This window comes from Rhipicephalus sanguineus, chromosome 11, assembly GCF_013339695.2.
Source record: "Rhipicephalus sanguineus isolate Rsan-2018 chromosome 11, BIME_Rsan_1.4, whole genome shotgun sequence".
In the NCBI taxonomy this organism is placed as follows: Eukaryota; Metazoa; Arthropoda; class Arachnida; order Ixodida; family Ixodidae; genus Rhipicephalus; species Rhipicephalus sanguineus.
This window is the reverse complement of record NC_051186.1, coordinates 18,498,912-18,566,935: the sequence shown is the minus strand read 5'-3', so window position 1 is coordinate 18,566,935 and position 68,024 is coordinate 18,498,912. Positions and strand designations below refer to the sequence as shown.

Sequence of the window (68,024 nt, the reverse complement as noted above, 5' to 3'; positions counted from 1 at the left end):
GTACGCTTCTGCCTGTGGCCATACGAATTTCGCAATCGGCCCCGAATCTTCCCCAAAGCATTCCGAATCCTGATGGAATGCAACAAGCGTCAAGAACAAAATGTTTACTCAATACGACACCCGCCTCACCCTCCACCTCGCAGGAGAAGGCAATAATAATAACACGGCCCACGACGTGGCTCGAGGATTTACGGACCCAGTCACGGCCGATAGTGCATCCGGCACCTCCGTGTCTCCCGACGACGAGAATGAAGAGGAGGGGAGTGGGAGGATCGCATGACGAGATTTGATGATATCACACAACACTGCAAATTGCAAAGGTGGATTTTTCGGCCAGCTCACCAAAAGCTAAGTAAACAACAGTCTGTCGACTGGCGGCGATTACAGACCAGAACTTATCCGAACCCGGTGATCTCACACCTCATTCACCCAGACATATGCAAGACACATCAATGGAAAAACTGTGCTCTTGAGTCACACTGGGGCACATGCTGTGGGAATGCCGAGGGATAGCGAACAATGCTGGGGACGCAGCCTCCAGCGATCGCCTCCGCACACGCTGGGAGACTGTGTTGCAGAGCTCTGCCCTTGATGATGAACTTTGGGCTGACCAGCGGGCCGAGGAAGCCGCCAGGGCTCAAGAAGTCCTGGCCGTCACCTAGGCGGGCATTTAGCCTCTCGCACAATTCGCATGACATTCCACTAGTAATCTTATGTAAGTACGCTAATGAAAAGGCTAGCCCCGCCACGGTGGGTCTAGTAGTTATGGCGCTCGACTGCTGACCCGAAGGTCGCGGGATCGAATCCCGGCCGCGGCGGCTACATTTTCGATGGAGGCGAAAATGTTTGAGGCCCGTGTACTTAGATTTAGGTGCCGTTAAAGGAACCACCGGGCAGTCGAAATTTCCGGAGCCCTCCGCTACGGGTCTCTCATAATCATAGCGTGGTTTTGGGACGTTAAAACCCCAGATATTATTATAATGACAGGCTAAGGCTACACGTATGCGCCACCAATGGGATGATTTTGTACTGTCGCGGCGTTTCTGTTCAGCTGATTAAGTAGCCGATTCTTTTTTATATTGCTTCAGTTTTTGCGTAGAGTGACGGAATTGAATTTCGGTATTGCACACCAGTAGCCTATCGATCCCGCGGATTGCTGCGTGTACTTGAACGTTTGCAACGACTTCAACGGATGGCTTGACAACTGTTGGAGGACCTACAGGAGCAGCAATCTTACCAGCAAGAGCAGAACACATCCAGTTTCGAACGTCGACAACAGTCAACAGACAACATCGACAGCCGCGGAGCTCGCTGCACTCCGCAGTGCTCTCCGCAGGATTGATCGAGGACGCACATTAAAATGAAGCATTTTTACCTATTCGAAACCAGCTCTGCAATATCTTCCAATTGCTCTACGTCGTGGCCCTCAAGACCCATTGATGCTGGAAATAAGGTAACTGTACGGTCACCTAATAGACAAAGGGCTTGATGTAACTTTTCTGTGCTTACTAGGCCACTGCGGCATCATCGGTAACGAAGCATGCCGATGATGCAGATAATAATGCTAGCAAAAATGGCGTGCTGGAATTTAGTCGCTCGCGCATGATTCCGCAAGGTCTATGTCGAACACGCCTGGTTTTCTCCACGCCTGGTTTTCTTTTGGCCTACCCCGATCCGAGATGACCGTTCTCTGCCGCATATGGCTTGGGGTGTCCTTTACGAACATCTTTGCTTGCCGCACCAGAATGACAGACAGTGCTGCATGTGACCATCGCGGCAATGACGAAGCCATCGAACATATTTTATGTCAGTGCCCTCAGCACAGCTCTCAGAGACAGCACAGCTCCCTTAGCAGTGTTTGCACGCCTCATGACCAGGCCACTTTCTGAGCATTATATCTTGGAATGCCGGAAAGATCAAGCTTCACGCCATAAAGCAACGAAGAGGCCGTTGAAGTTTGTGCGAGCGACCTGCCTCATCGAACGATTGTGACACTCGTGTGCGCGTGTGCCTGTATGTGTGTGCGTGTGTGTGTGTGTGTGTGTGTGTTTTTGCTTCCCTCCCTCCATGTCTCATTCCTCTCTTTTTTACTTTTCTGTCTCCCCGTACCCCTTCCCCAGTGCCGGGCAGCAAACGAGATATTTGTTTTTTGATTGGCCTCCCTGCCTTTCTGCATTGCATTTTCATCTCTCTGAACGTCTGCAGGAAACATGGTGAAACATAAAAAAAAACATTCGAATTCAAACTTGTCTGATTTCACAAAGTCTATAAACCTGCTAAACTGCGTGATTCTTTAGCGCTACCACTCTTGGTACAGCTGTTTACGAAACACGGACGAGATAGTAGGCATGACATCTGCAGATAATTGAGCGCGCGTATACAAACTCTGCAGGATATGCAAACGGTGAACGCTTTATTGACAAATGGCAAAATAAAATGGGTACAGCTACGCACGACTGGTACGAAGTCTTAAGGAACAGCAGGTGGTGACGTTCCTCTCCTTCTTGCTCTCCTCCTGACCCTTGATTTACTTCCCATTCTTGATATATCATACTCTGCGTGGCTGTGCTACGTTAACGCTCCCTCCTGCTCCTTTTCACTCCTCCTCACCACTCACTTCAATTTGCCACCCCTTCCTATACTGTACTATGAAGGCAATGCTATGCTTTACTTCTGCTGCCCTCCTCTTTCCCTCTCCCTCATCCCTACACCCTTTCTTTCGACTCCCTTGCTATAGTATATTATACATGGTTATGCTTTGATTTACCCGCTCTTATACTCCCTTTCCTCATCCTCGCTCACATTGCTTGCCTTCACCCTCACTTCTTTTTCCCACTCTCTCTCTATAGTGAACTTACAATGCTGATGATATGCTCTACCCTCCCCCTCCGCTTTTCGGTCCTCCTCACCACACCTTCCCTTTCCCACCCCTTACTACACTGCCAAACAAAACTATGCTGTTTTACCCTCTCCCATTATCCTTCCCGCCTCTTGCCCTCACCTCACTCTCTCGGCGGTCTATCCCTCTGCGAAGCTAGGCTAGCCTATACTAGTAACATCCTCTGGACTTCAAGGCCTGAAGACTTTCGCCGTGACGTCGTAAATTGGCGCCTGCAGCTGCTCGCCACCGAGCAGTGAAGGCTAATGTAGTAACGTCTGCTTGAAGGTGTTGGTACTAGCTGTTCTCTCTCGGACATGGCGAGGAGGCTAGGGCGCGTCTGAGCAAGCTTTTTCGAGCAACACAAGTCATGCAAAAATTGTCATCACGTGATGCCGTGCCCATATGAAGTATTATGACGTCACCTGATGATGTCATTAGACGACATCATCGCGTTGCACAGCCTCCGTTATCGGCCCACCATTAACGGAAGCAGTGTGAAACCAAGTGAGGTACAGAAAGCTTGCAGTGAATCCAATCGTGGAACCAGTGCAAAACCACATTCGGTGCAAAAAGCTTTCGAGGGATGGCGGGGGAGGATCAACACAGCGAGTGAAGAAAAAGAAGACGGCTTTCGCCTTCGAGTACTCTTGGGCGAATGCATAAGGGACCCTGTGAGTTTTTTTTTATAGATTTCATATTTCAGTAAATCTAACTGATGCCAGCACCAAACTTCGCGACGAAATGAAGGACACAGTATTAGTTTACATGACCTCTATGTGTACATGAATATACAGTACCAATAGGTGTCCTGTATAGGACATTTTCTTCAGGGCTGTTTGACTGACATTCTTTATTTATATATATGTCAATTTTAGACCCTGCCGGTTTAGTCGCTCTCTTTCGTTTTGGTACTATTCTCTGGTAATTGCAGTACTGAGGAAGACAAGTCCACTTATCGAAGCGTTGCCTCCATCGACACTCCGTGTTTACAAATGGTTCATATCTACGGCCCTATTTCTTTATTTTAATGCAACCGGAATATTACAAAGTGTAACGACCACTTGGCAAAGCTTGAACTTGAACGTGTAAGCACCTTCCGCATTGTTTTAATATTTTGTAAAGAGGATGCGCGGTGCACACATGTTTATTCTCGAGCTAGCGCGGGTGCTAACACTAAAGGTACAAACACAACGACGGCGTGGCACTCTCCCGCGCGTCGCTCACCGCTCGCTCGACGCCGATGTTCTCTCTCTCCTGCGGAGCGTCAAAGTTTTAGAGCGAAAGCTGTTATGAGATCACAACAACGGCCGTTTTTGGCGCCGTAGTTGTCCGCCGCTGCCACCGCCGCCGCCGGTGTCCGTAACCACTATCGCTCGAAATAAAACAAACGAAATAAGAAAGAAATTCCAGGATGGAACGAGGTTCGAACCTGGGCCCTCTGCGTGGGAGCCCAGTATCCTACCTCAGAGCCATGCCGGTGCTTGAAATTGCTTTGCAAAAACGCCCTATACAGGCTTCATGTCGGGAAGGAACCACATTACCATATGTAATGGAGCGTGGTAGAAGAGTAAAACAACAACCATGCACCACACAACGCGAATTCTGTAAGCAGGCGTCACACAATGCGAATTGCGCAACGAGTGAGTTGTTGAATGCTTCCAACCGATTACAAAGGGCTCTGCCATAATTCTTCATCGATATTACATGTGTTTAGCAGGTACAACGGTTGTGCGCAGAATGACGAAAAATTACGTAGTGGCTGTTTCCCTTACTTCGCAAAAATTATGATTTGCAGCGTAGTGGGTTCCCCGCAACTGCACTTCTATTGGTTGCCAAGGAAGCCCATAAGGCTCCCATGATCCATTTCCACAGGGTCTAAAACAAGCTAATTCCCTCTCTCTATCTCTTTCCTCACGTAGCGTATGGTATAAAGCGTGGTGGGAGGGTGAAATAACGACCGGGCATCGCACAATGCGAATTACGTAACTAGTGTGTCATTTAAAGCTTACAACCCATTACAAAAGGCTCAGTCATAATTCTTCATCGTCATCGGCCGTCGCATCGAGAAACTGCACATAATGCCTTACAGACGGTACCTCGCTTTTCCGCAGAATGTCGAGTAATGTCGGGGTGGGTGCTTCCCAACTCCACAAAAATTATTTTTGGCTTAGTGCCTACGTTGCTAGTGTAGTTGTGTTAGTAGCCACAACAGAGTTTATACCGGGCTCTAAATATGCGACTCTTCGAGCTTTTGCTTTGACTGTGCTGCGCTTTCCGCGCAGGCCAGGCGTTTTTTCTCCCGCTGACGCAAACGCTCCAGGACCTCTTTTCGCCGCTGCCACTGGCTGCCCGGCAAGCAAACCACCCATCAGCGCCTGCATTTTCTCTTCTTTTTCACAAGGGCTGTCATCATAGCAACCGGACATTCTTCTCCTCACCCGCGCTACCATTCTCCTTCTTTCGCGGAGAGATCGCGAACCGGCAGCGAGCCGGCGGGCATGCGCGCCTCGACAAGTCCACTCTTATCTCGTGACTCCCACGCTCGCAATGTTAAAGCGTTCTGCTGCTTGCCACGCGCAGGTACCGACGGGCGGAAAGCCGCCGCGGCATTCTTTCCGCCAGTGTGGAATGTTCAATCGTGCATGCATAAAAGGCAACGTGTTTCACCAACGGTTAGATTACCGAACACCAGTGAACGTGTTCGCTGCTAGTAATGTTTTGTGAGTATTACATGTGCTATCAGTCTTCCTTTATCCGGCTACATGTTCGCCCAAAAATATTTTTTTTCTTTACTGATTCGATTGGTTGTGGTCATCACCGTCGCAACCCCGTAACATCTCTGTTGGTTCGTTCATGTTTCAGACATCCCCGTCAAGCCGTTATTGAAGCCCAATGCATAAGGAAAGCACCAAAGACTCGGGGATCGCCGAGCTAGCCGCGGGTAGCATGCAGTACAGCTTTAATACAAGCCTCTTCCCGACAGAACCAGGAAGTCCCAATCATGGCCACTACATCAGTGACAATGGCAGTCCCCATTGCGCTACTGCACTACGCTACTACAGCAACCAAGGGGGGCACCGTCATTTGTTGATAACCAAGTGAAGTGCCGCAGCGCCCGTTAGAAGCACACGACCGGCTAAGGAAATTCAACAATTTAGCACTGCGACGAGAAGATTCGCCACGACTATTTCACCGTTGAAAATTACCCCAGAACCACGTTCGAGATCCATGAGCCAAGGCTAAAATTATGGGACCTCTTTCGCACCGAATTCTTTAGCGGGCTTAAGAGCACAATCCGCAAAGAAAGGGCAGAAACCATCCGACACATTCCTGGGGAGGTACCGAATAAGACCATCACAATGTAAACCGCAGAAATGACTCGCTTGTTCAGGCACGCCGACCCAACTTTGTTTATTGATGCGAGCAGCGAAGCAAGAATTGCTTGATGGGCTCGTACGTGGCACATCCAAAAACTTCACAGAATTCCTCTTCGGGGCTTCCAGTATTGAAAAGAAAAGATGGCTGATCCCTGCGTCATAGGGATCGGTATAACACGAAAGTGAGACATGTCCTCACAGAAGTAGTTGACAATTGTTTACAGTGAATTGATACATGACAGCTTGTACAATATATATGTTGTTTGGCAGATATAGCACCGCTTGAAGTGGACGCACCCACATTGGCGCCTAGTGGCACATCTCCGTACCGACGATTAACGCCATGATCATGATTTAACCATTGCGGTAGCTGAAGTTGCCAAGATATACCTGGATACTGCATATGGTGAACCCAGCGCAAAGATTGCATCAACAAGCACGTATTAAACACTGATACTCGATATGTACTCCTTCGAAGCGTCACGAAACGCGAAGAGAAACGCGACGAGCGTCGTGTCTTCCCTCCAGCCTGGGCGTTAATTCTCACAGGGCGAGCGAGCGGGCAACGCGATATGACATCCAGGCGAGCGTCGGAGAGCTATTTTTCGATATGGATAGATGCTATGAGCGAGGCTTTAGCTAATACCGCCACATCGCGGTGCGTTAAAGCGTTGCTGAAACTACACTTCTATTGGAAACGCTTCGAATGGGAAGGTCGCAGCAACCGCGAGTTGCCTGAGCTATTTGCACTACCCTTTTATAATGGGTACGCTCATAGCATCCACCCATTCATCCATCCATCCATCCATCCGTCCATCCATCCATCGGCCCATCCATCCATCCATCCATCCATCCATCCAATTATCCATCCATCCATCCATCCATCCATCCGCCCATCCATCCATCCATCCATCCATCCATCCATCCATCCATCCATCCATCCATCCATGAATCCATCCATCCATCCAAGGGCACTGTGAGAGGAAAGTGTGAAAGAAAGAAGGCGCGTTCATGTCGCCTCCGTTATGTGTTGGCAGTGGCTCAGTGGGCTACACGCCTGGCATCCGTCGTCGCGGATAGTGAGGTGGTGGTTTCGACTATTGTCAATGGAGGTTTTTCTTATAGTTTCTTTTTTCTTCGCCATTAGGTGGATTTCATTTTGCTTACGTATTTCCATGACGGAAATAGGTCATGAAAATCTTGATTGACCCCTGCATAAAACAGTTTCGTGTTAAAAAGTGGTGGAAATGCGGAGAAGACAATACAGCGCCCGAACAACCACGCCAAACCACGCGGAAGTTCAGGCACTGGGAAACGATCACCTGCGCGAGACCAATCAGAGCGATCCTGGAGCAGAAGCAAGAAATATTGCTACCTTCATTGTAATTGCAGCCTCAAGTATACTCGAGTGTTCACATAGTTTGAAAGGAAATTGAGCACACTCTGGGAGCACCTGAACCAGCGCAGCCTGAGCCACAAGCAATGAGCTACGCCGCTGCAGCACCTTTCTACACGCGTCAAGCCGGCGCAGCGCCTAAATGCCGTCACCAGTGACCACCGCCGCCGATGACGCCATACCGCCAGCCTGCCAGTCATTGCTTTGCCCCAAGCAAGACTGGCGTGCTCCTCATCTGCGGCCGCTCTGCTACCACTGTGGCGAAGGTAACCATACCTGCCACCGCTTCCAGTGCCACGTGTAGCCGGCCTCAACGCAGCGCGTCCATGGCGAGCTGCGTTGATGCCGGCTCCACTACAACGAACTATACTGTGGCTTGCATTCTAGAGAGAAGGCTGGATGCTTGCGTGAAGGCTGGAAGGCTTACTGTGTCTTCTGTGATATTGTGTTCCGCGTTGTTAACTTTCAACAGGAGCTTTTTATCAAAGTTGCCGTCGCTGATTCATCCACATTTCCACGTTAAGAGGCCAGCTGCTACACTGAACACTCTCTCAACGCGAGCGCTGGAGAGAAAGGCGTTATTATAACATCGGAACGCCTTGCTTAACATCAGCTCGTATTTGCGCAGTGCTTAGATGCTAGTGTCCCTTGTGAAGCGTCGCGCTTCGCTGTTGCTGGCACTCGGGTTAGGGGTTGCAGTTATAAGGCCAAGTAAAAGGGGGACAAAGAGGCTCTGCAGGGACTCCCCATCTGCCAGGACGGGGAGTTCCTACAGATCTATGGCATATTTTTCAGGACGAGAACTGCCGTATGGTTAGAATTTGATTTTGCAAAAAAAAGCATGATTACCGGTGATCAATTACAAAAAAATATTGCTTTGCCAAGAACGTTACAGTTTCGGAAAAGTAATCGACTATATTACAAAATTACAAGAAAATATAATTGTTTACAAGTAATCGACTACTTGTAACGCGTTACGTCTAACTCTGATGGAATCCTATCGGGGGCGGAAGGGATGCAACCGCCTTACTCCTCACTAGTCGCCATGAGAGCCGAGTTGTGAGCCACCCTACCGGCGCACGAGGCGAGTACCAATAGACACAATATTAGCGCATCTAATGCACCGCCCTTTATGCATTCGCTTACCTGGATATGACTCGCTCCCGCGTACACAGAAAATGTGTGCTTCTCCAGACTACATACATTTTCACACATTTATGTTCAAAGTACATACATACACGCGACGTGTGAAAGCCTGGTTGACAACGAATAACAGATGTAATTTATCAGCCGTAGTTGAAAGCAATGTCTCACATGATCTGGATTGCTCTTTATTGTAATGCTGTGTTTTTCAACGTTTCGAATAAACACCACATTTTAGTTCGCAGTTTATTCGCTTAGCCCTGTTGCTACTGCATTTCCATGCGCACCGGTTTTGTTCTCATGTTGCTATCACATGAATCGTCGATCTTTGGGCTAGAACATGCGTTCGTACATAATGAAATATTTAAAAACGTGAATAATAAAAAAAATATTGGTGATTTCGTACAGCACTGATTACCGGTTACAGATCATCGCTTGTGACTTCCTGTACTTAGTGCAAGCGTTCAGACGCATGAAACAAGGAATCATCAGCGCATTTGGACTGACATTGGAAAACGGTTCAGTGACAAATACTTCTCTATCAATACTTCTCATGGAAAGTCCAATATATACTTTTGCACCGGTCTTAGAAAACAGCAGTGGAATTGTATCACTCTGAGCTCCTCCGTGGATGGACATCAATTCACATATGTGGGTATCATCTTTTTTCAGGCAATGCCAGGACGATGGTGCGGCGCTCAGTTACACACACTCGAGTATAAAAAACAAACCGGAACACCGGTGCAAGGGATCCCCGCCATGCTCATGTAACAGAAGGCAAGAAAGAGAGACCTGATCTATTCGTGAGAATTCGGGGAACAATAGTTATTGCTCTGTCCGCGCGACATAAGCGCTGTACAAAGCCTAACATATTGAGCTTATAATAAACAATATGATTGTACTGCATTGCATGAGTATATCATGTGCAAAATAAATAGATCTAAGTAATCCACGTGTATTCACAGAATTAATAATAATATCTGGGGTTTTATGTCCAAAAGCTACAATACGATTATGAGGTACGCCGTATAGAGGAGGGCTCTGGAAAATGCGATCATTGGTGCTCTCTAACGTGCACTCACATCGCACAGCACACGGACCTCTAGCTCGGCTATCTGAATGGCTATCACTCGGCTATCTATATATGACTCGGCTATCTAGGCACGCTAGCGTAACATAGCATAGACTTGTGCAGTATATTATAGCAAACACAGTTAGGCTATCAATGTACGCGGATATCCTCATTTAGACGTCCTCCGTAACACGCCTATAGTTGCGGGCGAGAGTGCAAGGAGCTGCCACTCAAACTACCCATTGCCTCGTAACAGAGGCTTGGAAATTGTTTCCCAGAAGTGCGCCCTCCTGGCGTTTACACGCAAGCCTATGAATGATAACAGTCAATCAATGGTCTATCTATACCATATATTGGATCACACAAGTTTATGGGTGTCATAAATGACACGGACATATCGAGGGGCCATCACGTATCGTACCTAAACACATCGGTTGATCGGTACCTGTCATGTGTAAAAAGTTTTTCGTGGGAAAACTTGGGGAATGTCCCGAAGTGCCAAGCTACAGCTGTACAGGGTACTTTTTCTCAGTTTCCTGTGGAACAGCTTGCCTGCAATAACCAAAGCAAGCAAAACAAGCCTGCTGAACGCTACAAAGTGTTCAGGCGCAGGAACTCCGGATTTGCTTAGGCTTGCATCGACGGTGGCTTCTATAGCTATCGCCGAAGACCATCTCATCCAGACACACATTGATGTTCAAACTCTCAGGACACATATAAGGCAGCTGGCTCGGTCTCCCCACCACCACCCCTAGCGTCTTTACCAGCAGATAGACCACGCACTTCTTTTTGCCACACGGTAACCGCGTATGGCGAGTCTTTACCAACATGCCTCATGCTCGCCTCGAGACCTTCGATTCCTCCGTGGTGCCTGACTCTGCCCAACATCAGCCTAAAAATACCTGTCATCCAGAAAAAAAGCGGATATATCATCACCGGCCCTTATACAGCTCGCTTTACTCCTGCTTTATGATAAGTACCAAGGCTACATACACGTATACACCGACGGCTCCGTTTTAGCTCAATAGCTCAACTGCAGCTGTTGTGACACCGATGAAAGCCGCAACAATCAAATTGTAGACCTTCCACCTTAGACATCGATGGCAGCATAGCTCGCAGCTTTTCGTGTCGCATTTTATTTAATTAGTGATGAACGGGCACAAACATAGACTATGTTCAGTGACTCCAAGGCGGCACTGCGGTCTCTTCTGTCACCTTCACGACGACGCCCGAACAGCAACTTCTATTTGAGATTGCAGAACAGACTCAATAGTTAACTGAGAAAGGACATGAAATAGCTTTTCAAGGGCTTCCAAGTAACTGTGGGATTATCGGCAATGAAGAGGCCGATCAAGCTGCCTGTTCAGCCCATAATGAAAATAATCAAATATAAATGCCGCTCTCCAGAACTGACGCTGCATGGACGCTCCGTGTGCTTCCTCACCAACGTACCCGTCGCAGCAGCACCGGGCCACACTTCCAGCACGCTAGACCCAACTTGCAGTCTTCGTATTCCTCCAGGACTTCACTGAGGTGGCACTACCCTTGTGCGAAGGCTATAGTTGGGTGTCGCATTTACCTATGCGAATTGTAACGAACAATTCAGGTAGTCTTGTGAGAACTATTTATTGAGGGCTAACTTGTCAAAAACAAGAAGCGTTTTCCCTCTTGATCCAACGGCTCCTCACTTCTTCTTCCTCTCTTTTTCTGGTCACCATCTCACGCGATCCGATCGCGTGCGGCGAAGGCGCCGTTGTCCGCTGGGAGGGCGCGCGTAGTTTAAAGACTGTTTCATGGCTTGCATCATTATTCCCCCTCCAAACGCATCGTCCCGATGCGTATGGCGGCGAGGGTGTTCACACGGTGTTAGCCGTTATCTGTGTCGGTGATAGTGGTATTCGGCACAAAGTAGAGAATGTTCACTGCCGGTCGTAATATGGCTTCATTCTGGCCACATGTACAGTTTCTGTGCGACGTCGGCACCTTGATGAACTCCCTTGTCCTTCTGGCGTAACCTCGTAGTTCAAGGGGCTAATTCGGCGGAGCACTCGGTAAGGACCGAAATAACGACGAAGAAGCTTTTCGGAGAGGCCAGGGGTTCGTACGGGAGTCCATATCCATACTCGGTCACCTGGTGCATACTCGACTTCTCTTCGCCGCAAGTTGTATCGGTCCGCATCGATGAGCTGCTGTTGTCGAATGCGGTGTCGTGCCAGCTGACGTGCTTCTTCAGCCCTCTGGGTAAAATCGCTGATGTCAAGTTTGTGTTCAGCATTGTCGTTTACGGGCAGCATTGCATCCAGAGGCGTGGTGACTGTTCTGCCATAAACAAGCTGGAAGGGCGTCACTTGAGTAGTCTCTTGCAATGCGGTATTATAAGCGAATGTGGCATACGGTAGTATCCTGTCCCATGTACGGTGTTCCAAGTCTACGTAAATTGACAACATATCGGTCAGCGTTCTGTTGAGACGCTCGGTCAGCCCATTCGTTTGCGGGTGATAAGCTGTGGTTTTCCTGTGGCAGGTGTGGGTAAGCTTCATTATGGACTGCGTCAAATCGGCTGTAAATGCAGTTCCTCGGTCTGTAATAACAACTTTAGGGGCACCATGTCGTAGTACTATGGAAGTGACGAAGAATGCTGCTACTTCGATGGCTGTCCCCCTGATCAAAGAGGCTGTCTCGGCATATCGGGTTAAGTAATCTGTCGCTACTATAATCCATCTTTTTCCTAATGATGATGTCGAAAATGGACCAAGCAGATCCATTCCTACTTGTTCGAACGGGGCCTCTGGGGGTTCTATTGGGTGAAGGAGGCCGGCCGGTTTTAGTAGAGGCGTCTTGCGCCGTTGGCAATCTCGACAAGTTCTGACATAATGCTGTACCGAATGCAGTAATTTTGGCCAGTAGTACTTGGCACGAATGCGAGCGAATGTTCGACTCACTCCGAGGTGTCCTGACGAGGGGTCATCGTGGCAGGCTTCCAAGATTTCCGGTCGCAAGTTCGAAGGGATGACAAGTAGGAATTTCTCGGTGCTGTGCTCAAAATTCCTCTTGTACAGGACGTTATTTCTCATCACATACGATGACAATCCCCGTGTGAAAACTCGTGGAACACGGACAGGGTGTCCTTGCAGATACCTGATGAGCAGAAGTAAATCATCGTCAGACTGCTGATGTTGAGCCATTTCTGATGTGGTGACGGCTCCAAGAAACGGACAGTCATCCGCATCTTCCGCAGGCGCAGATCCGACAGGTGCTCGTGACAAGCAGTCAGCGTCACTGTGCTTGCGGCCAGACTTGTATACTACGGTTATGTCGTACTCCTGCAGCCTCAGGCTCCATCTTGCAAGTCGCCCAGACGGGTCCTTGAGATTCGCGAGCCAGCACAGCGAGTGATGGTCGCTCACTGCTCGAAATGGTCTACCGTATAGGTATGGTCGGAATTTTCCTATGGCCCAAATAACCGCGAGACATTCTTTTTCTGTCGCCGAATAGTTAGTTTCCGCCTTCGAAAGAGTGCGGCTAGCGTAAGCAATCACTCGCTCCTCTCCGTTTTGCCATTGAACGAGGACGGCACCGAGTCCCAAGTTACTTGCGTCCGTGTGTATGTCTGTCTCCGCTTCGTCATCAAAGTGTGCAAGAACCGGGTCGTTTTGAAGCCGCTGTCGTAGTTCATGGAATGCAGTATCTTGCTCACTCGTCCAGACGAAAGGCACATCTTCTTTTGTCAGACGTGTTAGCGGTTCGGCAATCTTGGAAAAAATTTTTACGAAGCGTCTGTAGTAGGCACAAAGCCCTAAAAAATCACAGCATATCCACGGGGTGAATGATGATGAGTGGGGCGAAGCTACGGAGGGAATCGTCTGTAAACCGTGAAACTCTTCCGTGAAATGCGCCCAGTACATAATATAAAGAGTGTGAAACATCGTGTATATATTAAACATCAAACTTTTATTCTACTGTTGGTTTACGTGGTCCCTTCATTATCACTTGTGATCGGTGAAATGCAAGGAAGAAGTCCGCTCCCGAGCGAAAGAGCGCCAAGAGCGACCGCATTCCCCGCTCGCCCTGTGCGAATTAAAGGCAAGGCTAGAGGGAAGACAGGACGCGCGTTCCACGACGCGAGGTCGGTAGCATGCCCAACGAAAGCCAACGGAACGCGATCGTGCAAGTGCTCCGGCTTCGCATCGCCTCATGGTTCCATTTAGCGTCCCAAAACCAAACATATTGCTCAAGGTGTGCCTTGCGTTTTTCGTAGAAATAATTTCTTTATCATGCACATTAAGACGAAAAGTTGAAAGCTCACTAGAGTTTATCGCCCGCAAAGTATGTCTTTTAGTGTGATTTAACTCTCGTACGGCAGGGTCCTCGCGCCGTTGCCGGTCCACCTCACCCGTTGACGATCGGGCGAGGTGGACTACTACTACTACTACACTTTAAGAAAAAACATCTGGCGTTCTTTCGTTCTGCTTTTACAAAACATCTGGCGTCTTTCGTTGGTTTATTTCATCAATCAACGGCGTTTTGAACAAAATTTTTATTGTTTAATCACGCACAGGAGAAATCTCACCAGGCACTACCTTGGAGGTAAACAATGGCTGCTAATGGCAATGAGAGACAGAAGAAGTCGGCTTTTAGCTAACACTTACACTTCTACTTCTACTAACGTTTCCTACTGGAACATGCCAATGGCTGCTAATGGGGAATGAGAGACAGAAGAATTCGGCTTTTAGTTAACGCGCACGCTGCGAATTTTTTTTCTTTCAACAACGCACAGGAGAAATCTCCCACCGGCACCACCTTGGAGGTCAAAGCGTAAGACTTGTTACTCACTACTACGACCACGACGACTACGAGGGACGAACGGGTGCCGCCTTAAGGAGCTTCGCCCCTAAAACCGCCTGACAGCCTTTTTATCCGTGGGTCTTGGGAACTTGCCTACTGCTGCAGTCTTCTCAGGGTCAGGGCGGATGCCTTCAGAACTAACCACATGGCCCAGGAAAAAGAGTTCGCGGAAACCAAAATGGCACTTTTGTGGCTTTATCGTTAGCCCTGCTGAACTAATGGCCTTGAGAACAGTTCGTAGTCGTTCCACATGCTGATCGAAGGTGGTTGAAAAGATTACGACGTCGTCGAGATAAACGAGACAGGTCTGCCATTTTAACCCGGATAGTACAGTGTGCATCATCCGCTGAAACGTGGCAGGTGCGGAACAGAGGCCGAACGGGAGTACCTTGAACTCGTACAGCCCATCTGGAGTGACGAACGCTGTTTTCTCGCGGTCTCTTTCGTCCACCTCTATCTGCCAGTATCCACTCTTGAGGTCCAAAGAGGAAAAGAATCTCGCATCCCGTAATCTGTCAAGGGTGTCATCGATCCTTGGCAGCGGATAGACATCCCGCTTCGTGACGACGTTCAACTTTCTGTAATCTACGCAAAAGCGCAAAGTGTGGTCTTTCTTCTTTACTAGCACCACAGGCGACGCCCACGGGCTGGCTGACGGTTGTATGACGTCGTCTCGAAGCATTTCTTCAACTTGGCTTCTGATGATCTCTCTCTCTCTTGGTGACACTCGGTAGGGGTGCTGGCAAATAGGCCTCACCGAGTCCTCAACTATGATGCGGTGTTTGGCGATAGATGTCCTCTGGACTTTTGATGACGTTGAGAAACAGGAAGCGAATTCTCGTACAAGGCTCTCGATTTGCCTCTTCTGGTTCGGTGATAAGGCTGTGTCGATGCTGATGGATGCGAGTATGCAATTTACCTTGTCAGAATTGAGTGGTGCCATATCAGAGGAGCCCGAATCTGTAATCTCAACGTAATCGTTCAGGCGGGCGATGACGGTTTCCTTCGCCATGTGCTGCACCTCGTTTCCGAAATTAGTCAAAAAGACATTCGTGCACCCATTACGCAGCCGAACAAGACCTCGTGCCATACAGATCCCTTTTTCGAGGAGAAGCCTAGTGTTGCTGTCCGCCATACCTTCATAGTCGCTGAATACGTTGCTTCTTACGGTGACAGCTACACTGGATCTTGGGGGTACCGTTACGTCGTCATCCACAATCTGGAGCGTGTCGTATTGCTCTTCACATTCGAATGTCGCAATGGCGCGCTTCGTGGAGAAGGACACGGACGCTTCCTGCAAATTTATAACTGCACCGTTCGCCTGCAAAAAGTCCATTCCAATAATTCAATCCCTTGAGCATTCCGACAGGACAATGAAGCTGGCGACATACGTGAAGCCACGTATTCCAATTCTAGAAGTACACCTGCCGCCTGGGTCGATCAGGTGTCCTCCATGCCGTTCGCACTTGTGGTCCTGTCCAAGGAGTCAGCACTTTTTTCAGTTTTCTGGCAAGCTCTCCACTCATAACTGAATTGTCTGCACCTGTGTCCACTAAAGCAGTAATTTCACAGCCGTCTATAAGCACACACAAATCGGAAGCAACGTTACTGTTTCTGCACCCGTGCTCGTGTCCGTCGTCATATTCCGAAATCAGCGCTGGAGGTTCTGTTGTGTCGGCAGCGGCCTTACCTCCACAGGTCGCCGATTCTAGTTTTCCCGAAGCGGGCTTTGGGGACGTCGCCTTGGGGAACTTGAAGATGGACGCGGGCTTGGTGATCTATACCTCAATGGCGCTGTTGAGCGAGGCTGATGCTGTTGTGAGGTGTGAAGGCTTTGACGCGTCGACAAGTACTCCTGGATCGCAAAAGGGCGTTCTCCGTTTCTTGGGCAAGGAGCGTTTACGGAGAAACCCCGAAGTCCCGCTCGGCGGTATTCGCACATCCGGTACAGGTGGCCAGCTTCGCCGCAGTGATAGCAAAGCGGGATTCGATCGGGAGTGCGCCATATGTCAGCCTTCCGGACTCTCATCTCAGGTGGGGGCGGCGTGAACCGAGGTTCGGGTAGATGTGTAGTTGCCGTGACGAAGGTACGTCCAGGTGTTCCTCTGAGTACCTCGGCATACGAGATCGCTGGCTGCACCGGTAACGACGCTTGAGGCTGTGCTTGGGGCTGCTGCTCACGGACTGCTTGCCTAACTTCTTCGCGAACAACTTCTGCCAACGAGGAGATTGTAGTTGGGTTGCTGTTTAGCTGCTGCCTCTGGAGCTCTTCTCGAACTACAGATCGTACGAGTTCTCGCAAGACATCGATGCTGTTCCCGAATACTGCGGACACCCCTTCCACAGATGCGGCGTTTACTTCTCGGTTATAGAGCCTTGCACGCTGCTGGAGTGTCTTTTCCATAGTTGTCGCCTCGCAGCGGAATTCCGCGAAGGTACGTGGAGGGCTCCGCACCAAACCGGCAAAGAGCTCCTGCTTCACACCGCGCATCAGATGCCGAAGCTTCTTGTCCTCGCTCATGCTCGGGTCAGCGCGGCGAAACAAGCGGGACATATCTTCGAGGTACATTGCCACACTTTCGTTGTTCCGCTGGCTTCTCGCTTGCAGAGCGGCCTCAGCTCTTTCCCGGCGGTCCGTGCTCGGGAACGTGGTCAGCAGCTCCCGCCGGAAATCGTCCCATGACCGGAAAGCTCTTTCATGGTTTTCAAACCATGTTCGTGCACTGTCTTGCAACGCGAAATAAACGCGGCGCAGCTTGCGGTCTTCAGCCCATCCATTGCAGTCGGCGACGCGCTCAAATCCTTCAAGCCAATCCTCGGCGTCTTCATACGTATCGCCATGGAAAGGCTCGGGCGTCCGCGGTTGATCAACGATGACGTGGGTTGCGGCGACTGGGGACGTCATTTCGGTATTGCCGCCGCAGACAGCCGGTGGTTCCTTAGCAGGCTCTCGCAAAAGAGGAAATTCGGGTGGCTCACCACGCAGACGACGGCTGGTGCGCTGGTGGACAGGCGTGAGATCGTTGGGTCCCAGTTGGCGTGGCTCAGGGCTTCCGTCTCTAACTCGAACAGGGCTTGAGATCATACCCAGCAGCTCCACCAGAATTGTAACGAACAATTCAGGTAGTCTTGCGAGAACTATTTATTGAGGGCTAACTTGTCAAAAACAAGAAGCGTTCTCCCTCTTGATCGAACGGCTCCTCACTTCTTCTTCCTCTCTTTTTCTGGTCACCATCTCACGCGATCCGATCGCGTGCGGCGAAGGCGCCGTTGTCCGCTGGGAGGGCGCGCGTAGTTTAAAGACTGTTTCATGGCTTGCATCAATATGCGTTCCGCATAAGAATGATCAACACTGCAGCTTATGATTACTACGGAAGTGATGAAACCATTCAGCATATTCTGTGCGACTGTCCACAGTACACTTCGCAGAGACAGTCGCTTTGCAACGCGTTCGATAAATTGGACGACCGAACTCTTTCTGAAAAAAGACAGGACTTAACGTCACAGAAGAAGGCTGTGAAGGCGCTACTACGCTTTCTGCGTTCAACCGATCTATCAGAACGGCTCTGATAGGAACGTCCTGCATGGGTGCATGTGTGCATTTTTTGTTTTGTTTTCATTTTATCTCTCTCTCTTTCTCTGCCCTCTTTCGACCCCTATTTCCCCACCCCTGTGCAGGGTAGCAAACCGGTTATTACTACCAAGTTAACCTCCCTGGCTTTTTTTTCCTTTTCATCTATTTGTTTCTCTCTCTTTCTCTATAGCAAGGTCGCGGGACAGAGAAGTGGAGGGAGGAGGAGCTTTGAGGACAAGGAGAGATAGGAGAAGGGGACGGAGTAAAACATAGCATACAAAGAAAAAGAAATATAGTAATAGAGGGAAAGAAAGGGAAAACACAGAAATAGGAGTAAGATAAAAACAGATATAAGCAAGAACAAAAAAGAAAGCGATAAATAGAGAGAGAGAGAGAAAAATTCGGCAGATCCCACGCGTTGTGGGAATCGGTTTCATGCGAAGCAGTCAGCGAGTACTTCTATGGTGTATTTTATGGCTTTGAGCCAAGCGTTAAGAGGTGGATCGACGTGTTTTGTAAGTGTAGTAGGTGTGCGCACATCGTGGGCTAACCAGGCACGTCGACAATACTGGCGTTTAAAGGGTAACTTATGCTGCGACATAACGGCAACCCTCACGTTAGAGTACATACGTCAGTATCATCGAAAATAAGTGCACTTTATGGCGCAGTCATGTGAATATCATACGTAACTTTCGTTAATGTACTCCTGCGGGGTCGAGCAGTGCTTCAATATAGTCTGCTGAATCACAGGAATACAAATGTAATGTTTATTAGACTGCTATAAAAGTGGAGCCAACACTGGAACAACAGACGTTGTACTGATATGACGCCTGTATCATAGGAGGAGTACACATGCAGTGTTTATTTCTTTCTTGTAAAATTAGATAGATAGCACCACAACCAGAATTGCGTTTGCACCGACATTACGCCGACATAGGGTCTTTTTCCAAAGCAGTTTCAAGACGTGGCCTGGCGCTGTGATAGAATACCTGACTGCCATGCAGAATGCTTGGGTTCGATTCCTGCTGGGATCCTAATTTTTCTTCTTTCCATTCGTCGGGTTACCGCTGCAGATGTCGGTTTTTCTTAACGCTCTCACATTTAAATTACCAGTGCCTGTTCTCGCCGTTCCTCGGTAGATAGAAGCTGTCAATCACCTGTTTCTCATGCTCGTACACTGCGGCCCATGGCAAACGGGTATGTGCCACACGTGTCTAGAGGAAATGGTTTGACGATGTACACGACAGGATTTTCACGTTATTCATGTCATGATTCGACGGTCATATTCGTCAAATCCTCCTACACTTCCCATGCCAATCATGATCTACACCAAGTTAAGGAGGCGATCATGAGAGCACCCAGACGTAGGCGGCTAGATAGATAGATAGATAGATAGATAGATAGATAGATAGATAGATAGATAGATAGATAGATAGATAGATAGATAGATAGATAGATAGATAGATAGATAGATAGATAGATAGATAGATAGATAGAAACGCCCAAAGCGCTAAAGGTTCTCTAAGAAATGCTTCGCATTTAAAAAGAAGAGCTAGACGGAGAAAATGGGCTAGAAGGAGAAGAAAAAGAAGAGAGAAAGACAAAGAAATACATGGACAAAAAAATTGAAATAGACAGGGACAAAAAGACAGAATAAACAGAGCTACGACAGAAAAAGAAAGAAAGAGAACAAGCATAAATAGAAAATGAAGAGTAACAAAGGAGGCCGCCCAGCTACGCACTCCCTTAAGGCTTGCGCCACAAGTGCGGAGCATCACGTAAGAACTAGTCACGTGACAAAAAAATCACGCAACGTCACGTAATAGCTAGTAACATGACGTGTCGCCGCTATAAACCACGTAACAGCTAGGCACGTAACATGTTCGCACCAAAAACCACGTAACAATTTGTCACATGACTAAAATCACAGAATCACGTAACATGTAGTCACGTGACAGGTCTAGCCAAGTCAAGCCAAGTGTAGGCATACTCAGCACTAGCAGCAAAAACTATGAAAAGTGTAAATAGCTGGGCCAGGAATACTAGGAAAATTTAGCTAGGTCGAACACTACGCCTAGTAGGTCTGAAAAGGGGGCCAGTTGCAACCTATCCATCGTTGGGTATCGCATAAGCGGAAAAGACCCGAAAGAAGAATACGGGACAAGCGCTGGTGTAACAATTGAAAGATTTTGTTTAAAAACTTCATATATATATATGCATAAAACGTAAACTACACACAAGCTTACCACTGATCAATGAAAAGAACCCCTTCCTCTGATAGTGACACCAATAGCTGGCTTATGCAAGTGACTTTGCGATGTGTTGTGCCTCTGATATCTTACATGAGCTCCGCTGATGGTTCCATCCCTGCGCCACTAGTGCAAGATGCGTATTAGATGCGAAGTATCTTATGGCGGAGTTCAATCCGGTGGTGGTGGTGGTGGTGGTGGTGTGCGGCGTAACCACCCTTACTGCGCATGCGCATACCCTCTCCTCTCCCACTCTCCACTCCCCCTTCCCCCTCTACACTTCCCCTCTCCCCTCCTCCTTTCCATTCTTCCTCTGAAACGCGGGCTATACATGCCGAAATTCTCTCCTGCGCAACGCCGCGATGAGCACCAGCGCATGCCCGTCCCCTCCCCCTCTCCCTCCTACGCTCCCCACTCGCCCTGTGAGAATTAACGGCCAGGCTAGAGGGAAGACAAGACGCGCGTAGCGTTCCTCTTCGCGTTCCACGACGCGAGGTCGGTAGCATGCCCAAAGAACGCCAACGGAACGCGATCGTGCAAGTGCTCCGGCTTCGCATCGCCTCATGGTACCCTTTAGCGGGAAATGGTGTAATTTCTTTAACTGCGAAGCTTTTCATAGCGAACTTCTGCGACTTTGACCGTATCTATCTATCTATCTATCTATCTATCTATCTATCTATCTATCTATCTATCTATCTATCTATCTATCTATCTATCTATCTATCTATCTATCTATCTATCTAGGCGCTATGACTTTGTGCGCTCCTGGCCGAAACTTTGTGCGCCTTTGTGCTTGAGCGACTTCGTACGCCCCTGTGCGCTCCTGGCCGCGTCGTTAATGAAATGCATGCCAAAATTGGTATGGCGTAACATGAGTGTACGAGGAGCATAAATTACAGGTCATAACATGATAATCGTGACATGTACATCACGAACGGCATGATTTACATGTCACCGTGTACGTGCTCTTGCGGCCGTTTCATTCACTTGATATATACCAAAATTGGTATGGCGTGACAATAGTGTATGACAGAAATGACAGGTCCTATCGTTCAAATCATGACACGCATATCATACACAGCATGATTTACATGACATGGTCTCGGGGTGCTCGCAGCCGTTTAATTAGATTAATACAATGAAACCTCGGTGATACGATCACAGCTCATACGAATTTCGGGGTGATACGAATTTTTCGTTGGTCCCCGCCAAGACCCATTGGCCTGCAATGTAATAGAGTACGGTTGTTGTGAACCGATTTTCACCCAGCGACGTTTGATACAAACGCACGCTACCGCCCAGGTACGAAGAGGTGCGGTCCGCGCGGTCGCGGAAGACGCGCGAAAAACGTGCGAGCGCGGGAACGCAAGCGTGAGCATGCGCGCCGCACCGCCAAATCGTGAGAATCACGGTGCAAGAAAAACACTTTTCTAAAGGTGGACGAGGACCAAAGAAGGCGAGGACGGTCTGTGCGAAGGAGTCAGGCCTCACAACGTCAACATGCGCGACCGTTGAGGTCGCACTTGTGCGGGCACGGTCGTAAATCTCCCCAAAAATATCCCTAACACCAACGCGCTAACGAAATAATAACACAGAACTGTGCTTCTGTGGCCTTCATTCATCGTGTCAAATGGGTACTTTTGTTACTTTGGCTGCAGTATTACGGTGTCATGCAAAAAAGCATAATAAAATTTTGGAAGGGGCTACTGCTGTCGCGGGTCACAACGCACCTGGTTGATTAATGAAACACACGCGTACAGGCCGTATATTTACCAGTGCTGGTATGATTACCGACATCTAGAAACTAAAGTGACAATCATGCAGGGTTCTTCCAGACATTGCTGCGGCCCTGAAAAAACAATAAATGAAAACGTACGCCAGCTTTCTTTTGTCGCATGCTAATTTTCCGCGCTTTGTGGTGATACGAATTTCGGATGATACGAATCTTTATGGTAGTCCCGTGAGAGTCGTGTCACCGAGGTTTGACTGTAAAAACTCAAACTGGTAAGACGAGACATTTTTGTATGGCGAACATAAATTGCGGGTGGTAACATGAAAATCATGACATGCTTGTCATCTACGCCATGACATACATGCCCCGCTCATGGTGCGCTTGCGGCCGTTTCACTATCTTGGCATGTACCACATTTGGTATTGCGTAACGTGACTGTATGAGCAACATAAATCACAGGTGGTAACATGAAAATCGTGACATACATGTCATGTAGAGTGTGATTTTCATGCCACGCCCATGGTGCACTCGTGGCCGTTTCTCTAGCTTGATATATCCCAAAACTGCTATTGGGTGACGTGACTGTACGACGAACATAAATGACAGGACCTAACACGCAAATCATAACATGCAACTCATGTACGGCATCATTTAGCCGACACTGTCTTGGTACGCTTCTGGCCGTTTCTTAACTGGATATACACCAAAGTTGATACGGAATGACATGGGTGCGTGAAGAGCATAAATGACAGGTCATGCATTGTATATACCAGAATATAAGTTTCAATATATAAAAGATCGTACATGCCTGCTTTCATGACAAACATGGGCTATGGAGTGAACCAGATGTCATGACGTGAACGACTACATGTTTGTCAGACAATCTTGTCATGCCATACCAATTTTGGTATATATCAATTTAACTAAACGACCGCAGGAGCACCAAGGCCGTTGCATGTAAATCATGCCGTTCATGACATGCTTATCAGGATTCTCATATTATGACCTATCATTTATGTTTGTCATACAGTAATGTTGTGCCATAACAGTTTTGTTTTGGTATACATCTCATTAACGAAACGGCCAGGAGAGCACAAAGTCGTAGGCGCCTAGATAGATAGATAGATAGATAGATAGATAGATAGATAGATAGATAGATAGATAGATAGATAGATAGATAGATAGATAGATAGATAGATAGATAGATAGATAGATAGATAGATAGATAGATAGATAGATAGATAGATAGATAGATAGATAGATAGATAGATAGATAGATAGATGCCAGAGGTCCACTACGAAATGCTTCGCTTAAAAATGTCTGACCAAAGATGCGACAAGATGTACAGACGAACACAAAAGGTACGACTTTTTGGACTAGTTAGTTTGGTGCACTTCAGGGTGTAATAACGCTATACGAAAGTGACAAGGAATACGCCTCTGACAAGTAAAAGCGATGTAGCGCACATGTAGTATGTAACGATGCGAACGTTACATCTTGATAACACTTTGTATTCGTTGTTCATGCCGTCTAGCGCTAAGACCCTTTCACATTACATAGAGTTTTAGTGTGGGCTGGCATTCCGGTGACAGAAAAGGCTTTCGCGAAACACTAGGTAACCGGACGATGGCAACGACATGTATAGACGCTCCATTTAACCACACTCCCTGCAAGTCCTGTTTCTGTGCCCGCGAATACACTTGCCAATAAAACTTAAACAAATGCCGTGAATTCAGAGCTGTGGACAGCCATTTATTTAAACCAGCAGTGAAGAAGAATACACTAAATTAGTGTTATTATTATTTCTAACATGATGTCGAAATTCCCTGATTCGGCGTTTGCGTGCCCATATTGCTGCATTAACCACCGGCATCGGCCGCGAGCGCAAAATGCTCATGGATGAAACGAATGAAAACAGGTCAACAGTAACCAGATATTGGGCAAAATTTCTCAACACCGCTATTGCACTAAAATAAAGTAGATAGGTAGAAAAAATACTAGGTAAATTAGGGTGGGAATGAGAATCTAACCCATGCTTCATGGTGCAAGAAAGAACACGCTTCTCAAATGCCACAGCAGCTCGGTGGCTCAAGCTGACATTAGAGGACCCTAGTGAAGCAGTGGGAACTCCAGCGCGTTCTGCACCAGCGCTGTTATCGTCGCTGCTTCGACCTCAGCCAGATGTACTTATCGTTTATCTTCATTACGGCGGGAAGGCGCCACACGCATTACCACGGACCATGCGAACGGGACCCGATACAGCTATCGCGTTCTGCTCTTAAGCGAATATTTAGCCTGCACAAATTTTCGTTCCCTCCAAGTGCTTTGCCTGTAAGTGCTTCGTTGTTTGTTCCTAGTATTCTAGATGAAGTGCACCAGTTGTTTCAAGCAGCGAAGCTGTTTAAACCGGTGGTTGGACTGTTGAGTATGAGCAGAAAAGAACTTGGCGTACGTTTCAGGTTAGCTTTCAAGAGTAGGGCGCGATAGTGTAATCGGACGGTGTTCGTATTTCCTTCGGAACCGCCAGACTGGCTTCGCTTTGCGGTGGACACATAAACCATGCAGCAAGGGAAGCCAAAGTGCGGACGCCCTCCGACTCTATATCCATGCATGAGGTGCGAGGAAAACACAGCCACACGGCGGAGCGATGCCGTTCGGAAGTGCTCTTTGGCCCCTTGCGCCATCTCGCGGGTGATAGTCAAGCTTCTGAAGAACCTCCGAGATGTGTGCATCACCTACGGTAAATGTTGTATATAAATAGCTCGTCGTAAGTGCGGAAGAAGATATATGGGTGGTGGCCGAGCAGCTAAACGCATCGCGCCACGAAGCGAGATGTCGCAGTTTCGAATCGCCGATGCCACTCCAACCGACGGTTTTTTTATTGTTTTTTTACTTGCATCTACCTCGAATTTTCAACACCGACATTTCTGGAAAACGAGCTTTCTAACGCTGTTGCGTTAAAAACCTCGCCGAGTGCTCATATCGACATTAATGGCCTAGCAACGCGTTTAGGAAGGAGAGGATGAGGAGAAGAAATAAGTAAAACGAAATCAAATTTTCCGGCGAGGCGGGATGCTAAGCCAAATTACAATCGCATGAAGATACAGAAGCCAACCACCGGAACCACTATACAGTTGCAGGAAAAAATGATCAACCTGAAGCAATATGGCAGGATATGTGAGCGTTTGTTAACACGTGCGACTAGATCAAATCATTCAGAACCGGGGTCAGGCGGGACCCGTTACCGTAGCCTTTTTTTTAACAGCGAAACTTTTAAGCCGGTGGTTAGGCCGTTCAGTGTGCCCTGAAAAACCTTGCCTAGCGATGGCGTCACCATGCGTCGCCTAGCAACGCGTTGGAGGAAGCAAAGAAGGAGGACATGGCATGATAAGTGGAGAGAAGGAGGGGAACAAATAAACAACAAGGAATAAAATTTCTTGGCGAGGCGCAGTTGCAACCCGGTGCCGGTGGTCCGAAGGTGAGCGTCGTAACCACTCGGCTATCCAGGCACTCCAGCAGAAAAATCATTTATGCAGACCATATGATTGCGTTGCTGTGGAAGAGACAACGAGAAAAAGATGGAGAGAAAGAGAGAGAAAGTAATAAAGCAAGAGGAAAGAAACACAAAGAGGAAGGTAGAAATAAAGAAATAAATACGCACACAGAGAAAGATATATACATAGAGATAGCGAAATAAATAGAGATAGAGAGAGCCTTAGCTTGGCATTCCCAGGATAAACTGCCCCTCTCTATGCTCATACGGCTCTATTTAGGCTTAACTGGCTATCTCTAGGCTTGGCTTGGCTAGTATGCTAAGGAAGACCTCCCAGCTCCGCTATTACTCCAGGCTTGGCACCATAAATGTGAAGCTGTCCTAAGTTTTTTTGACAGCGGAGGTGTTATAGACTGGTTTCTGACGAAAATTACCTGCGTCGGCAGGGTGTGCAGAAAAAAAATGGCACTTCGAAAATTTGCGCTCTCTCCTCTGCATCTGAGTGCGAATGGCAAGTGCCAAGCTACGGGGAAAGTGGGGGGGGGGAAGGGTCACGTGCTTGTGGCCTTGCTCGGCTCTGGCAACCAGCGCTGTTGGAACGAATCCTGCGTGCGTCCGGCAATGAGGCGCAAGGCGAGAAATAATTGGCCGCGTATCTGCGTGCTTCGCTGCAAATGTCGTCTAAAGACGATAGAAGAGGCGCTGCGTGAGATATGGACGCCATCTGGCAATACGTCGGGAAATACGAGTGCTGTGTTGCGGGCTGGTAGTCCCGGCGCTGCGGCAGGCGAAGACCGGCGGTGACCAACGCGACCGGTGGGGACGCCGGCCAGCCCGAACACGCTGTTTGGTGCGATGCGCCGAAGGAGAAGAAACGTCCGCACTCAACGAGTACTCTCCACAAACTCTCTTACTTACACGTCGCCTGGGTAAAACAGGAATGCCAGAGCAGCGCCCCCTGTCATTCGTACAATGCAATACTGACCGAAACCGAAACACAACATGAGCTTGTGCAGAGGGCACGGAGGAAGACAAGTTTCAGCGCAGTCGCATTTTCAGCGCACCTTAAGAAGCTAGGGTTGTAACATTGTAGGGCGAGTAGGGCCAGAAGGACCGTCACGACGAAAATCTGCCTCCTCAGTCGTATTCGCCTGGAACGTTGGTGTGGCTTCGCGTTCTCTCCTCCGCTCCTGGCCTTTCCACAAAGCTACTGCCTAAGTACGAAGTCTCCTACCGCGTCCTACGTCAAGCATCCCCAGTTAACTATATGATTGAGCCTGTTCAATCATCAACGGACCGCCGTCGTCGCGGCCGCGAGACTGTTCACGTCGATCGACTGAAGCCGCACTATGACCCACCAGTTGTACCTGTTCCTTAGGTCGCCAGGATGGCTCCTTTTCAGCGGGGGAGTGATTTGTAACATGGTAGGGCGCAGACAAGAATGCCTGCCATAGAAGAAGACGAAGACGGTTGTTGTTGGCGCTCGCGCTTGCTCGGCTTCGACCGCTGATCGCTTCAGCCTGTGGCAATCTTTTAATAAACGCGTTACTGTCTCAACGTTAAACCGCATACCATCAAGGTCTTTAAAATTGCGTATCTATGTATTTATGTTAAAGAAACACACCGCCTAATATATACCTAGTGATGTTGCGCCTCAGATATGCGTAATGTTTGCTTTTTGGATCAACAATGTACACAAGTATGAACCTAGTCAGCCGTTCACGATGGCTGGCCCTGGGCAAGTGGTTCAACTTGGCCGAGTGGCTGAATCGAAGGTACGTGCGACAAACAGAAAGACAGACAGAAGGACAGACAGAAAGACAGACCAAAATTTCTGCGTTTAAGTTCCCCAAGAAAGACTATCGTCTTTAATAATATCGGGTTCTTTCGCGTAAAAGCACGCAACTAGCCACGTGTTGTAACATGGCTACACGCTCGCGCGTCACGTCTGCGGATGTCATTCACGCTACGAATTTCTCGCGTCTTTGAGCAGCCGTGATACGCCCGAAGAAAACAATCACGCCATATCCATGAGGTGAATAATGATTGAGGAGCTGGCTTGGAGAAGATCGGGAAAACCCGTGAACCTTCCGTACAATTCCTCTACCATCATATGAAGGAAGAACACACGTTGTTATATATACATATATACACGATGTTTTATTAATGTACTATTTTGATGAACTATATACACAATTTACAATTAGATACACTTTGATTAAGTATATATACATGAAATATCTAAGAGCGTCTGAATCTCCATTGTCGACACTTGCAGACGCAGCGCTCCTAATGTTCTTTCAAATTGAAAAGTGCCCTCGAGACGCGCACGAGAAAGTGGCCCTAGCAATAGCTGTCCGACGCTCGCCTGGCTGTCGACCGCGTTCCCCGCTCACCCTGTGAGTATTAACGGCCAGGCTAGAGGGAGGACACGACGCACGCAGCGTTCCTCTTCGCATTCCACGACGCACGCCTCCAACGCGGCATGTAGCACATATCCTACGTCATGATGTGCGCGGTAGGCTCATCTGGTGCGTGGTGTTTTTGCGGGTTTGTGCTGTGCCGTGCGCCGACGAAGACGACGAAGAGATAAGAAAAGCAGAATCGTGTCGTCTAAGTCAAGCCAAGCCATGGGGAGAAGGTAGAAGAGGAAGGCGACGAGAGAGACTTCGGGAACGAAAACCAAACGAAGCAGTCGCAGGGTGAAGCGCTCGTCGGGTCCTGGTCCCGAAGCCTACCCCTGTGCCTGGTGACCGCTCGAGCCTGGCTCCCGTCTACCGGGCGCTCCAGCAGCCGGCGCCGGTCCGTTGTGCTCGGACACGGGCGTATTCCAGACCTGGGCCTACTGGCTGTGCGGGACGTCTTTGCCACATCGGCTCTGCCGCATGCTCCGCTCCGACCATGCCTGTGTCATCGCTGCTGTCGGCGTAAGACGCAACGCAACTCATCGACTGATGTGCCCTCGACCGTCACACGGTGTAGTGTTCACACAAATCTTGTGTAGTGCAGTGGGGGACTACGCTGAGGGTCAGACCTTGAGTCCTTCAAGAACGTGTGGCGTGCTCGTAGCTATAGGGCAGTTCTTCGCTGTTGCATTGTAAAGCGCCAAGCTTCATCATCATTTTTGGTGGCATTGAAGCCTTATAACTCAAGCTGAAAATGTCTTCGCCCGTCTCGGCAACAATTCCTTAAGTTGCCGTGATTACCCGAACCTTATCCCTCACACCTACATGTATATGACAGCGCTCGAGCTTAAGCAACCCACTAGCTGAGAGAGGGGCGCCAACGTACAGTGCTCTTATGTACAAAAAGAAGACGGTGTATGGTGGAAATTAAACGTACATGTCCACACTTGAGTCCATATGGTGCTGTAAACCTTGCGCTTCGTCGTTTTGAACGGTTGCATCGTGCAGAATTAGCAACGCTCGGCCACATGGTGTGGGTTTGCCATACGAGCGAGAGTACACATCTATAGAATATTCCATCACGAGAAGATGTAGAGCAGCAACGCTCAGCTTTTACTCCACGCTGGTCTACGTAGCGAGAGGGGTACCTAGAGCTGCTGGATTTCTGGATTCAGGATACCACTAACTTCAGAGGATTCATCGAGTGTCTGTCCTTTCATTCTGACACTTTAAGACAAACACGTAATCCTTCGGTGAAATAGACGCTCTTATTGTTGGCAACAAATATTTATTATTTGCAAATGCTCTTGTGCGTTATTGATTGATTAACGATAACATATCGCCGCCAGTCAGTACTGCTGTGCAAGCGGTCGGCGTCATGGGACAAAACACACAAATCCAGGTAGATGCTCAGAGACTGTTTTGTTACTGATTGTGATGCATATGTCTGTCTAGAAAAACGCTAATAGAACCAATTACCGATGGTCACAATGTTCCTTTATGCCCTTAGGGGTCTCTTCGTGGCGGCTGCAATAAACTTTGGCCTCGACGGTGTGACCGGCACGATGTTCTCGGCAACAGTGCTTTGTTTCAGCTGTGTGACTTATAGGGTCACCCTGGCGGTCAAGGCGATGAGCTTCTGTTTCTATGGCACAGTCTACAAACACTAAGGCGCCACCTGGTAGTCTCGTGAGGCACTCTGCTTTCCACATGACTCTTTTGCGATCCTGTCACGCTCCGCGCTTGTAGTTACTTACGAAGTCTCTGTTTCGGCCAGTCGGTGTGCGTCTATACCAAGTTAGCCAAAGCTGCCATCTGCAAGGTCGTTGCACTTCGATCCCTTACCCTGAACAAAGGTAAGAGTGGCGTCAAATGCTGGCGCTGGATTCCCAATGACTTCGGAGTATGAGTGATGTTGTCATTGGTCAGACGGCTTCGCTAATAATATGCACATCATCATGAGTGGCGGAAACTTTTTCTCACGAACACTTCCAGCGTAACCAGTTCTCGATATGGGCCCTGAACGAGGGCGACAGACAAATAGGTGCAATGAGAGCGATGTTAGCTAGATATCAGACCGACTGCTGGGAAAAGATGTGAGGTAATAAAAGATGATAGAAAAAATAATTTACAGAGCAGGAATGAAGAGCACAGAAAAGGCATAAAAGGGAAGGAGAATACGACACTGCTTAAAGTCTGTCTCTCAAACACAGATGCCCGCAAGACACGCAATAAAGCTTTCAAAGCCTTCTGCGCTGAGGACGTACGTCCACTGTCCGAAATTCTTTCCTCCGACAATGGACGATAGACAATCCATCTAACACTATTGAAAGTTCTTTCCTGGGCGCACTGAAGCGGGAACACTCACAGAAAAGACAGTTGATTGTTTCCTCGCAGCTACAGTTATTACACGTTGCTCTGCTGTCCATTCTGACAGGCCTGAAATTGTAGTGCAATTTGTGGCACCAGTTGCAATTGTGTGAATGCGGCGAATGAGCGCGATTACACAATGTTTTCACGAGTTGAGAGTGACGCCCTAGCCGGTGGAGCCGAGCGCTTCTCTTCGCGCACATGGCGCATTATACCGGTGGCGGCTCACCCACATATAACAAACTAGAGATCAGAGGCATTTGTACTTATCATAATCTGCAGCCTGGCTGGGTGAACCCTCCAGGAGCGCAATTCCTTGGCGATTTCTTAACAAAGCCGGAACAGCACACGACCTATGCGACACGGGCGTATTCACTGAAAACGTTTCGTATAGGACGGTCTTCAATTAATTTGCACCTTCTAGTTTTATGATATAGAAAGGCGCAGAAGACTACCACGAATACTGACGCCGAGATCACGTGGTGGTTGACTAGTATTTAGCTTCAGTCGTTCTTTGCAATACTCTCCTCTAAAGTTGATAATCATTATTTGTGGGGTATTGCGTCCCAAAACCACGATACGATTATGATGCACGCCGTACTGGCGCGCATCAAAATTTCCACCAACTAGGGTTTAATGTGCACCTATACCTAAGTACGCAGGCCTCTACCACTTTCGCCTCCACTGACTCTCCTAACGTTACTTCGCCAGAAGTGCGCTAGTTTAATAACTCAAAAGTTGGCAGTCCAACTGCCTTCATAACTCAAAGCACACTATAAAAGCAACTGTGAATGATTGCCACTCGAACATTGCGGAGACGCGGTGCTTTTCGAGCATTTATTAGTTATTTTGTTGCTGCCTAATTTCCGACCAATCTCGGTAGCTTTGGTCATAGTGTGGTCAGCGCTATGGTCATAGTGTAAACAGACTCAGCTGTGAACAACGGCATCATGCGAACATAATTCTTTTTCTCACCTATATGGCAGGGTTAGGACATGGGACATAAATGGTACAAAAGTATTCAGAACAACTGAAATTCCTGCATTGCGCTTGCGCATTGTGCATTTTGTAAGTTTTTTGTTTTGCACACAATTTTCGAAGATATTGATGCAGTAGCCGTCTCATGGAGACTACTGCTTCCGTTTCATTTTTCGGTCTTTTGAGTCGATGATTATTGTTCGTCCAAATCAGGGCATGTTCAATTGAGAGTAAAATATGATCGCTCTGTTGAAAGATTTAAATCTTTGGAAGCTAGACAGTGCATCGTTCTGAAAATAATTTATCCTTAAATAATGGTTAGCAGCAACATGCGCTTTATTTAAGGAATACGAAGCCAAATCTGTGTCTTCTCGTAATCACAAGTAATTTGTAACTATTAAACGGAATATTTGTTGTTGTGGTTCGTGTTATGTGTGACATTTGCGAATGCTTACACCAGCCGACATTTCACAAAGGTGTGCGAGTTTAACCTTCAATAAATGAGCGCTTGTAGCAGTCTAATTCCAAAAATTGAAGCATCACAAGTGAGGATTGCGTTGACGTCACGCCTCCACAGCTGGTCTATGAGCTGAACAGGTTTTCTAAGACATTACAAAAAGTGCGAAGAACACACAAAGGACTCTGCTTCTGCAAATTGCGCAAGGTCCCAGAAAACACTTTGTCAACGCTCTTATTAGACGTGTTATAGCAACGTAGCAAGTTGCAGTACAAAGGTGGCACGCGGCTGACACACTATGTTTACTTCGGGAACATAGCTGTGATATTGTAGTTGCTCACTCTCAACGCAATATTTGCGCACATTCGCATAAAGACACTGTTGTATGAGGAACACTATTGAACAGCCTTCCTTCCACGCCGAAGTCTGTGTAAGCCATCCCACTGCGAAGTTTCTTGAGTCTTATCTTGGTTTATTGCATCGGTATACTTGTTCTTTATAGCAACCATTCTATAAATTCTCACTGAAACTAATCTGTACATAATATGTAGAATTCTAGTGTAGCAATTGAGAAACGTAGAGTTATGCTACCTTCAAGCCTAAGAACTTGTACTGCGAGCACTGACAATTATTCAGCACTGTAGCTTTTAAGTGTGTCCATGACCACAATATGACTTTTATGTGTAAGGAGAGCATTACATAGTCACACCGAAACTCTCCCTACACAGGCGTGTGCTGCTGCTTCTTCAGTTGTGGGCTAAATTACATGCATAGAGATATAGCGTTTCTATATAAATATAATGCTAGTTAATTGGCTCTGTTCCTCTTTGAGCATAGAAAAAAAATAGTGTGAGTATTGCTTTTGAGAAAATATGAAGTGCTACTCTTTATGCAATTTCGGAAAAACACCAGTAATGATTGCAGTTTGAACAGATTTATGGAAATGCAGGCGTTAAACATTGGCGAAGAAAGTTTGTTTGATATACGTTTTCTACAAAGTGATGAGAATGAAGGAATTCGCATTGCATTGTACGACGCTGTGCGTGCTTGCCACCCTTACAACGAGCATGAAACAAGGTAAGTGCGTATTTTATCTGTGCAGTTATCCTATAGAAGTAACTGCGTGCATTCTTGTCGAGATATCGGTAAAACGGGGGTGCTTTGGTTCGTTCGCCCAAATGAAATTGTTCAGCACATGATATCGCTACACATATACCTTCTACACGTATAGCAGGGCTACGTGTACTTCTGAGCGCCCGACATCTGTGCCGATTTCAAGGTGAAAGTAACCGAGTTGATCTATTCCGATTGAGAAAAGTCGTTTTCCCGCTTAACGAACCAGACTTAACAACCTCTTTTAGGTAGAAAGCAACACTGCGTAATCTCAGTGTATAGTGCCCAAACGCTGTAACGCCTCTGGCGTGCATGCCGAGCCACTATGCGCGTCATCTCCTAGAAGGAGAGCTAATAGCTGAGGACCATCGACATAGGCGGTGGAAGGGGGGTTAGGAGTTCAAAGTCCCCAATTCCGGGAAGGAGGCAGTGTGAAACCCGAAACCCTTCCCTTCCTACACCCCCTCCCACTGTCCGAATTTTTTTAAGCTTGCGCGTGTGTATATGCACGCATACATAGGAACACACGCACGAACGTATACTGAGTACGGTTCAACCTCACCCGAAAAATATTGGGACCTTCGCACTAAGCGTGCCAAGCCTGAAGAAAGCGCAGCTGGCCGGCCTTCCTTGTTTATCTTTATTTTGCTATTTATTTCTCTTTGCTCATTGTACAGCTTTTTTGTGTCTGTTTCTTTCTCAGTCTATCTATTTCTTTCTCTTTCTTCCCTTTCTCTCTCTATCTCTCTGTTTATGGCGCCTTATTTCTTTTTATCATCTTCTCTCTCATTGTTTCTTTCTATGCTGGGCGGCCGTCTTTGTTTCTCTTTATTTTGCTCTTTCCCTCTGTTTGTTGTATCCCTTCTTTGTAACTCCTTCTTTCTATGTCATTCTGTCTCACTCTATTTCTTTCTCTTCCTTCCTGTTCCTTCTGTCTCTCTTTCTCTCTCTCTGTTTCTTTCTGACTGTATTTCTGTCTCTTTGTCTTTTCATGTAATAATTCTTTTCATTTCTCTTTTTTTTTCTCTTGCTCTTTTTTCCTTTCTATCGCTTTTTCTCTCTCTCTCTCTCTCTCTTTTGCACGTGTTCGTTTCATTTTCACACTCGCACCTGGTGTGCACGGTAGTGGGGCTTGCGCATTTTCTGTGGGACAGCTTCGTTACCCAGCTTCACTGTAAAGAGAATGAAGAGAGTGCGTGCCGGTTCGTGATGACGATATTTTTTTACGACGGAGCACAAGTTACCGACAGCTCAAACAGCTTCGCTGTCGAAAATTTTCTGGCTACGCCGCTGTGGAAGACCAGACTGCGAGGCATTGAACCTTAAGTGAGGCGCAGCTGGCTCCGCAGGCTTGGTTGCGGTAGTGTGTAGGTCGTTGTTTTCTGTTCTCACAGTAGTTGGAGACCACTACTGGCGACCGAAATGGAGCTCACTACCAATAACGCCGTGTGAGCTTTTCTTGACTTCGTTATCTGTTGGTGTAATACGGTTGTTGCTAACAAAACAAGAGGCTCTACATCTGTTTCCCATTTTTGGCTCAATAACTGAAGTTGCCTATCAGTGTGTCATGCAATCAGTTGAACATAACCAAGTCTCGGCAGGTTCAGATTTTCTTCATAATTTGAAAGAAACGTTCACATGCCTCTTTGACTATTCAATATCTCTAACTAGCATGAGCGACGTCATAGCATACCTTAAGGCTCATGGCTTTATCGAAGCAACTTTTCAGATCAATGCAAACAGTCAGTCAGTCATGCCCTATCCCTGGCATCAACTGCCGCTAGGGAAGCACATTGTTTGTACAGAGGACAAAAGAGAGCACTGTACTGGCAGCGCGCCAGCGGGCATATCACGTTGTATCCATTTTTTTTCGCGGGTAGCCGAAGGCAGAAGAAGCACAAGAGATAGGCGCCGACTCTCAATTAAAGTTTACTTTGAAAAGCATGTAGAAAAGAAGAAAGAAGGAACGCCGAGCCAATATCGTTAACTCATGAGGCCGCAAGATAAGCACACTCTTCATTGAAAAGCAGAAAAAAAACAGCGGAAAACATTGATAAAAACTGCCGGTTTCATGCCCTCACCTGATAGCCTCACCATATGCCTCTGCATGTGCTCAGCAGGTAGTGATACTCTTTGGTACTCATTGAGGTAGTGATACACTTTGGTTCGCTGACGCAACCATCCACTTCGAATGTGGAACGCTTCAATGATCTCACGAAATGCATGGGGCGCACGACACGCCTCTGAGTTCGTTGACTGCGCAGAACGCATTTTGTGGCTGGTTCCTCTGTCCTGTGGCCGATCATATATCTGCCAAAGTGGAAGGTGCATCAACGTGAGGCTCCATGAACGCAGGCGTTCACTGACGGAGACTAGGTATTCGCATTTAGCAGCTGACTGCCAAGAATTTCATGCTGCTCTCATTATCTCTATTGGCGCATATCCATGCAGTCGCGCGCCCGTTGTGCCTTGACTCGCATGACTGCCTTGCGCGATTAGGTGATTTCATTCGCTTTGTGCGTTATCGAATGCGCACGCGAAGGTGACAGCGTGTTGCCGAAATGCGTGAAATCCTGATAGGCTCAACGCTTAGTGCTGATATTGTCCACCTCTTTTCTGGCGAAAATGAGTGTTGAGGAAATGATGGAGCCTGTAGGCAGCTTGGTAAAGGCAACTGATTATCAGAGCTCGATCAAAGCATGTTACTGTCTCTAACGTTCCTAATATCAAAGCTTTATTTGGCCTCGATGGTGGTAAAGCCTCCTTCGTGGTATTGCTGGCTCTAGCTGCACACCTCGTTCGACAACTGTTTGCATTAGCGCATCTGAAACAGCAGCTCATAAACGTGAACATTTTAGGGTAAACAGCCCTTAAGTAAGCGCTTTAATTTGACATCACTGCTTACGCCTATCCTGTATATTTGTGCATTTCTTAGTAGCGAAAATCGACACTCTGCGCCCAAACACACTAACGTGCCGCTCCGGTATGAAGAAGACCTGCTTTTATTCCGATGGAATATTCATAAAAGCGAATTGCGGTAAGCATTTCAATACCTCTCGTAAGATTCGCATCCAAGACGTCACCTGCATTTTTAGAACTACTCTTGTAGTCTGGGCTACCTATAAATATAAAAATGGTGTAGAAATAAAACAACAAAATTGGAGGCAGAAGGTGAACAGACAGCACCATGCGGTAAATCTACGCGGCAAATGACAAACCATACTCACTTGACGAGCGAGGACGTGCAATTTAAAGCTAAAATTTCAGTCCTACATTATTAAAAGGTGGATTATAATCACCACCCTGAAGTGCAAATCTGCCGAAAGTAGGGGTGTGCGAATATTTGAAAGTTTCGAATATTCGTCGAATATAACATTCAAAATATTCGTATTCGATTCGAAAATCGTGTATTCGAAAAGTTTCGAATATTCGATAATTTCGAATATTCGAAAAATTCGAATATGCGATTCGATTATCCTGGATAAAATAACTCGTCTTCCACATTTCTGCTGCGTTCGTATAGCTAAAAACGTTGCCGCGAGGAGCGATAAACATCGTAAGTACACGGAGGCACGATATCTGCCTGCGACGAGTGCCCCAATACTTATGATTTATTGCTGGTGCATCTCCGACGTGCAGCGCTGTGGGCGATCATGTAACCATACATTTTCAATATGCGGCCATAACGTGCCGAACTACCACTCGTTCACTATGCGGGACCACTTCCGAAGAAAGACAGTGACACATGTGACTGGTGGCGGACTGTAGGCACCTTCAGATACCCCAGTCTGGCAAAGCTTTGCCCCATGTACCTCCCTATATACTAACCATCGTAGGGGAGGTCAGTAAAGCCTCACCCTAGAGCTCGGATCCGGACTTGGGTTTCGAGAATAAAAGTTTGTTCTCTCTCTCTCTCCCTATTCCAGCCACTTCTGTTCCAAGCGAGCGTGCCTTTTCAGTGGCAGGGGGGGGGGGTGTCTCTGTTACAAGGGAGCGCCTGCTGCCTGATCATGTGGAGCAACTTATATTTCTTCATGATAACATCTATTCATTACTGTCATTGTGCTAGCCTGGACATTATGTTCTAGAGATAGCAGTGTATGTTGTGTTGCCAGTCCGGCTGTTAATGTTTTGTTTTTTTTTCAAATAGCTACATGTTAAATAAAATATTGCTACTGTGGAGGCATTTTTCCTTTGATATTCGATATTCGATTCGATATTCGAAGGTGGATATTCGTATTCGATTCGTATTCGAAAAAATTGATATTCGCACACCCCTAGCCGCAAGGCTTCTGAGTATCACCCAGCGCTTTAGCATTGTGAAAGCAAGGATGTGTGCGGAGGTCTATCTGGAGCAAACACTCTCAAATCGCGGTGTACTGCGACGAAGACAAGTATTACAGAGGATAGTCCAAAGCATATAAACACCGTTTTTACATATAAATTGTGACATATCATGTCCTGTAAAGAGGGTGTCTCAGCAGAAATTTTCTAGGGGTAGTCATTGAGAGCGCGCAGAAGGGAGGGTGGGAGGGAGGGGTGGGGGTCATAGGGTCAGTTGAGGTATTTGAAACTTTAACGCGATGACGGTAAAAAAAGCTCGTTTCGCGGACATTCCCGTGTCTGTGTCGGTGTTGGTGGTGAGCAAAAGATCAGCGTTGTCCGTGAGCATGTTTGAGAAAGATGCAAATAACGATATTAAAAAAAAACTATGGTTCGAGTGGGAATCGAACCCAGAACTTCTGCGTGCGAAGGTGATGTTCTCCCACAGAGCCATGCCCATCCTTGATGGTGTTTCAGAAAAACACCCTATACGAAATTCATGTAGTGCGAGGAGTGCCCCTAACGCATGTAATATTGCGTGGCAGCAGCGTGGAATCGCGTCAACACATGCGAATTGCGCTATGAGTGGTTGGTTAAAGACGCACTCATTACAAAGCGCACAGGAATAATTAATTATCATTCCCAGCAATAGTATCAACAGAGTGCGTAACTGCGCGGGTGCGCTTGCTGTCTTAAAGGGGCCCTGCAACACTTCTTGCATGTGGTCAGCAAACGCCGCCGATCGGTAGTCGAGGCTCCTGAGAACACGCGAACCAAACATTATAGCGCAGGACGCCGCCTGGAATTTACAATTAATTGTCGAAGTCAGCTAGAAATCGTTCCCTCTTCTCTCTACAAGAGATGCCATATACCCAAATTAATGTGTCATATACCCAAGTCCACGGCTATTGGAAAATTTGAGCATCGTGAGTTGCACAGTTACCGGGGCCTCCGCGGGATGCAGCCACGTGGGCGCACCTGCCCTTGTCGCCCCCTCCCTGCGTAGCTTTCGGCGCGCTCGCTGTAACGACAGGAGAGAGATAGCGCTTGAAGCGTGCGGCAGATACCTGTAACTCTGTTTGTGCTTCATGGATTCTGAAAATTTGTGCGGCAGTCGATTCGGGAGGAAATAAACTATTTTATTTGTGCCATTCGACGATTACTTTGAAAAGTGTTGCAGGGCCCCTTTAAGGACGCGTAGTGGTTACTTATTCGCAAATTTGCAAAAGAAAGAATTATGGCGTAGTGGGCATTTCACAACTGTACTTGCAGGAGGCGTCCTAGGATACTTTGAAGCGGCCACTGTTACGCGCACGAATGTTCCGTTCCTGGCGGCACGGTTGAGTCACCTAACGAAAAGCAAAGCCATGCTCGTGATTGAGAAGGCGCTCAGAACGCGAAGTTCAAAGATCCTCCAAGTTTTTCAAAACCACTCTTCGTTTTTGACCCGCATCCACGTTTATTATCAGGATGCGGAATTCTGGCAGCTCTGACGCGCATGCGTAGCCTACAAGGCGTAAGCTTTAACTCCGAGATCCGCGCATAGAAAGCGGAAGCAAGGGCGCTCGTGTTCGAGCAGTGGCACTGGATTAGACGAGCTTCGAGGTCACAAGGCGTGTGTTTCAAAGGGGTCTGTCAGAGTGGTGTGCAGTCTATCAAAAGCGGTGGACGTGGAACCAGATTGATGGCGGGTGACGCGAAGCAGTTGGCAGCATTTCCACTGCCACCCACCTTAACAGAACCATGTCTGTAAGGTAAACGACAAGACATTCTGTTCGCCAACGTAGCCCCTTGAGATACGTTTTATAGCATAACACGATCCTGCAGTCTAACTTAGGCGGTTGGTTTTAGCAATCCAGCAGGGATTTCCAATGAACATTTCCCTTATTTCTCTTGCAGTACCAAACCGAGTATCGTGCGAGTACCCTTGGCGACCAAGATGCAATCTCCCTATGATAGTTTCTTGCCATTGGACTACTAGACATTGTGCCTGCAGTTGTGGTAAGTACACGCCGTATCCTGCAGTGTTCGGCCGGAGCAGAGGTTGTCCCAGGAAGTGCTATTATTGACCGGTTTAAGACAGGACAAAAACTTGGGCTAGTTGGATGTACTTCATGATGGACCGGCAGCGCAACCACACACACACACGCACACACACACGCGCACACACACACACACACACACACACACACACGCACACACGCACACACACGCGCGCGCACGCACGGCACACACACACACACACACACACAGAAATGAAGGTCGACGAAAACACAGCGTTGACTCACAACTAATTTTTCTTTATTTCAGAAACGACATTTATAAGAACAGCCACTGTACGTTTCCCACACATGCGAATTGAAGGAACGCAAAAATCATAGCCTACGAAGAAAAATCCATCCAACATACACTGGTCTAAAAATTAATGCTCATAATCATGTAATGTCACCTAGGGCTGAAGAGCATACAAACCAGTTTGTTATAGAGTTAAACTAGCCTTGCTACATTAGAAAACAATCTGGTTCATGTATCAGTAATATGGCATCAGTTATAGTGCATCTACTTTATGTACAACCCAAAAACAACCAATTTTTCGAGGGTCACGAAAATGCTAAGGCGACAAAGGCACTTGCAGGTGCACTGACTCTGACATTTTGTGTGTGCTCCCCGTCTCCCGCTCTTTCTTTTTTGCACCTTTCTCTTTCAATCTCTCTCATTCCTTTTCCAAGTGTAAGACCACACGAGTGATTCAAAAATCACCATCACGTGATGACTATGACGTGCCAGATCGCCAAATTTGTGACGTCCTCATGACGTCACAAATTTTGGCGTGACGCCACGTCACGTGAAATGGCGTCACAGGGTGCCGTTATCACATGAAATTGCAGCTTGGTCTCAGTTCATCAAATGAGAAGAAAAAGAGGATCACTTTCGCCGTCGAGTCGTCTTAGGTGAATGCATACGGGACCCTGTGAGTTTTCTTAAGGGTGTGGTGTGAGGGGTGACATCCTTCACCCCTCACATTTCATTCGCCCCGCTCCTTCATTTCATTCACCCCGCTCCTTCATTTTCGTATATGTCATCCACACTTGGTCATACTCCTGCTCTAAGGTTGGGGTCCTCGGTTACCAATAATCGAGATTGCAGTTTATGACAACACTTTGTCCTGCGTTTCCCGTGGTAAGCCGGCTGAACAGTCGGCTTAGCACGCGAAACGCAGAAAACAAAAACTTGGAGCACTTGCCTACAGAGGCTTCAACGCGAGTTGCTATATTAGAGCACTGCTGCGGTTTGTTAGAGAATCTGGACTGAATGGCCCATTTTGCCTCTTCACTGTCAGTGCTGCCGTGTAGTACTTCGACATTGCCATAATCATAATGACTTCGTAGCGTCTTCGTAGACTCTTCTCCTCTTTCAATCTTTGACAACCCTTTCCCCTTCCCAAGTAAACGGCACACACCAAAATAATATCTCATCCGTGGATAACCCGCCTGTATTTTCGTCACCTTTTCCACTATGTCTCTCTCTCACTTGCTCTCTTTCTCTTTTCAAAAAACGCGAGATTTCTACAACCAAGTTTATTCTTCGACCTTTTTTTTTCGTGTTTGCATGTAGTAGTACCAGATTAGTTTAGTGTTATTTGGGCAAAAACCTTGGATCCCTGCAGCGGCATATGCGCCCTTATTCACCGCGAACGTCGATCAATATTATTTACAAACGAAGAGGCCCTTGTCTGCTATTTTAAGATTAGCAGCAGCAGGTAACAGCTTGTGGGTTTCTTTTTTGCATTTAATGCGAGCAATTGGCTTCATTGGCCATGGAAATGAGCCAATTCCCGTAGACATTCACACAGTCTAGTTAAGAAACAGCTACGTTTATGTAGATCTACAAAAGCGCTAACGCATAAACCAATAACCAATATTTAGGTGTGTAATTTTTGAAAACGTGTAATGTAACCTATTTCTGACCCTCCCATTTTCGCACTCACGTATGCGGGTATGATTTTTATTTCAGTTCATAGAACGACGATCCAGCCGCCAGCTAGGCAGCGTCTCAGGTAACAGGAAACACGAAAACACCGGGGGAAGGCAACATTGCTTGTGCCATGTAAGGGTAGCGAGAACCACAACAATCGTTGTTCGGGACATTACATGGAACACTGGTTATTCACAACCCGGTATCGTGTTAACAGTCGGCATGTCGGCCATGTTTTTAAACGGCTCAGAGATTCGCGCGAATAAATGAAACAAAATGATAACACTTTTCTGTACCTGAATCAATAAATTATGTTTAAAAAAATGTAAATGGAGTTTTAATGTACGCGTACGTACAGATTAAGGTATTGAAACCTCGGAGTATGCTGAGTATCGCTTAATAAAGGAAAATTTTTCGGCAATATTTTCTTCCTGTTAATATTGTTTTGAATTGAAGACGGAAGTAATGCATTGGAAATACCAGGTATTTTATGCACAAATGCAATATTGAAATGTACAGTGATTTGAATAATATTTTCTTGTATTGTAAGAACTTATGTACAGTGCATTGCCATGTATTTCTATTTATGAATGTGTTGTCCCCATTACAACTATGCCAAGCACTACAATGAAATGAACTTCATTCTCTGCTTGTATTCTTTCTATACATTTCTGAGTGGGCCCGAGAAGGGCCTGGTGTATCTTGAAATAAATCAATGAATGTCACATCTTCGAAGCTAGGGCGAATCACTGAATTCGAGAACAACAGATTGGAATATAAAGCCAGCAAGGTCACTCATTTGGCATTATACAAGACGTAGCACCAGCAAAAGTAGCCGTACGGAAACGCGGCCGCTTGCTCATTGTACTCTCTGTGGCTTCAACGCAAACTTTGCGATGAAAGAGAGGGAGAAGCAAGGAAAGGAAGGGAGCCTAACCAGACGCACGTGCGGTTCACTACGATGTACTGTGGGAAGGAATTAGGGCCGTGTTTGGCGGCGTAGTTGTCCGCCGCCGCCGCCGGTGTCCGTAACCACCATCGCGCGAAATAAAAAAAAACTAAACAAGAAAAAACATCCGGGATGGAACAAGGTTCGAACCTCGGCCCCCTGCATGGGAGCCCAGTATTCTACCTCAGAACCATGCCGGGGCTTAAAACTGCGTTGCAAAAAGACCCTATACAGGCTTCATGTTGGGAAGGAACCACATCAACATATATTGTAATATCGTGTGGTAGAAGAGTATAAATAACAACCAGGCGAAACACAACGCGAATTCTGTGACCAGGCGTCACACAATGCGAATTGCGCAACGACTGGGTGGTTGAATGTTTCCACCCCATTACAAAGGCCTCTGCCATAATTGTGGATCGTCATCAGCCACAGTATCAACTAAGTGCACATAATACCTGACAGGTGTTTAGCGAGTACCGCGGTTGTCCGCAGAATGAAAAAAAATTACATAGTGGCTGCTTCCCTATTTGAAAAATTATGATGATTTTTAGCATAGTGGGTTCCTCGCAAGTACACTTCTGTTGGTTGCCAAGGAAGCCCATATGGCTCCCCTGATTCATTTCCTCAGGGTCTCAATAAAGTTAATTCCCTCTTTCTCTCTCTCTCTCTCTCTGTTTTCGTTTCTCCGGTTAACATATGTTATAAAGCGTGGTGGGACAGTTAAATAACGAGTGGGCGTCGCACAATGTGAATTCCGTAACTAGTGGGTCGTTTAAAGATTCCAACCCATTACAAAGGGCTCAGCCATAATTCTTCATCGTCATCAACCGTCCCAACAACAAAGTGCGCATAATGCCTTACAGATGGTAGATCACTTCTCCGCAGAATAACGAATAATGTTGTGGTGGGTGCTTCCCAACTTCCGAAAAATATGGTTTGTGGCGTAGTGGGTACGTTGTTAATGTACTCGTATTAGTAGCCACAAGAAAGTTTATACGGCCTCTAGAAATGCCGCTCGTCCAGCTTTCGCTGTGCCTGTGCTCCGCTTTCCGCGCAGTCATGGCGTTTTTTTCTATCGCTGTGCTTATGACAGTCCAATGAACAACTGCATAAGGTGTGAATGCATCAATTCTTTACTAAGTAAGTAGAAACGTAGTTGAGCTATTGAGCAAGAGTACTGAAAAGTCGTGCCTGGTAACGTTAAAAATGATTAATTGTGAGTACTCAACGCAAGAACCTTTATACTTGGTATGAAGAGCCCCGAATACATGCGCCGAAACTCTCTCTGCGTAGCTGTTTGTTGCTGCCTATCCCGTTTTGGCCTTGGTTATAATGTTTCTACACAACAATTGTTTGACTGTACTTTTTCTATTATTCTTTTTTTGCATATTTAAGGGGTAGTGGCCATAGAAAATTCCCGTTGCACTGTTTTAGAGCAGATTATGAGAAACTGAATTTTCGATTATGCAAAGAACCAATATTCAGTGCAGTTTGCATATCTTCCCGCGAATGCAGCCAATCAAGCTTTGCGAGGAAAGTCGCGAGAGAAAATGAATAATATAACAATAATGTATGGCGTTTAACGTCCCAAAACCACGATATGATTATGAGGAACGCCATAGTTGCGGACTCCGGAAATTTCGACTACCTGGGGTTCTTAAGCGTGCACCTAAATCTAAATCTAAACGTTTTCGCCTCCATCGAAAATGCAGGCAGCGCGGCCGGGATTTGATCCCGCGACCTTCGGGTCAGCAGTCGAGTGCTGTATCCACTGAACCACAGTGGCGGGGCGAGGGGAAATGAAGACAATGAAGAAAGTTGCATTAAAACACTAAACGTGTACCTTTGTAATCTTGTCATTAAAAAGCTTTTTATAAAATGCGGGTAAATATATCTAATCTCATCAAAATTGTTCTGATCAGGTTAATACGGCTGTCTGGAATACGAGCTTATTAGCATAAGTTTTGAAGTCTTAATTCGATGCCTTATTTATTATTGCCATTTCTACTCTTACTTTTCTTATCATTTTACATTCTTCGAATAAGATTTTAAGCTTGAACTACATATTCTTGGCCCATCCCCCAGAACGGGTACGTGCCATAGAACAGAAGGCAAAACAAACAAACAAAGTATTCTACGATGCTCCACGAATTGGCTGCCCTTGCTGACAGCGAGAAACCAGGTAAGCGCCTATTTTAAGTGTAAGCTGTAAGCGCACCCTAAGTTTCCGAGAAATGAGAAAGGGCGTCGTTCGAATATTCTTATGACTAAGATTACAAAGCAATTGTGCTTTCGTAAAAAAACATCACAAGTGAACTGTTTGCGTTGCTGACAGCGAGAAACCAGGTAAGCGCCTATTTTAAGTGTAAGCTGTAAGCGCACCCTAAGTTTCCGAGAAATGAGAAAGGGCGTCGTTCGAATATTCTTATGACTAAGATTACAAAGCAATTGTGCTTTCGTAAAAAAAATCACAAGTGAACTGTTTGCGTCTTCGTAATTGCAAATTACCTCTACCTTTCAGTAGGTTAAGATTTTGTTGCTGCTGTGGCAAGCAGTCTCGCGTGAAAGGATCAGTGATTCCTTACGTCATAAAAAACAAAAAATTACAGCATATCCACGGGTGAATGATGAAGAGCTTGAGCGAAGCTCATGAAGCAATCATGGTCTCGGGATCGGCTTCTCGTTCAGCCCGTTTCGCAGCGGCGTCCTTGGCGCGCACCGTCTCGGGATGCGCCTGGCTGCCGCAAAGCGAGCGCCCGCCGCTGTGCATCGTTCATGCTCCACCAACGATCCGACACGTACGGCGACGATCCAGGAGAATGAGAGAGGCGCTCGCTCCCCGCGCAGCCCGCGCAGCAGCCAATCGCAGAGCAGCGGCACTTCTAGCGCCATCTAGTGTCGATTCACACATGCGCCATATTGCACACAATTCTATTGGACCAACGCCATCTAGGAAATGAGACGGGAAATGGTGATGACGACACAGATTTTGTACAGCGCCATCTATAATATCGTCCCTGAACTGCAGTTTGTATGTACTTCTAAGGTCCTTCTATGAGACAGCGCCATCTGCCGTTTACGCCGGACAGAGATACAGCCGTTTACGCCGGCCAACGGAGACGTGACAAGGTTAGACTAAGAGAAGCTACGCCCCTAAAAAAAGAGGCGCAAGAGTTACGTTTCCCGAAAATACGCGCTTCTGTGACTACTGTTCCAAGTAGTAAGCACAAGATTGTGCATAACTTTTGGAGTAGCTACGCTTCTGAATCTATTGCACAAAGCTAAACCGGGTAGCAAGACGTTGCATGTAACAGTACAAAAGACATTGTACCTGCGAACTTCACCAATAACCAGAAAAGGCTTTGTCAAAGGTATTTTTATAAATAATCTGACAGGCTGCCAGATTATTTCTGCATGCTGCATAAATAATGTTTTTACTTCAAGTACAAAGCACCTGGCCGCAATCGTGCAATTGTTCGTGCTCTAGACCATATTATTTTAATAGAACTGCACTTAAAAAAACATGCGTACAAAGAAAAAAACTGTAATAAGCCTCCCACTTTCGCGATGTCTGTGTAAACATAGAAATTTCATCTTGTTTTATTATGACCCTGTGTTTATGATATTCGGAGCTACCAACGCATAAAGTGTTGCCGCATCTCATGGTGACAATATAAGTAGAAATTCATTTTAACTATTGGGCAAAAGGGCAGAACAGTCGTACCTTCAAACGTGAACACTTGTACAACAAGCAGCGGTCATTATTCAACACTAGGAACTTTGTATGTATGCCATTCGTGCATTGTTTGCTGCCGCCCCTTGCTTGTGGGTTCGATTGTACGGATAGCGAAATATTGTTTCCATACAAAGCTATTGCGAGTACACTTCCTCGTATTAGAACTTGCTATTTAGCTAACTGGTCATAAGCTATCTTGAAAATTAGGCGCCACTCGGCACTTCCTCACTCAAACATATTCACACACGCAAGTACTCACGACGTGTGTGAATGTGTGTGAATAAGGGAGTGACTGGTTGCGCCTAATTTTCAAAATGGTACTTTTGTTTTCAGCATGTTACGAAATAATGCCCTGAAATAATGTCCGTTTCACTGTTTCAGAAACGATCATAAGTAACACATGATGTGATTCTGAAAAAATGCACCAGTGATCACTGCACTTTGAACAGCTTTAGTCAAGTGCTGACATTGAATCTTTTGCGAAGGATGTCCGTTCAATATAATTCTACAAAATGAAGACAATGAAGCGATTCGCGTTGCGTTGTGCGATGCTCTGCATATTGGCCGCCCTTACTGCCAGCAATAAACTACGTAAGTACTACATGTTTTATCTATATTGTTTTGTCATGTATCATTAACAGTGTGCGTACTTCTTGATATATTGGTACAATGGCGGTTATGTGGTGATTTCGCCTAAATAAAATAGGTCATTACATGGCTATGCTACACGCCTGCTTTCTTCATGTATTCAAGAAGTACACGTGCTGCAGAGTGTCCACCAGCTGTGCCGAATATACGGCGCAGTACGTGAGCAGATAGTGTCCAATCGGAAAATCGTGTTTATGATTGAGGATCCACGTCTTTCCAACCTCCTTTAGACAAAAAGCAACATTGCGCAGCTTGAGTGTATTGTCCCAAAAGCTCTAAGACCATACTTACTCTGGCATGCGTCCCGAGCCACTGTGCCACGTCTTCCACTAGAAAGATGAGGCTTAGCTGAGGTGTTGCGAGGTGTTAAGTGTTCAGTTAGGCACAGCTGGCTGTGCTGGCGTGCTTGCGGGAGAGGACATCGTTGATTTAATTGTCGTGTTTTTTTTTCTGATTTGTGTGCGTGCTTTTCTTCTTGAAAATTTGCTTTGTTGAGTAAGTTTGTCTGTGATGATGAAAGCTTCTGGTTTACATGTCACCTTAGAATATATCACGTTGTGAATTTATGGCGGTATTTTCGAGACAAATAAACGGGAAAGCAAGTACAGGGAGTAAACAGGACGAATAGTCTGCTGGACCTCACGTTAGGAACTGTAACAGTATAACGACAATATGTGCCAATTCGCTCGGGTAAAAACTTTCTCCTTTATTATTGAGCAAATAAGTTATTCGTTGTCTTGATATATGCAGATCACGGTCCACATACGCATTCACAAGGACTTCCATACAAAAAGCATACCCGTGAGTAACATATGTTTGTACACAACATAACCTTCTGGCATATCACCATGAATAGCTGAGTAAAACAATGTTTGTATTTGGACGCTCAGATGGTTACAAACGCCAAAAACCTGGCTGATCCCTACGCCATAGGAATCGGCACAAGACGAAAGTGAAACGTGCCAAAGAAGTGGTTGATTGCTTATTCTACCTTGATATATGAGAGCTTGTACAATACCTATTGGTGTTTGGCAACTATAGCACCGTTTGTAGTGGATGCACTCGCTTGACGCCTAGTGGCACATCTGAATCGCGACGACTAACGCCCATGATCATGATTTAACCGTTGTGACGGCTAAAGTTGTTAACATATACCTCGACAAAGCATGTCGGCATCAACAAGCACATACTAAACACCAGTACTAGATATGCACTTCTTTAAATGCGTCGTCATCGTTAACTGAGGAGAGACACGGCACGGTGTGCGCTCCCGAGTAATAGGGTAACCTGGGCCTGTGCTCATGCATCACTACCCCTCTGCGCTTCAGCAACACGGGAGGCAGATTCGTAGCTTGAGCCCCGAACGCACGAAGGCTTTCAACGTCCCCCTGACCTCTGTCTCCCACGAATTCACCACATTGGACCGTCGACATCATTGCCTTTAGTCGGTGCTTATTGTCGCAGTTTTATTAGTCTGTGCTATCAGACTTGAAGCAGTAGGGGGCTGAGAAACACCGTTGGTGCATGTGAAAGCTGCACTGCTCCGAGAACGAGCGGTCACATAATAACATGAAGCGAAAGGCAAAGAACGTGACTGCATCTAGGAGGCTCCAAAATGCTAACGAAGAAGAACGAACGGTAACGCTCTCCGGCATCGTCTGCCAGGCCTATACCATTCACTTCTGTTCATCAGTCGCGAAAGCAAGGCAAATCGAGCCCAAAGATGGTTAACGCTCTGTCCTTCGCTTGGTCTGTCTCCCCTGGGCGCACCTGTGAAATAGTTTAAAAGTTGTACACCGCCATTTTCGGCATGCAGAAAGAACCCGTGCTGGTTCGAAAACGTAGGCAACAATTGCCCCATCTTCGATTAGAGTAATTCGAATGTACTTAATAGTTCACAAACCAGAAATACAAATGTCTGCATTTTCAGCTCAACGTCCACGTTGATTTCGTGTTCTGCCTCCATGTATGTCTACCTGTGCGAAAAACCGAAAAAAAGCGAACGGATCAAGGGCTTGTTTTCATTCATAGAAACAACCTAACTACACAAACAGCCAGTGAAGCGAAGGCAGGTATAGGGCACATCATTTGTAGTCTTTAAGTTTAATGTAGAAATTGTGATCTAAATGGGAAGAATTTAAAACATCGAAAAGACAACTTACCACCGGTAGTGACCGTACCTGCAGCCTCTGGGTAAGGCGTCCCATGCTCTGCCACTTGAGCTACGGCGGCGGCCGCCTTCCCGTGCAGTTTGATGGGTATCTCTCTGCATGGAAACATGGGAGTGTTAGTCATCTCCGCTCGTAGTCATTACAGCGAGTGCGCAACACTTTTTTCGCCAGCTTGCGTCACGTCACACGGTATCTCGTTACGTGCTAGCCGATTACCAAAGAACCCTCGCATACTTCCTGAAGGCATCATGTCTACCGAACGGGGCCTTCGCTATGAAGGAAAAAAATAAGGGGAATAGCTCATCTAATGTGGTCGCAAGTGGTGATTCTTTTAGATTGGTGAATATTATTGTTCACATAACGGATGTTTCAGCGTATTTTAGGAGAGAGTGCCATTGTATATGAAGGAATCCAGTGAAGAAAAAAAAGAATTCTAGGAGAGTTGTGGCTTTTAGTGAATAACAGCGCTTCTACAGGGAACGTTATTGTCGCGAAAGTTTTCTTCGACCATTGTTCTAATGTTATTAGCCTCAGTAAGGTAAGTGTCACTCACGAAATCGCTTTGTCCAGCGATATATCGCTTTTGACCGCAATTATTATTATTGCATATAAAGTGGCTTATAAGTGTGTACAATACAAAGAATAAACACTGATATCACGAAGAAGCGCTGAAATTTCTTGTGGCATTACTTTTTCTTTTTCTTATCAGACCATGACATACCTCTATGCAGGCGGGTATCCGCTTGCCCAAAGGGTTGGGTTCAGTTATGCCTAACACCTGCTAATCAATGGACAATTTTTTGTGGTGAGCACCTCAATAATTTTACAAATCTTACAACTCAAAACAGTTTCTCGGTATTTAAAGCTCATCTGCTAGTAGGCCCCCTGGTTTTAAAAAGATGTGCAGAAAGAACGAACGAAACAGTTTTACACAATTTGAAAAACAGCGCAGAAGAAGTGCCTATGTTGCGACAAAGGAACTTATAATATTGACAAACGAGTTTCCAACTTTTACAGAAAATTTTCAATTTAAAGTCAGAAAATTCAACGTTTCATTAATCGCAAAGCCCAGCTCACCCGGAAAAAATATGTCTGAAAATGCTTATGTATACGACGCATTTCTGTTGATAGGGAAGGAAAAAGTGAATGTCTAACTCAATAATACAGCGAAAACACAAAATCAACGTAGTGAAAAAAACACTGGGGCACTTTAGAGAGCATCTGCAACATGCAAAAAAGCCCTACAGCGCCCAGAGCGACTGATATAAACATTGTTCATCAATATGATTCATGAGCAGTCGTTCCAGCTATAGCTTACGGGCACACATTGTTTTCGTCAAAATAGCCTCCTTGACGTACTACATTTCCTTCACATACAAAGTACTCCAGGCCCTCTTAGGACGCTTTAATACTATCGTGTATTTCTGTCAGTTTCAATTTTTTTCTATTGCAGTACAAAAAAACATGACCTGCGAGAGCTACTGGCGAAACATTTGCACACAGAAGTCTGTTCCTTACTGTAACTCAGTTCCTAAACACTGCATCTGTGTTTGTGGTGAGTACGAAACATGTATTTGTAAACGTATGTCATTCTTTACATAAACACTGACGTTAAAACACATTGATTGCAAAATTTCATATATGTTTCAATAATAAATGTTTGCATCTACAAGTTGAGAACGCAGTTAGAGCTCGTAGATTTTCCGGGTTCTGTACTGCGAGACCAGCTCTCACTCGTCGAACCAGGTTGAACTGGTCTCCCAATGTGAGGTGCAGCGATGGCTTCTGGATTACTGTACTTAGCGGGCAAGGTATTGCAGGTTGGAGAATCTAGCCACAAGAGCGTCTTGCGCAGAGGTTTCTTTTTATCTCAAAGAGAAGAGCCCGCTTGAATTAGACAGTCTAAGGAAACCCAGTCGCACACGCTGCATCGTTAATACATCTAAGAAATTTGTGGCCAAGTGAGTGAATTTAATATAACAGCTTTTGTAGGCAACCAAGCAACCAAAATTTCTTTACTGCAGTCTAGAGCATCGTCAAGGATCGTTATACATCACGCAACTCTCGAAATATGCATGCTACCATTGGTTGCAGACCACACTTTCCCTTTCCAGGGAAGGCCTTGTGATCACCACTGAACAACGAAGGAAGGTAGCTTTAATGAGGAATAAGAGGGACAAGAATATTTGAAGATATGCCATTGTAAACACGCAAACTTAGGAAGGTGTATTGGACACCCTGTTACGCTGACAATAAAAGTGTAATATTGTTACGGTGAGATGCGTTTATTTACAAGAGATGATGGATGCGAGAGTCCAGGGATCGAGCAGATCACAGTTCGTGCCCCTGCGTCGTTTTTCTCTTCTTCCATGCGTTCTCCCAGTATCGTAGCAATTCCCCCTTTGCAGACGATGCCCACCGGGCGAGTCAGGTTTCGTTGCGACGATGAAAGCGTTTGAGGCGGGCAACATGCACGACGTTGGTCTTTCTTGAGCGGCGGCCAGTAGACAAGAGCCGCGATATCACGTACGTGACATCGCTGAGACGTTCCATGACAACAAACGGGCCAGTGTAGTTGGCTAGGAACTTTTGGCATAGGCCGCGCTTGCGAAGCGGCGTCCAAAGCCACACCAAATCGCCTTTCTCGTACAATACGTGTCGGTGACGTCCGTCGTAACGGTTCTTAGAGCGTTTCTGGGAAGCGAGAGTACGAAGGCGGGCGATACGCCGGGCCTCTTCTGCACGGCAAAGGGTTTCGGCGAGAGTAGGTTGGTCGATTTCAGAAAACGGAAGAATAGTGTCAAGAGCTGTGCGGGGTTGGCGTACGTAGAGCAGATAAAATGGACTGTATCTGGTCGTCTCGTGCTGTGCAGTATTGTAGGCAAAGGTTATGAAGGGCAAGACGGCATCCCACGTTTTGTGTCCGGAATCAACATACATGGAAATCATGTTGACGAGAGTTCTGTTGGTTCTTTCGGTCAAACCGTTCGTCTGCGGGTGATACGGAGTGGTGTGACGAAAATGAGACTTAGCGAGACGAAGCAGGTCTTCAACTACATCGGCAATAAATTGCCGCCCGCGATCACTGATGATAACACATGGGGATCCATGGCGTAATATAATGTGAGACAGCACAAACTGCGAAACTTGAGTGGCCGTTGCTGTAGGAATTGCCGCAGTTTCGGCATAGCGTGTCAAGTGGTCGACGCCCACTATAATCCATCGGTTGCCGTTCGTTGATCGCGGAAAAGGGCCGAGCAGGTCAACACCAACGACCTCAAATGGAGAACCAGGGGGTGCTATGGGCTGAAGTAGTCCTGCTGGCTCGGTTGTCGGACGCTTGTAGCGTTGACATTGCTCACAGCTCGCAACGTATGCAGTCACACTTTGACGCATTTTCGGCCAGAAGAAGCGTTCTTGTGTGCGCTGATATGTCCTGGAAAAACCCATATGTCCAGACGTAGGGTCGTCGTGCATAGCTCGGAGGACGCGTTGTCGCAGACTTGTTGGCACAACTAGAAGTAAACGGGCGCCTATGCCGGAATAATTCTTCTTGTAAAGAACGTCGTCCTGTACGACGAAACTGCGTTGACCGTTCGTTCCGGAGATAAAGAAAGGGGCGAGACTGTTGTCACTGCGTTGCTCTGCGCGAAAAGTGGTCAGGTCAGGAAATGGGGCATCGACAACTGCTAAATATTCATCGAAGTTGTCTGCGTCACACTCGGTTGTCGGAAGGGGAAGCCGCGAGAGGCAATCGGCGTCGGCATGACGACGACCGCTCTTGTAACGAACTTCAAAGTCATGTTCTTGCAGTCGTAACGCCCAACGAGCAAGACGGCCGGATGGGTCACGTAGTCCAGTGAGCCAACATAAAGAATGATGGTCTGTGATAATGGAAAACCGGCGTCCGTAGATATACGGGCGAAACTTGTGGACGGCGAATACGACCGCGAGGCATTCCTGCTCTGTGACAGTGTAGTTGCGCTCCGGTTTACTTAAACAACGACTGGCATAGGCAACGACGTGTTCAGTAGCTCCATGGCGTTGGACCAAGACGGCGCCGAGACCTACACCACTGGCGTCGGTATGTACTCCTGTGGCAGCAGATGGGTCATAGTGGCGAAGCACGGGCCCTGAGGTAAGAACAAACTTCAGTTGCGAAAACGATGACTCGCATTCTGCTGACCACCGAAAAGGCACATCCTTATTGAGTAGGCACGTCAAAGGGAAAGCGAGGTCGGCGAACTTAGGCACGAAGCGACGGAAGTACGAGCATAAGCCCAAAAAGCTTCGCAACTCTCGTACAGACTGAGGTGGTTTGAAGCTGCTAACTGCAGCAACCTTCTGAGGGTCGGGTCGAACTCCATGCTTGTCAACCAGGTGACCGAGAACCAGAGTCTCACGGTTGCCAAAGTGACACTTCTTAGAATTCAGGGTGAGCTTAGCTTTCTCAAGGCAGGTTAGAACAATGTCTAGACGACGGTTGTGCTCATCGAATGTACGGCCAAAAATTATAATGTCGTCAAGGTAGCATAGACAAACTTCCCACTTTTGTCCACGCAAAATAGTGTCCATGAAGCGCTCAAACGTGGCTGGAGCGTTACACAGGCCAAAAGGCATTACATTAAATTCAAAGAGACCATCTGGGGTTATGAATGCCGTTTTCTCTTTGTCACTCGGATGCATGGGAATTTGCCAATATCCAGACCTGAGATCCACGGATGAGAAGTACGACGCAGAATGCAAACAATCAATGACGTCATCAATCCTGGGAAGCGGGTACACATCCTTCTTAGTAACGGAGTTGAGGCGTCTGTAGTCCACGCAGAATCGCCATGTACTGTCTTTCTTCCGGACAAGAATCACAGGGGCAGCCCAAGGGCTACATGATTCTTGGATGACCTTTTTTTTTAACATCTCTTCTACCTGTTCAGCAATGATCTTGCGCTCTGCAGATGACACACGGTACGGTTTCTGCCGGATAGGGTGAGCGGATCCTGTGTCGATCACGTGACGAGTCCGCGAATCGGGTACACTTGTTTGCTCTTCATTCTGTGCAAAGTCGAAAACAGTGGCATGCTTGGCAAGGACTTTGACCAAGGCTTGGCGTTTTTCTGATGACAGCGACTTGTTTATCATGCTTAGAAAGTTGGTTTCTGTATAGTGAGTTGCCTGAACAAGGTCTACACTCTGGTCGCTTAAAGACGCAATCAAACTGTTCACATTTTGTTCGAAGAGGGCGAGCCGCATTCCACTGGGCAGCATGACAGGTTCAGTAGAATAATTTAACACCCACAAAGCCGATCGCCCATTGCTGATGGAAAGAACGCAACGCGGCACGAGCACATTTTTCTTGGCGCAATTAAGAGGAACCGGCTCCACAAGAACATCAAACGTGCCGGCGTCTGAGGCAGAGGTGTCAACGGGTACGTTCTTCATCGATTTGGGTGGCAAGAAGACGTCCTCAATGACGGTGATGGACCCTTGGCAGCGCTTGGAATCGTCAGTAAATGCCGACAGCAAAATTTCACCGGCGCCACAATCTACGGTGGCACCACAGTCTCGTAGAAAATCGATCCCCAAGATAATGTCATGTGTGGAGCTAGCCAGGACAGCAAATTCTACCTTGAACACCTTGTCGCCCAAAGTAACACTCACAACACACACGCCGATAGGGCTTAGCGTCTCCCCACTCACTGCACGAAATGTTGCACTGCTGTTCCAGCGAAACATCACTTTATGTCCTAGCCGCAGTTTAAAGTTAAAACTCATGACCGAAACAGCTGCTCCAGTGTCTATTAAAGCCATCGTAGGTAGTCCATCAACGAGAACGGGGACCTTATTTTGCGTCATAGAAACGGGGGGAGGCATAGGTGGATGTAGTGACAAATGTTCGGCGACCTCACCTCCATCGGCCGCACCACCTAGTTTCCCGGCGGTGGGGAAGTGACGCGGCGAGCAGGAGACGGGGAACGGCGCCGGCGCGCAGTAGGGGGCGTCAAGCTTCGTACGGAGGAGGGCGAGTCGCTGCGGAAGTTCTGGTTGAAATTGCGACCGACGTGCGTGTCACTGCGGGCATTTTGCTGGAAGCCGTTGCCGACGTACGTGTCCCGCATTGAGCGCATACCACCACGCCAGCTGTTTTGTCGAGGAGAAGGCGGTGGTCCCTCGTAGTGGCGCTGTGGTGCGCGACGTCTTTGAGCGCAGAATCGAGCCACATGTCCACGGAAACCGCAGTAGAAGCACACAGGGGCCTCACGCACGTCACCAAACCTTCCACGAGGCACCGTGTACCTGTGATCATCCCACGAGGACACCATTGTAGGTGGTTGGATGAATGCGTTCTGGAGACCACTGCGACGATGTAGGTTGTCGGTTGGTTGCTCCGGTGCTCCTGATAGGGGCACGTCGTACACCGTGGCGTCAACGGCAGCACACATTGCGTCGTATGGCAGAGGGACATCACTGGCACGTGCCCTTGTAGTGGTGACAGCATCACGTCGTCCAAGTTCTTCGCGCACAATTTGTCTAATCGTTGCGGCAAGATCACAGGGTGCTGTTGGAGTGACGTCGACACTTGCAACGGTAGTGACGTTGGCAAGTCTACCAAACTTGGGAGTGATGCGCCTAGCCTTCAGAGTCTCAAACGTGCGGCAGTGTTGAATTACGTCCGCTACAGACTCCAAGGTGTCCTTTCCGATGAGGAAATTGTAGACATCTTCAGCAATACCTTTGAGAAGATGCCCAACCTTGTCATCTTCTTTCATGCGTGGGTCTACAGACTTGCACAATTTCAAAATCTCCTCAATGTAAGTTGTGCAAGTCTCGCCGGGCACTTGAGCACGCTGCATTAAAGTTTGCTCAGCGCGCTTCTTCTTCATTGAAGGGTCCCCGAAGCAGCTCGCTATTTCCTTCTGAAACTCTTCCCACGTCGCTATTGTTTCTTCGTGGTTTTCGAACCACACCAACGCCGTTCCTTCAAGAAACAATCCGACGTTGGTCAGCCGGGAGGCCGAATCCCAATGGTTGTACCTACTCACACGATTGTAGTGTTTCAGCCATTCGTCGACGTCTTCTCCAACCTTACCAGAGAAGGTTCGTGGCACCATGTGTTGGGGCCACGTAGCGCCAGACGAAGACCGCGTGTTGTCGCCGTCAGCAATCGGGTCCATAGAGAGGGGTGGTAGTCCGGCCAGTCGGCGGCTTCGGCGTAGCTCCAGATGTAGCGCTTCCGTGATCGTTCACCCGGGATTGCTCTGCTGTACCCCGCACCTCCACCAATACTGTTACGGTGAGATGCGTTTATTTACAAGAGATGATGGATGCGAGAGTCCAGGGATCGAGCAGATCACAGTTCGTGCCCCTGCGTCGTTTTTCTCTTCTTCCATGCGTTCTCCCAGTATCGTAGCAATATATAAGTGGTCATCATCATCAGCCTGTCTACGCCCACTGCAGGGCAAAGGCCTCTCCCATGTTCCGCCAATCAACTCGGTCCTGTGCTTTCTGCTGCCACGTTATACCTGCAAACTTCTTAATCTCATCTACCCACCTAATTTTTTGTCTCCCCCTCACGCGTTTGCCATCTCTTGGAATCCAGTCAGTTACCCTTAATGACCACCGGTTATCCTGCCGACGTGCTACGTGGCCGGCCCATATCCATTTCTTCTTCTTAATTTCAACTATGATATCCTTAACCCCCGTTTGTTCCCTGACCCACTCTGCTCTCTTCCTGTCTCTTAAGGTTACACCTATCATTTTCCTTTCCATCGCTCGCTGCGTCGTCCTCAATTTAAGTTGAACCCTCTTTGTAAGTCTCCAGGTTTCTGCTCCGTAGGTAAGTACCAGTAAGATGCAGCTGTTATATACCTTCCTCTTGAGAGATAGTGGTAGACTACCATTCATGATTTGATAGTGCTTGCCGAATGAGCCCCATCCCATCCTTATTCTCCTAGTTATTTCACTCTCATGGTTCGGCTCCGCGGTTACTACCTGTCCTAAGTAGACATACTCCTTTACAACTTCCAGCGTCTCGCCACCTATCGCAAAGCGCTGTTCTCTGCCAAGATTATTCCACATTACTTTAGTTTTATGCATATTAATTTTCAGACCTACTCTTCTACTTTCCGTATCCAGTTCAGTAATCATGAGCTGTAATTCGTCTCCCGCGTTACTCATCAATGCAATGTCATCAGCGAATCGCAGGTTACTGAGATACTCTCCATTAACTCTTATCCCTAATTCTTCCCAATCTAGGGCCCTGAAAACCTCCTGTAAACACGCGGTGAATAGCATTGGAGAGATCGTGTCTCCCTGTCGTACGCCCTTCTTTATTGGGATTCTGTCGCTTTCTTTATGAAGGACTATAGTGGCTGTGGATGCGCTGTAGATGTCTTCCATTATGTTTATATAGGCTTCGTCGATGCCCTGATTCCGCAGTGCTTGCATGACTGCTGATGTCTCCACCGAATCAAATGCCTTCTCGTAATCTATGAAGGCTATGTATAGGGGTTGGTTGTATTCCGCGCATTTCTCTATCACCTGATTGATAGTATGAATATGGCCTATTGTTGAGAAGCCTGTACGAAATCCTGCCTGGTCCCTTGGTTGATTAAACTCTAATGTCCTATTAATTCTGTTAGCAATTACTTTTGTGAATAGCTTGTAGACAACGGACAGTAAGCTGATGGGCCTGTAATTTTTCAGGTCCTTGACGTCCCCTTTCTTATGGATCAAGATGATGTTGGCATTCCTCCAAGATTCTGGTATCCTCCCTGTCGAGAGACACTTCGTATACAGGGTGGCCAGTTTCTCTAACATAATCTCTCCACCGTCTTTCAGCAGGTCTGATGTTATCTGATCCTCACCAGCGGCTTTGCCTCTTTGCATTCCCTTTAAGGCTTTCTTTACTTCTCCTGTTAATACTGGTGGGATGTCAGATTCCTCTGGGATATTACTGCTTCTTACATTATCATCCTGACTGTCTCGGCTGCTGTACAGATCTCTGTAGAACTCTTCCGCTACCTCAACTATTCTATCCATATTGGTTGTGACCTTGCCATCCTTGTCCCTTAATGCATACATCTGATTTTTGCCTATGCACAGTTTTGTCTTCGTAGCTTTGAGGCTTCTTCCGTTCTTTAGAGCATGCTCAATTCTCTCCATATTATACTTTCTTATGTCGGCTGCTTTACGCCTATTGATCAACTTCGAAAGCTCCGCCAGCTCTATTTTGTCTGTTGCATTTGAGGCTTTCATAGCTTGACGCTTCTTAATGAGGTTTTTCGTCTCTTGGGATAGCTTACCAGTGTCCTGTCTAACGACTGCACCCCCGACTTCCACTGCACACTCCTTAATGATACTAGTCAGATTATCATTCATTGCGTCAACGCTAAGGTCGGTTTCCTCGGTTAAAGCCGCGTACCTATTCTTAAGCGAAACTCTGAATTCTTGTACTTTCCCTCGCAGAACTAGTTCATTAATCGGCTTCTTCTTGCGTATCAGTTTCTGCCGTTCCTTCCTCACGTCTAGTTGAATTCTAGATCTTACCATTCTATGGTCACTGCATCGGATCTTGTTAACTACTTCCACATCCTGTATAATGCCCGGGTGGTCGCACATTATGAAGTCTATTTCATTTTTAGTTTCGCCATTAGGACTCCTCCACGTCCACTTACGAGTAGTCCGTTTTCTGTAGAAGGTATTCAAGATCCGTAAATTATTGCGTTCTGCGAACTCTACTAGTAACTCCCCTCTGGCATTTCTAGAGCCGATGCCATATTCCCCAACTGCATGATCTCCAGCCTGCTTCTTGCCTACTTTTGCATTAAAGTCGCCCATCAGTACAGTATACTGTGTCTTTACCCTACTCATTGCTGATTCTACGTCTTCGTAGAAGCGTTCAACCAGTTGATCATCATGGCTCGATGTAGGCGCGTAGGCCTGTATCACCTTCATCCTGTACCTCTTATTAAACTTACTCACGATACATAAAACCCTCTCATTAATGCTATAATATTCCTCTATATTGCCAGCTATATTTTTATGAATAAGGAACCCCACTCCTAGTTCTCTTCTGTCAGCTAAGCCACGATAGCATAGGACGTGTCCGTTCTTCAGCACTGTATAAGCCTCCTGTGGTCTCCTAACCTCACTGAGCCCTATTACATCCCATTTAACACCCTCTAATTCCTCGAATAGTACAGCTAGACTCGCCTCACTAGATAACGTTCTAGCGTTATATGTAGCCAAGTTCAGATTCCAATGGCGGCCTGTCCGGACCCAGAGATTCTTAGCACCCTCTGCTGCGTCGCAGGTCTGACCGCCGCCTTGGTCAGTTGCTTCGCAGCCGCTGGGGACTGAGGGCCGAGGGTTAATTGGTGTATTCATGTGGGAGGTAGTGGCCAAGTACTACACCAGGGTGGCCAATCCTGCTCTGGTGAGGGAGTGCATTGCTGGCTGTGGTCGCCAGTGAGGCTGCACCCCAGGCCTTTTACACAATTCCATCATCACGCGGATTTTTTTTTTAATCCGGTTGGGAATTGTCCGGCACCGGGATTCGAACCACGGACGTCTTGCATGCGAAGCTGATGTTCTACCCACTACGCCATCGCTGCAATTTACATTTTCATTATGGTACACCAGATGGCTGATTTAGGTGTGCAAAGCTTATCTAGCAGCCCATGGTTTTTACAAGACCTTCCAAAGTGCCTCTTTATCATAAATTACTGTCGTGATGAGTTTTTAGAACATTTTTTTTGCGTTTTTCAGAAATGAATTTACTCTCTGTTATCGAAAAAGATGCTAAACAAGCTAAAGCTTTTAAAATGTAAATGGTGTGTTCAGGCTTTAAGGGGTTAAGGCTCAGCTGTTATTCTTACTTTTTCTTTAGGTGGCAACAGATGTACATTGCTTGTTTGAATACTTTTATACAATGCTCTCAACTTTACAGTGTAAATGATAATAAATGAGTAATTTTGCAGTTTCGTGTACATGTCCATGCACATCTGAATTATGGCAGCCGTATTATGCTGCATCATGCAGGCAATAAGTAAGATAAGCTATATATTTAAAATATCGGGTACTTGTGACAAAAATTATATAAAACCGATGAAGCTGAGCCCCAAATTATAAAAGAAACTAGAATCACATAGAACAGTTTATAATCGGTAACAGAGCAAAGAAATCTGTTATTTTCATGTTTCACCAAAATAGCCTGCATTTGACATTTCAAAAAAGAAAAAAACACAAGAAACCAAGTTCGGATCGGTAGAAAAAACAGCCTTGCCAATTCTTGTGGCAAAAATGAGGTCGGAAATGACAAAGTGATAAATGTGATCAGTCACACATCACAGTCCTCCCACCAGCAGTTAGTAATCAGTAAGATATCGAACTCATCTCGCACACATTTTACCAAAATAGTCTGCCTGTCATGTACAGCTACATACAGCTAAATCGGAGACATATCACCAATGCCACTACTTGCGGCATTCTCGATATGCTAGTATGGAGCTAGTATGGAAACTCCATACTAGCATACGATAGTACATACTATACTCGCCGACAACTTTTCTTGGCAATGAAGAAAAGGCTACGAGCGTGGAGCTACTGCACATTACTGCTCCGCGAAGTAGTCCGGTTTGGCGGTTTGGCGGTTTGGCGTTCGGGTGGTAATTCCAGACAAAACATATATTACCCTGATTATATTTATGATAATACACAGTTGGGCAAGGCTGTTGATGATGATGAAATGAACTTTATTTGGTCCTGGAGAACCCCGATCAGACAACCCCCGAAGGGGGGTCCGCCGCAGTTGCTGGCCGCGCCCACGCCGGTACTGGAAGACCGTGGCCCTCCGCCCGTTCGCAGGCCTCCTGGACTGCCGACAGCTGGACTGAGAGCTCGTTGCTTTTAAGAGCCTTCTCCCAGTCCTCTTCTGTGCTGAACTTTGCGCTAAGTAACGCCGGGCACTGCCAGAGCATATGAGCGAGTGTGCAATTATCCGCCCCACAGCTAGGACATCCTGGATTTATGCCTTCAGCAAAGTGGCTAAACGTGCTGCGAGACGGGAAGGAACCTGCCTGCAGCATCCGGAGAACCGACGACTGCGGCCTAGTAAGCTTGGAATGCGGGAGGGGGTATCGCCGCCTTGACAGTTGATAGTGCGAAGTAACTTCGTTGAAGGTGCCAAGTGGATCCCTGAAGCTCTCCGTGAAGCCGCCTCCGGACCCGCCCGCACCGCCGCGGCACGTGATTTCTCGCGCACGGTTATGGGCAAGTTCGTTGACGTTGGGAACTGTCGGATGAACCCCTGAGCCCATGTGGGCCGGGAACCAGGTAATTGTGTGAAAGCCTCCTACAGCCCTCGAACTGAGAATAGCGGCAGCCTCTCTTGAGACAACACCCGAAGCGAAGGCCCGGAGGGCAGCCCTAGAGTCGGTGAATATCTCAGGACGCGAAGGGTCCTTCATAGCTAGAGCTATCGCTACCTGCTCTGCTACGGAGGCAGACACCTTCCTAACGGAAGCTGAGTTTAGTACGCGACCGCGATGATCAACAACCACGGCCGCAAAGCTGTCCGAGCGGCCATACTGCGCCGCATCGACGAAAGCCACCTTTCCCGGGGATTTACCTACGAAGTCAAGCAGAGACTTGGCCCGTGCCGTTCGCCGGCCAACATTGTACCGCGGATGTACATTACGCGGGAAGGGTTCCACCTCATAAGTACCCTTCATTGTTTGTGATAAAAATATCTTCTGTTCCGCACTGCCCGTATGATGACATCCAAGCGACTGTAGGAGACGCTGCCCAGCCTTGGTGGAGGAGAGCCGCGCGACCTGAGCTAGTTGCTGTGCCTCAATCACCTCCGAGAGGGTGTTGTGCATGCCCAGGTTCATGAGCCTGTCCGTGCCGGTACTCATGGGGAGTCCTAGCACCCTTTTAATACTTTTCCGCATTAAAGTGTCGAGTTTATCCTCCTCGCGTTTAGACCAATTTAGAGATGATGCGACGTAAATAATATGGCTCATGAGGAACGCGTGGTAGAGCCGAAGGAGATTACTTTCCCTCAGCCCTCCCCTGCGGTTTGAAACCCGTAAATAAGCCGAATCATGTTCTCCGTCTTGGAGGTGATGCGGGCCAGAACCTGTGTGTTTCTGCCGTTGCATTCAAGAAGGAAACCTAATATCCGAATGCAGTTCACTCTGGGAATCGCTTGCCCGTCCCTTGTGGTTAGCGCAATCTGTACCTGATCAAGCGGTGAGTGGGGCCTCCTCCCACGGCTAACAGGTCTGTAGAGAAGCAACTCCGATTTGGAGGGTGAAAGCCGAAGCCCCGTGCCCTCCAAAAACTTTCTGTGATAGACAGCGCCATCTGGAGCGCTTCCTCCACCTCAGCATCCGAACCTCCATGCACCAGACAGTAATGTCGTCGGCATATAGGGCGTGGTTTGTATTGGCTACAGTGGAAAGACGCTCCGAGAGGCCTTTCATGGCTATGTTGAACAAGAGAGGCGAAATTACCGCACCCTGCGGCGTGCCCCTCGCACCCAGGGTGAAGGTTCCTGATTTTGACTGCCCAATCTTTATGGTTGCTTTGCGGTCCCTGAGGAAGGCGCGAACATAGGCGTGGAACCTTGGTCCTAACCCATGCTCTCGACCGCCTCCAGGATGAACTTATGTGAAATAGTATCAAACGCTTTGGCGAGATCTAGGGCCAATATTCCTCGAATATCTAGGGTTCGTCGGTCGATAATTTGCCTCTTAATCAGGAGCATCACATCCTGGGTGGACAAACCCGGCCTGAAGCCTACCATGTTGTGTGGAAAGAGCTCTTTATCCTCGACATACCGAGAGACCCTGTTGTGTACCGCATGCTCCATCACTTTCTCTACGCAAGATGTTAGGGAGATGGGACGTAGGTTCTCCTTGGCGAGTGCCTTGCCCGGCTTGGGAATGAGTACCACCGAGGCGGTCTTCCAGGCCTCCGGCACTCGGCCTTCTGCCCATAGGAGATTGACCTCCTCGGTTAACTTATCGATGGACCTATCATCGAGATTACGCAGCAGCCTGTTCGTAATTCCGTCAGGACCCGGGGCTGAGCGACTATTAAGCGCATGAAGCACCTCTTCGATCTCAAGTTTCGTAAAGGGCGAGTCGATTTCTTCCAGCGGCCCTCCCCGGTAGTCCGGGTAGTCCCAGTCCCCGGAGGGGCCAATCGGAAGGTATCGTTCTGCCAATTCCTTAAGTACAGTCGTGTCATCGACTCCACTGCTCCTCTGTGCTTGTACTAATCGGTCAATTGCCAACCTCTGATTACTTTTCGAGTTAGTTTCATTGAGGAGTACCTTCAAGAGGTTCCATTTGCCTCCTGTGCGCATCTGCCCGTCTACTTTTGAGCAAATTTCATTCCACTGCTGCCTAGATAACTCCTGACTGTAGTCCTCGATTTCTTTATTGAGAAGCGCTATGCGCTTACGCAGCCTCCTATTGAGCTTCTGTGTGCGCCATCTCTCAACCAGCGATTTTTTAGCCTCCAATAAATGCGCAAGACGCGAGTCCATTGCATCCACCTGTAGGTCAGTGTGGACCGTCTTGGTTGCGAGGAGCGCATCCTCCGCTAATCGCGAGAAGAGTTCCTCCTACGTGTCATATTGGGCCTGATCCGCCTTGCGGCGCTTTCTAAACTCGTCCCAGTCCGTCACCTTGTACTCCTTATGTGGAGCCACCCGGGTTTCCTGCGTGACCGAGAGGATAAAGTGATCGCTTCCCAGGCTTTCCTGCAAGTTAGCCCACTGTACTCCCACCGCGTTTTTGGTAAATGCCAGATCCGGAGTGGTGTCTCTCGTAACGGAATTACCCACTCTTGTGGGGAACTGAGGATCCGTGACCAGCTCCAAGGAACAGTCCGTCATAGCTTGAGCAAGGTTTTCTCCCCTTAACAGTGGTTTTTGGATATCCCCAGGCCTGGTGGTGGGCGTTAAAGTCCCGACAGCTATAAGCGGCGACTTGCCCGCTAGGGTAGCCGCCTTTGCGACCACCGAGGAAACGCCTGCTTGTGATTCCGAGGGGTGCTGTAAACATTCAGTACGAATATGCTGCACTTAAGCCAATTATTCGGGATGATTTCGACGAGCTGGGCCTCCAGAGTAGAGTTGCCTAGCGCAAGCTTGTGTTCTAAAAACGCACATTTCTTCGAAACCAAGACAGCCAGACCACGTTGCCCGTCTCCCCTAACCGATACAGATCGATAGCCGGGCAAGGCAACCGCCGCGTCAATGGTTTCCTGTAAAGCAATTACATGCGGCCTAACCGCCAATGGGGCAATGTACTGCTGGAGGGAGGCCTTACGCTTCCTAAACCCCGCGCAGTTCCACTGCCAAATGACAAACTCATTTGCGTTGGGAGCCATGATTACTACCACTGGTTTGCCGACTTGCCGGCACATCCTTAGTTACGGGGGCCTGAGCCATTGGCATACCGGGGCACGCCGGGGAAACCAGCGAGACGGGCGTCACCGGGACAAAAGAGTTCTCGCCTAGACCAAGCCTACTTTCAATCATTGCAACTTTACATGCCACGAGGTCAAAGCATTCCGCTTGCCGCGCTAGCGACTTTTGCAAATCCCTGATTGCTCCAAGGACGGCCGAGTCGGACGCCGCCGCAACCTCTCCTTCCGTACCTATCCTTCGCTTAGCCGGCCGCGGCTCTGCTGACGAAGGCCGCACCGGGGCCTGTGCTGAATTTTTGAGAGCTTCGAACTCAACCCTCATCTGTTGAAGCTGAGCTTTTAAGCTGGCGTTCTCCTGAAGTAAAAATGCGATCCTAGGATCTTCCTTTTGCTCTTGGCAGTGCCGCGTGCGTTACCTGTGCTGGCTGCTGTGCCGGCCTTGGCTTGGCTCGTTCCGCCCAGGTGGTGGGAGCCTCTTGGAAGCGCAGCTTGGAGAGGGAGCGCCCTTTGGAGCGAGGGCGCCCGCGGGAGCCAGAGCGCCCCCTGGAGCGGCTGCGGCGCTTTCCAAAAGCTGGCGAGGGAGAGCGCAGCCTTGAAAGTGGTGCCACGCTGGAATCCCGTGATGTCGGACCCTCCTGGGCCCGAAGGTGTTTCTTGGCGCGCTTTCTTCGCCGTCTTCTTTGCCGCACCACGAAGGGTACTTGGAAACGATGCCTGCAGGACTTGTCGGCCGTTAGATGTGCTCCTCCGCACAAGGCACATTTCGGCTGGCATTGGTGATCTTCCGCAGGGTCGTTGACAGCACACCCACGGCACACTTTCTTCGTCGGAGTGGGGCAAACATCAGCACGATGGCCGAGAGCTCCACACCCATAACAAACGTCAGTCTGTCTCTTGTACAAAGTACACCTTAGCATGCTCGTGCCGCACATACGTAGTTAGGTACCTTTAGGCCACTGAAGAGAATGACGACCGTAGTCGTATCCTTGATGCGATGCACCTCCATGGCTTTAGGGTTGCGCTGGTTGACGATCATGGCCGCCAACTGCTGCGCATCGATGTCCACGTCAACGCCTCGGATGATACCTTTGCAGATATCGTCGGAGGCTGCCGTGTAGGCAGAAACTTGATAGTCAGTCGAGCCATGCCTGATGAGACACAGCGCCGCATAGGCGCCCGCATTCTTTGACTCTGGAGTAGAGACCACAAGAATATTCTGAGTTAAGTTTGGGCATACGATATCCTCCTTTGTGTCCTCCGGGGATAGGTTTGCCGCCGTCGCCAGAGCTTGGGCCAGACGAATCAGGCTAACCTTCTTGAGATCCAGGCCTCCCTTCGGTCGGACAATGACTCGAATATGGCTCCGCGGCAAGCGGGGAAGCCTCGATGCGGCTGCAAGACGCCGACGACGCCTTGCGCGGTGGCCGTGCAGCGGCCAGCCGTTCCGACACTTTGAGTAGAAGCACCCCTCTTGCTGCCGGGGAGAACGCTTATTCTTGCTTAAAGCGGTCTGCCACCCAGGCGCGTTAGCTTCTTCCTGGGAAATAGCTTCCCCTTCAACCATCTCCACCTCCGGCATGATGCCGTCCGTCGGCGCGGGCCGGCGCCCGACCCAATCAAAGTCTCAAAAAATGGCGCAAAATGGACCTACCGGGTCCAAAATGAGCTCGGTAGAATCCCGTCGGCGAGATCTGTCGAATGGTGTAAAATTCTTGAGGATTGAAGCAAATCTTCTGGTAGCAATCATTCGAAGAAGATGGAGCCGATGGAGTCTTCGTGCGGCGCCGGGCAAGGCTGTAGTGTCAGCCCCGTTATTTATTCCGAACACCCTTCTCTTCCTCGTCTTTCTTCAGACCCTCTCTAACTTCTCCACAACGTTCGCGTAGAATACCTCATTGTGATATTTCGTCGCTTTAACCATTTGAATGAACACTGCATTTTACTGCGCAGTTTAGTCGTGGTGTCGTGTTTCATTGTGTGCGCATGTGACTGTCTTTTATTTCTGAGGCGTTGAAAAAAGAGAGTCGCGCATTAACCCAACGGAATATTCGTAATTATTCACGAGAAACATTGCTAACGTAGACATAAATGCTTACGCTGTTTTACAGTATTAAATGATTGTGCGTAACAAATTGTTTGGGAAATTTTCTGCATTTATTGCAAGCCGTCGGATTTGCGGGGCAACGATATATCAGCCCGTTCTGTACACATAAATTAGCTAACAATTTTGATGTTTATTGAGGTAAAGGAAAATGCATAATGGAGAGAACAATATGTACATGTAGTTGTATTCTAAAACATGTTAGAGCACCCACAGCTACTTCAGCTGCACATAATTTTCACACTACGATTCAAGTATGTGGGTGTAATATTTATTTCAGCTGATAGCAGAGCCGTAATGCAAGCAAAAATAAGGGAGATCATTCATAGGAAGAAGAGAACCCCGACGAAGGACCACAGTGTCGTGTTCGTATAACACCAGTGCAAATGAGAGCCAATACTTGACACACCAGCCATTGATACGTCCGTGCGGCGCAACCAACGCCTCACAGCATCACACCTATGAATAAAACAAAATTATGAAAGTTTCATTCGCTTGATTGAGACTTTCAGGTGTAAACGAGAAATAAAATTATGTTGCAATAATACCTGAATGAAGAGAGTGAAATTTTTTCAATCACGGACGACAAGGCATTGAGCTACACAACTCTCTTTTGGCAACCTCCTGTACATCTACATTTGTTTCAGTTAAATTGTTGCTCTAACAAAGGGCGCTAATTTGCAGACCTTATTAATGAAAGCCACGCACTCTTTTCTTGGGGGAGGGCGGGGGGGTTTAGCGATAATATATTTATGTTCGTGCGTACGTTTGTATGTGTGCGTGTGTATACACACGCAACATTGCAAAAGTCGGGGAAGGGTTGAACCGCCTAAACCCCTCCCCCCTTTGGCTACGGTAGTGCGCTCTGGTAAGTCCTTTGACATAATATAGATTTGAGACAAAATCATGCAGGTGCCATGCATTTTAGGAATTGATTTCATGGAACCAGTGAGCTAGTAGCTACTTATGCCGTATCTTTTGGGTTTGAGCGAAGTGTTATGAGGGGATCCACGCGTCTGTGTAATTTGAGTAACTGGATACATGTCATGGGATTACCAGACACGTCAATTACACTGGTGAATAAAGGCTAGCTCACAGACGGCCATAATGTCGTCACTCACCTTACAACACTGACGTCACTTTATGGAAACAAAGCGTTCGCAGCTATCCTTCACCTACTCCTGTTCGCACGAGCAACGCTAGACTATCACTTGTTGTGCAACAGGAACACATATGCTAAGTTGATTACATTGTTATAAGGCGGATAGCCAAAACCGTAATCCCATTTCGCTTTAGAGAACGACAACCACCACAACTTATTGGTAACCGTTGATGTACTACATCAGTTCATAATTTTACCATGTGGATTCCGGCTATGGGCCGTTGCACCACGTTATTCAGCGTAAACTTGTCTTCTACAGTAAAATCGCTAAATATAACACACGCCATGTCTTTCTCCTATTTAACTCACGAAAATGGTACTATAAAATGCCCAGTGCCTATTTCACTGTTCTTGGTTTGATTTACCATATGGGCAGTGGTATGCGGGTATGCGCCGCACGTTACTGGGGGAAGGGTTTGATGTCGT

At 47.5% G+C, this 68,024-nt stretch overlaps 1 long non-coding RNA gene across 1 annotated transcript; it reads left to right on the top strand.

Annotated features, from left to right (window-relative positions):
* The first annotated feature begins 36,032 nt into the window (after positions 1–36,032).
* LOC119374610 (uncharacterized) lies at positions 36,033–41,582 on the top strand. Its single transcript, XR_005180237.2, has 3 exons — positions 36,033–36,123; positions 39,309–39,410; positions 41,424–41,582. It is a non-coding gene; the product is annotated as an uncharacterized LOC119374610 (long non-coding RNA).
* The last annotated feature ends 26,442 nt before the right edge of the window (positions 41,583–68,024 follow it).